Source organism: Mirounga leonina, unplaced genomic scaffold (genome assembly GCF_011800145.1).
Source record: "Mirounga leonina isolate KUSES-001 unplaced genomic scaffold, KU_Mleo_1.0 Mir_366, whole genome shotgun sequence".
Taxonomy (NCBI): domain Eukaryota; kingdom Metazoa; phylum Chordata; class Mammalia; order Carnivora; family Phocidae; genus Mirounga; species Mirounga leonina.
Window position 1 is genome coordinate 27,980,892 of NW_023270709.1, and position 66,658 is coordinate 28,047,549.

Consider the following 66,658-nt stretch of genomic DNA (forward strand, 5'->3'; position numbering starts at 1 on the left):
TGGTGAAAATGTTGGTGGTAATTTGATAGGGATTGCATCAAATGTATAGATTGCTTTTGGTAATATAGACTTTTTTTTTTAAAGATTTTATTTATTTATTTGACAGAGAGAGACACAGCGAGAGAGGGAACACAAGCAGGGAAGGTGGGAGAGGGAGAAGCAGGCCTCCCGCCGAGCAGGGAGTCCAGGACCCTGGAATCATGACCTGAACCGAAGGCAGACGCTTAACGACTGAGCCACCCAGGCACCCCTGTAATATAGACATTTTAACAATATTTATTCTTTCAATCCATGAGAATAGAATGTTTTTCCATTTCCTTATGTCATCTTCAATTTCTTTCAACAGTGTTGTATAGTTTTCAGAACACAGATCATTTACCTTCTTGGTTAGGTTCATTCCTAGGTACCTTATTATGTTTGATGTAGTTGTAAATGGGATTGATTTGTTCATTTCTCTTTCTGCTGCTTCATTATTGGTGTATAGAAATGCAACAAATTTCTGTACATTGGTTTATATCCTGTGATTTAACTGAATTTGTGTATCACTTTCCACTTTCAGGTGGAATCTTTTAGGTTTTCAATATAGAGTATCATGTCTTCTGCAAATGCTAAAAGTTTCACTTATCCCTTGCCCGTTTGGATGCCTTTCATGTCTTTTTTGTTTTCTTTTTTTTTTTTTTTTAAGATTTTATTTATTTATTTGGCAGAGAGAGACACAGCGAGAGAAGGAACACAAGCAGTGGGAGTGGGAGAGGGAGAAGCAGGCTTCCCACAGAGCAGGGAGCCTGATGCAGGGCTCGATCCCAGGACTTGGGATCATGACCTGAGCTGAAGGCAGCCGCTTAATGACTGAGCCACCCAGGCGCCCCCCTTTTTTGTTTTCTGATTGCTAAGGCTAGGACCTCCAGTACTATGTTAAATAGTAATAGTGAAAATGGACATCCCTGTCTTGTTTCTAACTCTAGAGGAAAAGCTCTCATTTTCCCCATTGAAGATGATATTAGCTGTGTGTTTTTCATATATAGCCTTTATTATGTTGAGGTATGTTCCCTCTACATCTACTTTTTGGAGGATTTTTATCATGAATGGATGCTCTAGTTTGTCAAATGATTTTTCTGAATGTATTAAGAGGATCATATGGTTCTTTGTCTTTCTTTTATTAATGTGGTGTATGACGTTGGTTTTAGAATATCGAACAACTCAGGGTGCCATGGTGGCTCAGTCAGTTAAGCGTCTGTCTTCAGCTCAGGTCATGATCTTGGGGTCCTGGGATTGAGCCCCATGACGGGCTCTGTGTTCAGCAGGGAGTCTGCTTCTCCCTCTCCCTCTAAGCTTGCTCTCTCTCTCTCAAATAAATAAAATCTTTTTTAAAAAATAGAAAATTGAGCTCTCTGGGCTCAGACCTAGTTCACAGTGACATGGCTAAACACACCAAGAAGGTCGGAATCATGGGTAAATACGGGACCCGTTATGGTGCCTCCCTAGGGAAAATGGTGAAGAAGATTGAAATAAGCCAGCACCCAAGTACACTTGCTCCTTCTGTGGCAAAACCAAGATGAAAAGACAAGCTGTGGGGATCTGGCATTGTGGTTCCTGCATGAAAACCGTCTCTGGTGGTGCCTGGACCTACAACACCATTTCTGCTGTCACAGTAAAGTCAGCCATCAGAAGATTGAAGAAGTTGAAAGACCAGTAGAAGCTCCACCATTTGAAACAATGCTAGCCTATAACAAATGGGTTAATTTATGTAACCAAAAAAAAAGGAATATTGAACAACTCTTGTGGCCCAGGAATAAATCCCACTGATCATGGTGAATGACTCTTTTAATGTACTGTCAGACCTGATTTGCTAGTATCTTGTTGAGAATTTTTGCATCCATGTTCATCCAGGATATTGGCCTGTACTTCTCTTTTTTAGTGGAGTCTGTATTTGGTTTTGGGATCAGAGTAATGCTGGCCTCATAGAATGAATTTCAAAGTTTTCCTTGCATTTCCATTTTTTGGAATAGTTGGAGAAGAATAGGTATTAACTCTTTAAATGTTTGGTAGAATTTACCTGTGAAACCATCTGGCCTTGGAGTTTTGTTTGTTAGGAGTGTTTTGATTACTGACTCAATTTCTTTTTGGTTATCGATCTGCTCAAGTTTTCTATTTCTTCCTGTTTTGGTTTTGGCAGTTTACATGTTTCTAGGAGTTTTTCCATTTCTTCCAGGTGATCCAATTTTTTGGCATATAGTTTCTCATAATATTTTCTTAGAATTGTTTGTATTTCTGTGGTGTTGGTTGTTATTTCTTCTCTCTCATTTCTGATTTTATTTATTTGGGTCCTTTCTCTTTTCTTTTTGATCAGTCTGACTAGGGGGTTATCAATTTTATTAATTTTTTCAGAGAACCACCTCCTGGGTTCATTGACTTGTTCTACTATCTTTTTGGTTTCTATATCATTTATTTCTGCTCTAATCTTTATTATTTTCCTTCTAGTGGCTTTGTTGGTTGTTCTTTTTCTAGCTCCTTTAGGTGTAAGGTTGGGTTGTTTGAGAATTTTCTTGCTTCTTGAGGTAGGCCTGTATTGCTATATGCTTCCCTTGTAGGGCTGCTTTGGGCTACATCCCTAAGATGCTTCGGGATGCTTAGGCTGCATCCCTAAGGTTTTGGACCGTCATATTTCATTTGCATTTGTTTCCATGTATTTTTTATTTCTTCTTTGTTTTCCTGGTGAGTAGCATGTTGTTTAACCTCCATGTATTTGTGGTCTTTCCACATTTTTTTCTCCTGGTTCACTTCAAATTTCAAAGCGATGTGGTCAGAAAATATGTATGGTATGACCTCAATCTCTTTGTACTTATTGAGGCCTGATTTGTGACCTAGTATGTGATCTATTCTGGAAAATGTCCCATGTGCACTTGAAAAGATTGTGTATTCTGCTGCTGTAGGATGGAATGTTCTGGATATATCTGTTAAGTCCATCTGGTCCAGTGTGTCATTGAAAGCCATTGTTTCCTTGTTAATGTTCTGCTTAGATGATTTGTCCATTCATGTAAGTGGGGTGTTAAAGTCCCCTACTATTATTGTATTACTGTCCATGAGGTCCTTTATGTTTGTTGCTGATTGTTTTATGTATTTGGGTGCTGCCATGTTGGGCACATAAAAATTTACAATTGTAAGATCTTCTTGTTGAATTGCCCCCTTTATTATGATATAGTGCCCTTCTACATCTCTTGTTACAGTCTTTGATTTAAAATCTAATTTTTCCAATATAAGTATTGCTCCTCTTTCTTTTGACATCCATTTGCATGATAAATGTTTCTCCATCATCTCACTTTCTTTTCCTTTTTAAGATTTTATTTATTTATTTGTTAGAGAGAGAGCTCACAAGCAGGGGTAGCAGCAGGGAGAAGAAGCCGCAGGCAGAGGGAGACGCAGGCTTCCTGATGAGCAAGAAGCCTGCTGTTGCACTCGATCCCAGGACCCTGGGATCATGACCTGAACCGAAGGCAGATGCTTAACCGACTGAGGCACCCAGGCGCCCCTCCATCATCTCACTTTCAATAAGAGTGTTCTTTAGGTCTAACAGGAGTCTCTTGTGGGCAGCATACACATGGGTCTTGTTTTTTATCCATTCTGACACCCTATGTCTTTTCATTGGAGCATTTAGACAATTTACATTCAGAGTAATTATTGATAGATATTATTTAGTGCCATTTGATTACTTGTTTTGTCCTTCTTTCAGGAGATGGTCTCTGTCCATCTCTTGTCTTTGTCACTTTTGATCTTTCCTTTCCACTCAAAGAGTCCCCCTTCATATTTCTTGCAGGGCTGGTTTAGTGGTCACAAACTCATTTAGTTTTTGTTTGTCCAGGAAACTCTTTATCTCTTCTATTCTGAATGATAACCTGGTAGAATAGAGCAGTCTTGGCTGGAGATTTGTTCTATTCAGCACGTTGAATATATCATGCCACCTTCTTCTGGCCTGCCAAGTTTCTGTGGACAGATATGCTGCTAAATTCATGGGTCTTCCCTTGTCAGTTGGGGACATTTTTTGTCTTGCTGCTTTTAAGATTTCTTTATTTATTGCTATATTTTTCCAATTTACTTACAATATATCCTTGTGTTGACCTGCTTTTGTTGACATTGATAGAAGTTCTCTATGCCTCCTGGATTTGGATGTCTGTTTGCTTCCCCAGATTAGGGATGTTTTCAGCTATTACTTCCTCAAATAAATCTTTTGCCAATCTCCCCTAGTCAAGGCACTGTCCCAGGAATAAGAAGTAAAACACGTCCTTATCACCACAGGTAGGGACCTGAAAGTTCAGAAAGCTGTAGAAATAAACCTTGCTACTTTTTTACAATTCTACTACCTCAGCCCAAATTCCAATTGGAATTCTTTCCCAACTAAAGCTCCCAAACACCTGTTTTCTTTATCCTGTCAATTCCTCACACATTTTTTGCCTTTGTCTAAAAGGTATAAATACTGCCTGGCTTGGTCATTTCTTTGGATCTCAATTTTATTATTGGGCCTCTGCATACAGGTAATAAAATTTGGGGTTTTTCTCCTGTTACTCTGTCTCATATCCATTTAATTACAAAACAGCTGGACGAACCCTGCAGGGAAGAAGGAAATGTGACCCTCCCCAAAACAAGTGTCCTGTCCCTAAGGCCATCTCAGGGACCCCATTCCCTGACCCCTCTGAGCAGCAGTCATGCATCCTCATTTCTGCATTTACACAGAGCCTACCTTCCCAGTAAACCACATTTCCATACCCAGTGGTTCCCGGAGTCTGCAAGACTAGGTCTGAAATGTGCTATAATATCATAATAATGAAAGAAGCTTTCACCTATATTACAAAACAAGCATTCAAAAGAAGTCACCTGCAAAGGAAAGGGTTCAAAGATCTAAAACCTATTCCTTCCTCTTCAGTGAGCCTGGACAGAACAGAACTCTGGCAAACAGTAACCACAAAATGCACAGACTATGGGATACATGAGGGTCTTACAGGGGTGGCTGTACTCTGATTACTGATAAGTAGTAATTTCAGCACGATGCATGGGTCTGTTTAGAACTTACACTTGACACACTGCAGATATGCTACCAAATGACAGTCCTAAAGCCAGAACAGGGTTACAAAGGTAGGGACACATAATCTGAGAAGCGCCCCCCCCCCCAAGTCTTCTCTGTGCTGACTTGCACCACACTGGTTCTGCCTCACATTTGAGAAGCAAAATGCTTTCCATTGCAGCGAGGGGGTCTCCAAAGCTGTGTCTGATGGGTCTGGGGCCTCCTGGATACTGCAAGGGCTCTCACTATTTTGTATCCTTTGCTAATTGGTAGTAAATCTTCTTCTGGTTAAAAATTGTGTTTCATGTGAGTCTGACTGACATTTTGAGTCTCTGCAATCACCCATTATCTGAGCTGAGGGTGTGCACCCTGTGTTCCTCAGAAAGCAAAAGAGCTGGAAGAATCCATGAATTGCTCTAGAGCATCATGATCGTCCTGTCCTCCAGAGGCTAAACACAGATGGAATATAATAATTTAGCCAAGCCTTGGATACAATCCCACAGCCATGCCACAGTTATTGGTGAAAATTCAAAAGGAAACAGTCCAAATAATATTGGTGACGATTTACACAACCCTGGAGTCTGTTACAGCCAAAACACGGAGAGTGTGTGGAGGCAGATTCCTAACACTAGAAAAATATTACAGAACAATTCTGAACTTGTGTTTGGTCTCCTAAGTGATTTCTTTTTTATTTTGGCATGAATTCCAGAGACCTTTATTATCTGTAATTTATTCCCATGTAACATAAACATCCAAATGCCATTCAAACATTCACTTAAAGGAAATAAATCTGTTTCACCCCAGGGCTCTGTGTGTCCTTAAGAGCAGAGAAGTGGATGCTCACCCAGAATAATAGGCTGTGTAATTTCATGAGACCTTGAGGGGTTTTGCACCAAAGAGAATTCATTTGAGGGATTTTAAAGTGACCATTTGCATATAACTGTCAGATACGGTTGAACCATAACAGAGAATGGAGGGGTGCCTAGGAGATTCAGTAGACTAAGCATCCAACTCTTGGTTTCAACTCAGCTCATGATCTCCACGTCACAAGATGGAGACCCATTGAGCTCTGTGCTCAGGCCAGAGTCTGCCTGTCCCTCCCCAAATCCCTCGGCCCATCCCCTGCCAGGTCTCTCTCTCCCTCTCTCTCAAATAAATGAATAAATAATAAAATCTTTAAAACAAAAAAAGAAAAATAATGGAGAGTGGGAAATTTGTCACATTTGGGGATAAACAGTATACATGACGCATCACTATGGTGTCAAGATATATCCCAGGTGTTCAAGTGGGAATACTGTGACGCTGTTAGTGATGCAGAGAGAACATGACCATGTGCATAATCTTCCCTGGCTGTCATTTCCAGCCTCCACATGCTGTCTCTATACTAAGATCACTTGTCATGAGCATGACCAGCTCAGGGGGTTCAAGGCCCTGGAGGATGCTGGTTAGCTGTCAGGATAGGGAACAGTAAGTACATTTGTTATGTATATGTGTCCAGTCCAAGACACAAACACATTTACCTGCACTGGGCTACATGTTGGGAAAACCTACCAAAACTCAGAAATATTTCTATGAAGATGGCATTGTCAAAGCTCCAGCCTCCATGGGAAAATACACTGTTTGTGACAATACACATATACAAAAACCCAGACCCGTACCCCAAAACACATTTATGTGCAAACTGAGTTTGAGTTAAGATCAAAGGGCTACAATGTCAGATTCAATTGTTCTGGGCTGTTTATATTCATTACCTAATTCAGAATTGTATGACAATAATTCAAACTGAGACGGCTATTTGTAAAGTTTAGACACATGGAGGTGTTTAATAATTAATATATATTTTATTTCTTCTTCAAATTTCCTGCTAGTGAATCTGGTAAGCTCCAGATAACATGGGATTTCCTGGGAATAAGAGGTATTTTCCTTTTTTTTTTATAATATGTTCCTGCATTCAAATTATATGGGGATTTGGCAGGTTTGAGATACAAAAGCATTGATCAGTTGATGCCTGGATCAAAGAAATTATTAAATGGTATGAAGAGAAGATTTAAATATACTTCATCAGGATTGATGTTAGCAGGATTTTCTTTGAACTAAAGATTTCTTTTCCTCACAGTTGCCCACTTATTTCTTTGAAAAAGCTGTGATATAGTCAACCTATGGACCTCTTAATAGAGCCATGATCACAATGCAAGAATAAATGACATGCCTCCAACAAATTGCTAGAAAATGCTAAAATGTTAATGCTTATTACAGTGTTTTAGTGGCTTGTATTCTTAGTTTCCCTATGACTTTACGGTATGTTCCTGAATGTCTTCTTCTAAGTAGAAATGAAACTATGTTCCTATATTGGGGGGAAATAAGAAAAACCGGTGGAGCTTTTTTAAAATAACAATATGATGCAGGTGCTCTGGGGACACTAAGGCAGCATCTCTGGAGGCCGCATGAGTCTATGGACTTAGATTTTGAGCACTCACTTGCATAAAAGAATCAGGTAAGGAAATTCCCTTGAGAGTTGTCAGAGGAAACTTTGGATGACATGGTGGTGGGGGGGACACAATCATCTGAAGTGCTCTGGCATTCAACATCTTCCATCAAAGGGTCTCCCCCCACCCAGTCATCTAGAGTCATGGACCCTCCAAAACTTCTTCATTGCTCCCGTCACATCCTTGTTCCTCAGTGTATATATGACAGGGTTGACCATGGGGGTGACGATGGTGTAGAACAGAGAAATGAACTTGCCCTGATCCTGGGAGTAGTTGTTGCTGGGCTGGAGGTAAGCGTAGATGGCCGTGCCATAGAATAGGGAGACCACTGTGATGTGGGACCCACATGTCCCAAACGCTTTCCTCTGCCCTGCAGATGACTTTATTCTTAAGACTGCCCTGACAATCCGACCATAGGAGAAGATGATTAATGCCACAGGTATGAGGAGAATGATCACACTGACGAAGAACATCTCAGACTCATACACAGTGGTGTCAACACAGGCAAGCTTGAGCAGTGGGGGGATCTCACAAAAGAAATGGTCTATTTTATTTTTCCCACAAAGTGGTACAATGAAGATGAGCATTGTCTGCAATGAGGAGTTGACAAAACCAAGAGACCACGATGCAGAAGCCATGAGGGCACAGAGACGGGGGTGCATGATCACTGTGTACTGCAGGGGCCTACAGATGGCTGCATAGCGGTCCAATGCCATGACCCCTAAGAGAATGCATTCTGTGCCTCCCAACCCTAGAGAAATGAAGAGCTGAGCCACACAGCCACCAAAGGAGATAGACTTGTCAGCTCCCCTGAGATGAACCAGGAGCTGCGGGACAGTGCTGGTCGTGTAACAGAGGTCCAGAAAGCTTAGGTTGGAGAGGAAAAAGTACATGGGAGTCTGAAGATGTGGGTCCAGGTGGGACAAGGCAATGATGGTGGTGTTTCCCAGCAGAGTGAACAGATAGAAGACCAGAAGAACCACAAAGAGGACTAGCTCCAGTTGAGGCCGGTCAGAGAAACCCAGCAGGATAAACCCAGTGAAAGAACTGCCATTTTTCTGTTCCATCCTCTGTTAGCACATGTTTCCTGCAGGATCAAGCATTTAGCAATTTTTAAAAGAAATCTTCAAATAATAAACCATTGTTGGGGAATGGATGTATCATGTTAAAGACAGGGCCGTGGGATTTTATCAGTAACTATTTAAATAAATGATGTACTGAGGGGAGAAAGGATGGTGGAGGAGTAGGGGACCCTATTCCAACCAGTACCCCGGATTATATTATCCATAAGGACTAAGAAGTCAGGTGAGAAAAGATAAAACTCTGGCGAGATGAACTTGTACAAATGATTTGCTGCTTTATAGGATTATATATGTATGTGTGTATACATATACCTAAAAGAATGCTGAATGACTACCAATCTAACAGGTATAATAACAAATATGATTTTAGGTTGAAAAATAAAATAACAGACAAAGCAGATGCCCACTAATAGAGAAAAAAGAATGTGATTGTCTCTGAATGTTACAATTGCTTCTGGTGCCTTGCTGGAGAGCACATGGGAGGGAACTAGAATACTCATGTCATAGTTTTGCTTTTTATCCTTTTTATCCTACTTTTATATTTCTTTCTCATTCCATTCAGGAAAATTATTATCATTTAGTAATACTGCATATGAGAAAGATCAGGCTGTGCATTGCATTCTCCCATCGATTCTCCAGAGTATGTTCTACTGATTGGGTCACTATTTTCCCTTCCTCCTCCCCTCCTCAGCATCCAACCATCTCCAATCTATGGGCACCACCACAGAACACATCTTCCAGGAGAAAGAATATGTCTAGACTAAGGTTAATAAGAAATTACATTTCATTTCCTTCTTACCACATTTTAAAAATTGTGTAATTAGACTAACCATCATCTATGTGTAGGTAAGCATCAAACTACTGAATGGAGTAAGAAACATTGATTCCTCTAAGACAAACTATCTATATAATACTGGCTGGAAGTATGAAACACATCCATTCTAGGTACAGGTGCACAGAATGGTGTCCCTACTAAATATCATGATATGATATATAGAAAAATCAAGTTACAAATCCATACGTAAATTATTACTTTGCATATAAAGACTAAGTAATTGAAAAAACCACATGTTACATAGAGAGAGAGAAAAATGTTATTAGGTAAAATAACAGTAATTAGATTCTACAAAAGAAGACGGCATTCTAAGTAATAATTACCATCAAAAAAAGAATATAATGGGAAATGACATCTCACAAAAATACATTTTTACAATAATAATTAAGAGAACAGGCATCAAATGAAAGAAGTTAAATGCTTAATACCGGCACACATAAGATGATAGAAGAATTACTGTAAGTGTTCAATGCTGACATATAAATCTAAAAATTTAATGGAAGAATACATATTTCCATAAACTAGATGCTTAGTATGCAAACTACACATTGTAAAGACCAAAGATCTCAAGACAATGTCTATATTGAAGATATTTCAAATATGTAACATTCACTGATATATTTGATATACAAACCCTGCCCTATCCAGTTCCTGAATGAATCCTGAAATAGTGCGGGCAAAGTTTCTACAGCCTCAGGGCTACAACTGAATCACTATTGCTTTAATGATGCATCTGGCTCATAGGTCTGAGGTGTCCTCAGATATATTAGAACAGTCCCTTCTATATGAATTGCATCAGATTTAGCCCTGCCTTGACAATGGCAGCCTTTTGTCTACCCCATGAGTCTGTCACTGGCTGTGAGCTGCCCCCACCCTGTGTCTGAGACCACCTGGCAAAGTGGCTCCCTTTCACTTGAGGGCAAATCTCTGAAGAAGGGAATGGCTGTGAACCTTGCAGCCCATATTCCTAACACATAGGGAGTGGATTGGATCAGCAGCCAGGTAGAGAGCATCTGAGCAGGTCACCAACAGCATGCATACAAGAGTCCATTCAGGATCCTGGGCAAGGATAGAAGGATGGAACCCAGTGTACCTTACACATCACCTCAGTGCAATCCCACACGCACACACACAGAACTTGTCATTTGCCTAATTCATCAATTAAACACTCAGGATTCTTCCTACCTTTTGTCTTCAGATTGGTATTTGTACTCACTTGAATGATCATCATTTCTTCTTAAAATAATGTCAAAATAGAGAAGCACTGACACGATATTCACAAAATGGAACTTCTGTTGTAAATGTCAACCTAGCATTTTTAAAACTCTATACATATTTTAGATATTCTGGTAATGCATAAGGGAGAAACTGAACATTTAGAAACTATAAATACTGACAATGAGTTTTATGCATAGAGAACAAATACCGTCTAATTTCACAGACAATAAGGACCAAGAGAAAGCATGGAAACATATAGTCTAATACTTTTACACATATGCATACTCTCTTATTCTCCTACTGAAGGACATATTTTATTACCATTAAATATGCATTTTTAAATTATTTTCCCCATATGCATCCTGAATGTACTACAGTAGAATGAAATGTGTGGGAACAACTTGGTGGAGTCTATAATGAACAACTAAATTTAGTTCTTATATTTGGTGAATTTCCATGGTCTGTTCCTTTAGACAATGGACCATATATGCAAACCAATACAGCTCTTCTGTTTCAAGAACAATTGCAACTGAAAATAAACCAACTTCCAATTCCTAAAGCACCACAGAAACCAAGTGTCATTTTACTCACCTTTGTTCACCCTCTCTGTGGGTTCTAAGCTATTTCCCTACCTCCTTTCCAAGTCACTGCCTACAGACAGTCCTGGGGATTGGCCCTTGGACATGTAGAATCAGTTGCACGCAGTAAATGCAAAGGTTGAGTATACCAGCACTGGGTTATCCATAGATTTTTCCTGAGCAAAAGGATGCTTTCTGACGATGACTTCACGAGTCTTCAGGTGGACAGAGATCAACTTTGCCTCTAGGAGGTAGGAGGTGAAGTCCCTTGCAAACTCTCACTATGGTTTCCCGAATACGATGACCTGCCTGTACGACAGGGAGACCCTTATGAGCACAGGAGAGGGTGCTGTGACACTCAGCTGTGGCTGGGCTGGCACTGAGAACCAAACGTGATTCCCTGGCTGACGTCTCTGGGGAGCAGATGCCCACACTGTTAATGAGCCCCTGTCACTGAGCGGTCCAGAGATGGCAGTCCTCAGGGAGAAGGACGATCAAGGACAAAGCCAGAGGAGACCTCATCCGTCTCTTTTGTTATTTCATATATTTTACAGAGAACAAATAACTCCCTAGATCTCCCCAACCACCTTGTTCACATCTATGAATGACCTACATGTTTTACAAAACACTTAAGAGTTTTTTTGTCACAATTGCCCAAATATTTACATCTAAATATATAAGTAAGAGTCTATTCAGTTACTTAATTTTAATGTAAATATGTAAATAAATTCTTAATTTCATTCATAACCATCATATATATGGGATCACAGAGCTAATATTTAGGCAATTCTTATCTTTACCATGAATATAAAGGAGGGCAACCAAATTCTACCAAACTTCTAATGTGGCAAAGGAAAAAAAAAAACTCAAATCCTCTAAAACACTCTTCAGTTTATATCCACAGGTTTTAATGATGTACTCAAGAGCGCCTGGGTGGCTCAGCTGGTTAAGCAACTGCCTTTGGCTCAGGTCATGATCCTGGAGTCCTGGGATCGAGTCCCACATCAGGCTCCCAGCTCAGCGGGGAGCCTGCTTCTCCCTCTGACCTTCTCCCCTCTCATGCTGTTTCTCTCTCTCGCTCTCTAATACATAAATAAATAAAATCTTTAAAAAAAAGATGTACTCAAACAATTTTTATAAAAATTATCTGTGTTTTGGGGATCTGGGTTGCTCAGTCAGTTAAGCATCTCCCTTTGGCTCAGGTCATGATCTCAGGGTCCTGGAATTGAGCTCACATCAGGCCCCCTGCTCGGCAGGGAGTCTGCTTCTCCCTCTACCTCTGCCCCTCCCCTTTCTCATGTTTGTTCTCTCTAAAATAAATCAGTAAAATCTTTAAAAAACATTATCTGTGTTTTTAATAAAACATACATGGTTTATTTAAATTCAACCAGTCTTTGCATTTAAGTTCCAAATGATTTTGACTTTACTAGGTTAATTAAAATAATCACTACAGAAAAACAGAAGGAAGTTGATGGGTGGTTTGTGGCTATTTCTCGTAGGTCCATAAGTTTCAATTTCATTTATCATGTTCAACCAGAAGAGATAAACTACTTCCTGATAAAAATGTTCTTAGATTTGAATTTTCTCAGCTATTCCCAAAGCAGTTAGATTCCCTCCTGGGAGTTGGAGGGAGAATTGGCAGACTCTATAGCCAGGGTGTCCTTTGAAGAGGGAGGGAATCACAGTCCTGCTATTACCTGCTATTACATTTTGCATCCCCCTGGCAGCCTTACACGCTCAAATGGCTTTGATAATAGTGTGGCCTTATCTAGTAATGCTGACCCACACTTACATCCTAGATTCAATATTATCTAGGATAACGCTCAGGCACCTACTCCAAGATACGCATATAAGAACGGCCAACAGCAGCATTGTTTGTATTAATGGAAACTAGAAACAATCCAAATGCTTATAACGGTAAACTAGGTAAATTGTGACCCGTTATTATAAAAGAGTACTCTACAACAATATGAATAAACCTTAGCTAAACAGGGACACCTCGATGTCTCACTCCCTTAAGGATCTGACTCTTGATCTCAGGGTCATGAGTTCAAGCTCTGTGCCGGGCTCCACGCTGGGTGTGGAGCCTGCTAAAGAACATCAGCTAAACAAATAGAAACAGTGTTTTTCACACAAAGTGCTGAGCAAACGATGCAAGTTACAAAGTAATCCTTCCCTCTACATAAAGCTCAAAAACAAGTAAAACAAATTATTTTTTATGAATTCAAATATGGGTGGTAAGACTATATAGTTAGAGTAAAAAATTATAGTAAAAACTAAAAATGATATCAAAAGGCTGATTATAACAAAGTCAAGATCAAAATAGAGAGAAAGGTATGAAGTTGAGTAGAGTCTGAGGTTCTGTCCAGGTTCTAGTGAAGGGTGTCAATATCATGACCATTCACTTTTCCATGATTCTTTAAATTAAACAATTTATATGTCAGTCAATTTATACATCATATTTTTATATGACAGTGTTGTACCCAGTATTATACCTATGACAATAAGAAAGTAGGAAACAAAGACACTATATAAAAATAATATAAATGATGAAGAGTATTTTTTAAAAGGATGCAAGTGGCTGATAAAATCACATTTGAAAAAGCTAACTTTAGACAAAAAAGATACACTATCAAGGACTTGTAAGGAATCACACACGGGGACTACAATGAATACCTATCAAAATAAGATTTTACAGAAAAGCAACATAATTGAAACAGGAAGGAGCCAGGAATGTTTCTCCAGCAGAAGCCTGGACACCATCCTCTCTGCAAAGCTGCAATTGTGAGGACAGTCTTTCATCTCAAAGATCCAAACTGCCACCAGCTCAGTACATTCTCCAACAGGCTATTTCTGGTCTCTGAATTGTTCCCAGCTCTCTGATCTTCTTCCTCATTTCTTGTCCTCCATCTGAGGGAAGCAGTGGGAATAGCACAACCTTCCTACTAAGTGAGATTCCACCGCCCCTGCACTGCTGCCCTGTGTTGGGATCTGTGGTTACTACTGGATAAACAGATGAAGAGCCTAAGTGGGGAACGTGAAAAGGGAAAGCCTCCAAGAAAAGGGAAAGAGACAGACGACAAATCTAAAAGGACAAATGACAGAAGCTGAAAGAGACAGGACATATATACAGAGATTCCAGTTACACAGAAAACAGAGAATACTCCCTAAAAGTGAAAACAGGAGGAAAATGACAGAGAAAACAATAAAATGATGGGCAATAGAATTCTCAAGGTACAAAAAGCTCAGAATGGATTGAAATCATAACAAGTGAGGTAAAATACAGTGCCAGACTGCAGAGCAAGCATCTTTTTTAATTATTCCATACTCAGAGGTAGTTCACTTATAGAAGGAACTTTCACACACATGCCCATCTTACACAAAGGGTAGGACATCGTGCATAGGGTCACCTGTATTTCCATCCAGAGTCAGTGGTAACAAACGTGCTCGCTCCCTGTTCAACATACCACACAGTCCCTCACCCTCTTCTGCACAAGGCATGACTCTGAGGCTTTCATGGAAACATTCTCCCAGTCTGGAGCTGAGTATCCCACTGCCCCTGTGGGGTTCTTGAAGGATGCTCCCAAACTATTTCATCTTGGTGGGAATTTCCTGGAACCTAAAGCAACTGGGTATAGTGATTGTGATGAGGATATAACTGAGAGCACTAGAAGCCCAAACGTGTAGAAAGAGGCCATAAATCACTGGGTACATTTTCCCTTATCCGCTCCCTCCCACTCCCAAACACACAGTCATGTACATGCGCACAAGATACATGCATTAGGAAGCTTCCAAAATTGGGAAGCTTCTTTGAATACTTGACCACTTAACAAATCCCTGTTCGGGCTGCTGAATATACAAGGAAACTTAAAACAGTTTGAGCCAACTTCTATTTTCATACATTAAAATTCTTTTACCTTTGGCCATTTGGGGACCAACCCTATAATTCTTGTGTAATTAAATTCTCTACATTATTAACACCTTAACATCATAAATTACAAACATAAAGTTTGTAATTACAGTGAGGAGATCTTTGAATGCTCAGCATGCTGACTAAAACATTAAGAACAGTTGATCACTGACCTTTGGTAACCGTTAGTCTCTACCTGGTAAGAGTAGGGGCTTATTAAAAGCAATTTAAAAATATCCCAAAGTTCCATGGAAAGAACATAATTTTGGAGTCTGTATGTCTAGGTCCACATTTTGGCCCCATTATTTAAAACTGTGACATTTCAAGAAAAGAATTTAACCTCCCTGTTCCAGAGTGTGCTCACCTGTACATAATGGTCTCTGAAGACAATGACAATGTTGATAATGTTGACTCTTGGTGCTATGGGAAATAAATAATATAGAGAATGTGAAAATTCCTAATAAATTAGAAAGCACAACGTAAATGCAAAGAACTAATAGTTCTGACTGAAGTCACACTTTTTCTGCAGTGCATTTTCCCAGTCACCCTGCATTGAGCTATGTTATCGGCCACTCTCTGCTTGAAATGGTCTTCATGAAACTATTCAGCCTAGATATACTCACTTGGCAGCAACCATTACAATTCTGGTTCTTTTAAAACTCTATGTCCTTTACCTTTAGTTCTCTTTTTAGCCATTTCCCCCTTTAAAAATGATGATACTTCAACTGAACCACCAAAGAATAATTGTCAAAGGGTATCAAGCTCTGAGTCCTCTCTCCAAGTAGAATCTTACACCATCCATTGCGAATCCTGACATATCTACATGGATATTTACAGTTAATATGTCTCCCCCACCAAAAGTGGCTGTATTCATTTCCTGGGACTGACATAAAAAGTACCACACACTGCGGACTCAAACAAGACACTTACTCTCTTCATGGTTCTGGAGGCGAGTCCAAAATCAGGTGTCATCCAGGACACCCTCTCTTGGAAGGTTCTAAAGGAGAATGTGTTCTATGCCTTTCTCTTAGCTTATGGTGTTGTCAGCAATCCTTAGTGCTTGTTTTGTTTTTTTCTTTCTTTCTTTGTTTTTAGAGAGGGAGAGAAGGGAGGGGAGGAACAGTGGTAGAGGGAAAGAATCTTAAGGAAGAACCATGCCCAGCACAGAGCCTGTGCGGGGCTCAATCTCACAACCCTGAGATCATGACCTGAGCTGAAATCAAGCCTCGAATGTCTAACTAGGCTGAGCCATGGTGCCCCAATCCTTGGCATTCTTTGACTTATAGATTCATCGTTGTTCCAATCTTTGTCTCTGTGGTCACCTGGTGTTCTCCTTGTATCTGTGTCTGTTTTCCCTTCTTATAAGGACATTGAACATTTTGGATTAAAGCCCACCTTCATCATGTATGACCTCATTTAAATTCGATTACATGTGCAAAGACTCCATATTCAAATAAAGTCACATTTGCATACACCAGGTGTTGGGACATGAACATATCTTTGGGGGAGGGCATGATTCAACCCAAAACAGGAGCTTTTCCTTTTGGCTTCTCCACTTCTAAAAAAGGGATCAACTGACCTCTCAGTCACCAGGACTGGCATCCTGGTTACCCTGATAATTCCTCTATAGTCACGCATTATATGCTGTCCTGTCTCAGGCTGCCCTCAAGCTCCATATCCTGATCCAGGTTTAAACTCAGAATTCATGATGGAAGATACAGTTTCCCATGTAATAGCTGTGTGATATCAGGAAAAGCCCCTACCTTCTCTGTACTGATTCTTTGTCCAGAAATTGAGGGGATTTACAGAAAAACCTCCTAAAATTCTTTCCAACTTGGAAATTATAACTTCTTTTTTTAATGTTTTTATTTGAGTACAGTTGACACATAATGGTACATTAGTTTCAGGTGTACAACATAGTGATTCAGTTTATCTATACATTATGCTATGCTCACAAGTGTAGCTACCATCTGTCACCATACAACCACCATACAATGTTATTACAATGTCACCGATCATATTCCCTGTGCTATGCCTTTTATTATCTTTACTTATTCATTCCATAACTGGAAGCCTGTACCTCCCACTCCCCTTCACCCATTTTGCTCACCCCCCCAAACCCCTTCACCCTGGAAACCATCAGTTTGTTCTCTGTATTTATAGGTGTGATTCTGCTTTTAGTTTTATTTATTTGTTTTGTTTTTGAGATTCCACATATAAGTGAGATCATATGGTATTTGTCTTTTGCTGTCCGATTTATTTCACTTAGCATAATACCCTCTACATCCATCTATGTTGTTGCGATGGCACAATTTCATCATTTTTATGGCTGAGTAATGATATTTATATATCACGTCTTCCTTATCCATTGTTTATTAATGGACAATTAGATTGCTTCTGGATCTTAGCTATTACTAATAATGCTGCAATAAACATGGAGTACATATATCTTTTCAAATTAGTATTTTTGTTTTCTTTGGGTAAATACACAGTGGTATAATTATTGGATCATATGGTGTTTCTATTTTTAACTTTTTGAGGAACTTCTATACTGCTTTCCACAGTGGCTGCACCACTTTGCATTCCCACCAACAGTGCACAAGTGTTCAAAAAAGTGGTAACTTCTCCTAAGTGTATTTATTTATGCCTCACATACCAGGTTGAATTAATTATGTAACCAATGCCTTTAAAAAACAAACGAGATTGCCAAAAATCAAACAGAACAAAGTCTCATTAAAATAAAAGGAACAGACTGGGCACCTGGGTGTCTCAGTCAGTTAAGCATCTGCCTTCAGCTCAGGTCATGGTCCTGGGGTCCTGGGATAGAGCCCTGCACACATGGGTCTCCCTGCTCAGCAGGACACCTGGCTCTCCCTCTACCCCCTGCTCATGCTCTCTCACTCTCTCTCTGTCTCCCTCTCTCGAATAAATAAAATCTTTAAAAAATAAATAAATAAATAAATAATAAAAGGAACAGACAAATTTGAGCCAAATCTGTCTCCATGTGGTATGTTGGACTAGAATTGCTGAACCTACATAAAGACAGCAAGGATTAAAAAAAAACAAACAAACAGGGGCACTGGGTGGCTCAGTCATTAAGTCTCTGTCTTTGGCTCAGGTCATGATCCCAGGGTCCTGGGATCGAGCCCGGCATCGGGCTCCCTGCTCCACAGGAAGCCTGCTTCTTCCTCTCCCACTCCCCCCTGCTTGTGTTCCCTCTCTCGCTGTGTCTCTCTCTGTCAAATAAATAAAATCTTAAAAATAAAAAATAAAATAAACAAACAAACAAATCTGGGGGCACTTGGTTGGCTCAGCTGGTAGAGCATGCAACTCCTGATCTCAGAGTTATAACTTCAAGCCCCACATTGGACAGAGAGATTACTTAAAACAAACAAATAAAAACTGAATAATTACTGGGCAAATTCAACCCAAGGAGAAGTTCTGGATCTTACTGGAAGGAGGAAAGAGAGGTGGGAGGTCATTGCCTTTATCGTCCCAGATCCTCTGTCAGTGCTCTGCACATAATGGATATCCAATACAGTTTTCTTTGAGTGGTTGATTAATTTATCAGATAATAAAAAATCAAAAATTGATAGCCATATCCCAGAAGAGGAGAGAAGGTAATTTGAATACAAATGAAGAAATGGAGGGTTTCATCAAGGACAAAATAAGTGTTTATATATATGAAATAAAATTGTTTTGTTAATTGGAATAGATTTTTTTATATAAAAAATGAAGTAACAATAAGGAGGCATATATCTAGGAAACATATATCTAAAAGCTTAGTTGAGGGGAAGGAAAGATGGCGGAGGAGTAGGGGACCCTATTTCAACTGGTCCCCGGAATTGAGCTGGATATCTACCAGACCACTCTGAGCACCCACGGAACCAGCCTGAGATGTAAGAAGATCTGGATCTCTACAAACAGAATATTACAGGCGGTTGGTTTTGAGGTAGGAAGCGGAGAGCCGTGATCCTGTGGGCAGATATCGGAGGATAAATGGCGGCAGGAGGGTGCCTGGCCGTGAGGATCCTACACCGCCGGTGAGTGACAGCCTCGTGCACTGTGGACTGGCACAGACTTGCAGACCAGTAGCGTCGGGAAAGGACTTTAGGGCAGCCCCCGGGGTGGAAAACCAGACCGGTAGGGTCACCTGAATGAACTGGGAGTGGCTGGTGGTTTTAGAAGCACAAAGGGCAGAGACGTGCCCCGACCTGGAGGCAGGACTGGGAGCTCTGCGGAGGGGTGCACAACCCAGGACGCTGCAGTTTATAGCAGCACGGACAGAAACGGAGACAATGTGGCCTGGAGAGCTCACTGAAGAACAGACTGCGATCTCTCTGCTCTGAGGCAGAGGGTTGGAAATGTTCTCTTCTGCTCTGACTGGTGGAAGAGAAGTGGAAAGCCACCAGGGAAAGCCATCAGAGAACAAAAGCCCCAAAGACTGATTCCCGCTGAGACCATCCCCCGCCACAGGGGTGCAGGGTACTCCGCCAGAACAGGGTTGCCTGAATAACATCGCGGCAGGCCCCTCCTGCAGAAGACAGGCTGGGAAAACAAGAGGCCAGCAACCCTAAGGTCCCAAGAAAACAGGTGCATCTTGCTTGGGTTCTGGCCAATAATTTGGACTCTATACATTCCCTCAAACACCCATCAACAGAATGACTAGGAAGAGGAGCCCCCAAAACAGAAAAGACTCAGAGATTATGACTTATGCCACAGATTTACAAATGGATGCAGATATAACCAAGATGTTGGAGATGGAATTCAGGCTAGCAATTGTGAAGACAATGGCTAGAATGGAGAAATCAATTAATGGCAACATAGAGTCTCTAAGGGCAGAAATGAAAGGAGAATTGGCAGAACTTAAAAATACTATCACTGAGGGCGCCTGGGTGGCTCAGTCGGTTAAGCGACTGCCTTCGGCTCAGGTCATGATCCCGGAGTCCCGGGATCGAGTCCCGCATCGGGCTCCCTGCTCAGTGGGGAGTCTGCTTCTCCCTCTGACCCTCCTCCCTCTCGTGCTCTCTGTCTCTCATTCTCTCGTGCGCAAAAAAAAAAAAAAAAAAAAATACTATCACTGAGATCCAATCCAATCCAGATAATCTAACAGCTAGCGTAACTGAGACAGAAGAGAGAATAAGCGACCTGGAAGACAATATAATAGATAAAAAGGGAAAAGAGGAGGCCAGGGAAAAACAACTCAGAATCCATGAAAATAGAATCAGAGAAATAAGTGACACCATGAGGCGTTCCAATGTCAGAATAATTGGAACCCCAGAGGGAGTGGAGAGAGAGAGAGAGGACTAGAAGATGTATTTGAGCAAATCGTAGCTGAGAACGTCCCTAATCTGGGGAATGAAACAAACATTCGAGCCCTAGAGGCAGAGAGGACCCCTCCCAAGATCAAGGAAAACAGGCCAACACCCCGGCATGTAATAGTAAAACTTGCAAATCCTAGAACCAAGGAAACCATCTTAAGGGCAGTTAGGGGGAAGAGATTCCTTATGTACAGAGGGAGGAACATCAGAATAACGTGAGACCTATCCAGAGACCTGGCAAGCCAGAAAGGACTGGCAAGACATATTCAGGGTACTAAATGAGAAGAACATGCAACCAACAATACTTTATCCAGCAAGGCTGTCATTTAGAATGGATGGAGAGATGCAGAGCTTCCACGACTGGCAGAAACTGAAAGAATATGTGACCACTAAGCCAGCCCTGCAAGAAATATTAAGGGGGGTTCTATAAAAGTAGAAAGACCCCAAGAGTGATCTACAACAGAAATTTACGGGGACAATCTATAAAAACAGCGTCTTCCCAGGCAACATGATCACAATTAATTCATATCTTTCAATAATCACTCTCAACGTGAATGGCCTAAACGTTCCCATAAAATGGCACAGGGTTGCAGATTGGATAAAAAGACAGAACCCATCCATATGCTGTCTACAAGAGACTCATTTTGAACCTAAAGATACATCCAGACTGAAAGTGAAGGGATGGAGATCTATCTTGCATGCCAGCGGACCTCAAAAGAAACCTGGGGTAGCAATTCTTACATCAGACAAATTAGATTTTAAACTAAAGTCTGTAATTAGAGACACAGAAGGACACTATATCATTCTTAAAGGGTCTATTCAACAAGAAGATCTAACAATTGTAAATATCTATGCCCCCAACATGGGAGCAGCCATCTATATAAGCCAACTGTTAACCAAAATAAAGAGTCATATTGATAACAATACATTAATTGTAGGAGACCTCAATACTCCACCCTCAGCAATGGACAGATCATCTAAGCAGAAAATCAACAAGGAAACAAGAGCTTTGAATGATACATTGGACCAGATGGACCTCATAGATATTTACAGAACATTTCACCCTAAAACAACAGAATACTCATTCTTGAGCGCACATGGACTTTCTCCAGAATAGACCACATACTGGGTCACAAATCAGGTCTCAACTGACACCAAAAGATTGAGATTATTCCCTGCATATTCTCAGACCACAATGCTCTAAAACTGGAACTCAATCACAAGAAAAAATTTGGCAGAAATTCAAACATTTGGAAGCTAAAGACCACTCTGCTCAAGAATGTTTGGGTCAACCAGGAAATCAAAGAAGAACTTAAACAATTCATGGAAATCAATGAGAACAAAAATACATTGGTCCAAAACCTATGGGATACTGCAAAGGCGGTCCTAAGGGGGAAATACATAGCCATCCAAGCCTCACTCAAAAAAATAGAAAAATCCCGAATTCACCAACTAACTCTACACCTTAAAGAACTAGAGAAAAAGCAACAAACGACACCTAAGCCACGCATTAGAAGAGAAATAATTAAAATTAGAGCAGAAATCAATGAATTAGAAACCAGAAACACAGTAGAGCAGATCAACAAAACTAGAAGTTGGTTCTTTGAAAGAATTAATAAGATCGATAAACCACTGGCCAGACTTATCCAAAGGAAAGAGAAAGGAACCAAATTAATAAAATTATGAATGAAAGGGGAGAGATCACAACCAACACCAAGGAAATAGAAACAATTATTAGAAATTATTAGCAACAACTATATGCCAATAAACTGAGCAATCTGGATGAAATGGAGGCCTTCCTGGAAACCTATAAGCTGCCAAGACTGAAACAGGAAGAAACTGACAACCTGAATAGGCCAATAACCAGTAACGAGATTGAAGCAGTGATCAAAAACCTCCCCAAAAACAAGAGTCCAGGGCCTGATGGATTCCCTGGGGAATTCTACCAAACATTCAAAGAAGAAATAATACCTATTCTACTGAAGCTGTTTCAAAAAATAGAAACAGAAGGAAAACTTCCAAACTCATTCTATGAGGCCAGCATTACCTTAATCCCCAAACCAGGCAAAGACCCCATCAAAAAGGAGAATTTCAGACCGATATCCCTGATGAATACGGATTCCAAAATCCTCAACAAAATCCTAGCTAATAGGATCCAACAATACATTAAAAGGATCATCCACCACGACCAAGTGGGATTTATCCCCGGGATGCAAGGGTGGTTCAACATTCGCCAATCAATCAATGTGATAGAACACATTAATAAGAGGAGGGAGAAGAACCATATGGTCCTCTCAATTGATGCAGAAAGAGCATTCGACAAAATACAACATCCTTTCCTGATTAAAACTCTTCAGAGTATAGGGATAGAGGGAACATTCCTCAAGTTCATAAAATCCATCTATGAAAAACCCACAGTGAATATCATCCTCAATGGGGAAAAGCTGAGAGCCTTTCCCTTAAGATCAGGAACACGTCAAGGATGCCCACTCTCGCCACTATTGTTCAACATAGTACTAGAAGTCCTAGCAACAGCAATCAGACAACAAAAAGAAATAAAAGGGATTCAAATTGGCAAAGAAGTCAAACTCTCTCTTTTCACAGACGACATGATACTTTATGTGGAAAACCCAAAAGACTCCACCCCCAAATTACTAGAATTCATCCAGCAATTCAGTAATGTGGCAGGATACAAAATCAATGCACAGAAATCAGTTGTTTTCTTATACACTAACAACGCAACTGTAGAAAGAGAAATTAGAGAAACGATTCCATTTACAATAGCACCAAAAACCATAAGATACCTCGGAATAAACCTAACCAAAGAGATAAAGGATCTATACTCTAGGAACTACAAAACGCTCATGAAAGAAATTGAAGAAGACATAAAAAGATGGAAAAATATTCCATGCTCATGGATCGGAAGAATAAACATTGTTAAAATGTCTATGCTACCCAGAGCAATCTATACCTTCAATGCCATCCCAATCAAAATTCCAATGACATTTTTCAAAGTGCTGGAACAAACAATCCTAAAATTTGTATGGAATCAGAAAAGACCCCGAATCGCCAAGGAAATGTTGAAAAAGAAAAACAAAGCTGGAGGCATCATGTTGCCCGATTTCAAGCTATATTACAAAGCTGTGATCACCAAGACTGCATGGTACTGGCACAAAAACAGACATATAGACCAATGGAACAGAATAGAGAACCCAGATATGGACCCTCAACTCTATGGTCAAATAATCTTTGACAAAGCAGGAAAAAACATGCAATGGAAAAAAGACAGTCTCTTCAATAAATGGTGCTGGGAAAATTGGACAGCCACATGCAGAAGAATGAAACTCGACCATTCTCTAACACCATTCACAAAGATAAACTCAAAGTGGATGAAAGACCTCAATGTGAGACAGAAATCCATCAAAATCCTAGAGGAGAACATCGGCAGTAACCTCTTCGACATCGCCCACAGCAACTTCTTTCAAGATACATCTCCAAAAGCTAGTGAAACAAAAGCAAAAATGAACTTTTGGGACTTCATCAAGATAAAAAGCTTCTGCACAGCAAAGGAAACAGTCAGCAAAACAAAGAGGCAACCCACAGAATGGGAGAAGATATTTGCAAATGACACTACAGATAAAGGGCTGGTATCCAAGATCTATAAAGAACTTCTCAAACTCAACACCCAAAAAACAAATAATCAAGTCAAAAAGTGGGCAGAAGATATAAAAAGACAGTTCTCTGAAGAAGACATATAAATGGCTAATAGACACATGAAAAAATGTTCATCATCATTAGCCATCAGGGAAATCCAAATCAAAACCACATTGAGATATGACCTTACACCAGTTAGAATGGCAAAAATGGACAGGGAAAGAAACAACAAATGTTGGAGAGGTTGTGAAGAAAGGGGAACCCTCTTACACTGTTGGTGGGAATGCAAGTTGGTACAGCCACTTTGGAAAACAGTGTGGAGGTGCCTCAAAAATTTAAAAATACAGCTACCCTATGACCCAGTAATTGCACTCCTGGGTATTTACCCCAAAGACACAGATGTAGTGAAAAGAAGGGCCATATGCACCCCAATGTTCACAGCAGCAATGTCCGCAATAGCCAAACTGTGGAAAGAGCCGAGATGCCCTTCAACAGATGAATGGATAAAGAAGATGTGGTCCATATATACAATGGAATATTACTCAGCCATCAGAAAGGATGAATACCCAACTTTTACATCAACATGGGTGGGACTGGAGGAGATTATGCTAAATGAAATAAGTCAAGCAGATAAAGTCAATTATCATATGTTTTCACTTATTTGTGGAACATAAGGAATAGCATGGAGGACATTAGAAGAAAGAAGGGAAAAATGAGGGGGGGGCGGACTTGGAGGGAGAGATGAACCATGAGAGATTATGGACTCTGAGAAACAAACAGGGTTTTAGATGGGAGGGGGGAGGGGGGATTGGTTAGCTAGGTGATGGGTATTAAGGAGGGCATGTACTGCATGGAGCACTGGGTGTTATACGAAAACAATGGATCGTGGATCACCACATCAAAAACCAGTGATGTATTGTATGGTGACTAACATAACATAATAAAATTAAAATAGTAATAATAAATAAATAAATAAATAAAAAATAAAAGCTTAGTTGATGTCTAATTAAATGCCTTGTGGGGGCGCCTGGGTGGCTCAGTCAGTTAAGCATCTGCCTTCAGCTCAGGTCATGATTTCATGATTCCAGAATCCTGGGATCAAGCCTCACATTGGGCTCCCGGCTCACCCGGGAGCCTGTTTCTCCCTTCTCTCTGCCCCTCCCTCCTGCTCGTGCATGCTCTCTCTCTCTCTCTCTCAAATTAATAAATACAATCTTAAAAAATAAAACTGCTCTAAAGTTGCTCTAAAGTGGAATTATTAAGTCAATAGATTTGAAATATTCCAAAGTGTTTGTTGCAGGAGAAATGTGATTATCTGACCCAGAATACCAACACGTGGTACACTAGCTAAGAAATCTGAAGAAACAAGACACCGGACTAGCATTTTCAACCAAATACCATCGGCACCATTACTTCATGCTCCACTTCCATCATTAGGTCTAATGAGCTGAGAACTCTGGAAATGATTGTCCTTTTCATTTGCAGGAACTTAGACAACAAAGGTGCCCACCAGCCTTCCACATGTGCAAGCACATCTGGGCCAGAGCTGGCCACCCTCATGCATGGAGGCAAGCATCAGACAGTCCAATAGGAGAGCCTTTTAGCTCCTATTAGGGATCATCTTTGCAATGGCAGAACATGTGCTTTGAAAGTAGAGCTTAAAATCTTGGACATTGTATATCACACAACATAAGAACACCGTGAAAGAGTAGGAGGCAGACAGGCTAGAGGCCTCGGGACCTCAGGAACAACACTGTGGTATGTTCCCTGAGTTGTCCTCTTCCCTCTCATATGACAGGACTGACTGGGTGCTGGAGAAGCACCAGAAACACCAATGGGCACAGACCAAAGAAAAGCATCAAGAAAGACTTCATCTCTCTAGCCAAAGGACTTAGAAAAGCAAAAAACTTTTGGACACTAACCACTGTATTCCAGAAAAGCCTGTGGCCCCTTTCCCACCCCGCCAACTCCAAGCTGGTGTGATTTCATGGCAGCCTGGTGAAGATGCGCAAATGTCGTCAGCACCCAGGAGTAACGTGGCCACAGCGCCCCACTGCCGTCAGTGAAGGTTCTGTGGGGAGGAGTAAGGAGGCACCATGCCCCTCCCAGCAGAGCCCTAGTGGGTTTACACTCCTGGGTCCCACAGGGCTGAAGCAAACAGAAACAGTTCCTAACTGGCTGCCCCCGCTCCTCCAGGGCAGCAAACTGAAACACCCAGATATTCTGTGAAAGAAGCCAACTTTCACATCTTCATAGCTGCACTGGAGTGGGGGGAGGGGTTCTAAATGAACGCCCACCTAGGGGCCAGCTGCAAGCCTTTCCAAAGGCCTGGAGGCCGACAGGCACCGTCTCTGCGGTGCACCTGTGGGCCTCTGTGAAAGGAGCTTGCGCACACGTCTGACACTCGGCTAGTGTGGCTGCTGCCTGGGGGACACATTCCTCAGGGCCGTGCTCTGGTGGCCAGCGGGGCTTGTGTTCCTAGGTTTGACAGGACAGTAGCAAAACAAAGACAATTCTCCACCAGCAATGCCGGCGGAGCAGCCAGACATGCCATCTTCCCTTGAAAGAGGTGTTTATAAACTTTAAAAGCTGCCATCCGATGGGCCACCTTCCAATCAGCCTACATCAAGGAGTTGCCTGAGAGCCTCCCTTTTGGGACACGAACAGGTCTTGGCAAATCCTCCAATACTGGGAGCCACTTAGAACAAAATGGAGCAGAAATGTCCCGCAGATGTTGACCAGCTACACCACTGCCTGAGAGCAAGGCTGAGAGAGAGACGGAGACAGAGGTGGAGGTGGAAGCACACAAAGGACCTCCTTTAAGCCACTACATTTTCAGGGTCTTTTGTTATGGCAGCTTATCCTTTAATTTACCTAATGAGCTTTCCACCGACTTCTCTGGATTTTCCTCCCAACTGCATTTAGACTCCAACCCTCCACTGCCCAATCATTAAATGTTGAAGTGCCTCAAACCTTGGTCTTAGGTGTTCTTTCTCTAAAATCTCTCCCCATGAGATCTCCATCCTTATGACTGCAAATGTCTATGACATGCAATAACGCCAAAATCCCTGTTTATAATCAAGATCATTTCTATAGGCCCCCAGATTCTGTGTCTCAGCCACGGCTTTCCCAGAAAACAGAACTTGAAACAAAGGCTCGTGTGCAAGTACTTAGTGCAGAATGTGATACAGCATCAGGAGTAAAAGAAGGGGAGCAGAACAGGGAAGAAAAGTGGGTTTGTCATCAAGTGTGCCACCAGTGTGAGTAACTGGGTGCTTGGTCACATGTATTCCCCTGAAATAGGTCTTAGGAGATATCCCAAGAAGAAAGAAAGGAGAAATATTTACCCATCAGCTCCATTCCCCATTGGTCAAATTTCACTGCATGCAGCCCTAACTAAGCAGTCTCCCTATCCTCTACCAGGGTGTTGGAGTATTAGAAGGGCTGTAGAGGCCCAAGCTGAGGCATTGTCAAGTTGCACTCAAATAAAAATAGAGCTCACAGAGCTAACTACTGCAGCAGTGGTTGAAATTAGAAAAATGTGAGGCCCCAAAGATCTCAGGTGGTACTCAAGAGGTTCCTGAAACAGTCCACCCCTGACAACATTAAGATCCCTTTGTGTCCAAGCAAAGAGGGTCCCCTGCAAGGTGGCTGCCAGCACAATCTCTATAAAATCTTTTTTTTTTTTTTTAAGTAGGCTCCACACTGGGCCTACTGATCAAGAGTCAGATGCTTAACCAACTGAGCCACCCAGGCACCCCATGATCTTTATAAACTCTTAGTGCAAGAGATTTAGCAGAGCACTAGACTGGTTCAGTAGGTGACCTCACGGTTGTGGGTTCCAGCCCCACTTTGGGTGTAGAGATTACTTAAAAATAAAATCTTTAAAAAGAGAGAGAGATTTAGTAAAAATGCTACAATCTCACTGCTGTAAGCTGTTCAGAAGCTTTTGACCAAAAGTAGATTTGATTTATCTTCAGCTGTCACTTTAGCCTGTGTTGTTTGCCTGGAATGGTGGTCCAGATATTATCCTTAAGGGAACTATACCATTACTTGTCTTCCTCTTATATAGTCATGGCTGCTGTAATTCCACATTCACACCCAGGCTCCAGATATACTCATTCCTTACCTTATGTGTAGCATCCACATGATCTACACAGTCATCTACATGATAATCAAGGTCAGTCATCTTCCACCAGTATCATAACCCCTTTCTTCACTTACTGGTCTAGTGGCATGAGGGTCCCAGAGTGGCCATAAGGTAGTCATAGCTTCAAGTTCAGTGAAACCCCTCTTGTGTTTCCTGATGGAAACATTCTCTTCCTTAGAATCATATATGGCTGACCTAGAGGGATGAGAAACACAAACTCTAAAGCCATATCATTTGGAGAAATGGTAAATAAATAAAATATATAATATGTATATATAGATATATATTTCATATATAGATATATATTTTATATATATAGATATGTTATAGATAGATGATGATGATTGATAGATAGATAGATAGATAGATAGATAGATAGATAGATAGATAGATCCTACTTTCATCTTTGGTTGATTGCAAAACTGCCCACAATTTTGCCCTCGTTCCTGAATCTATGTCTTTTTGCCATGTGACTTTGAAGCTCTTCCACCAAGAGGCAGAGTCTTTCCCCATTCTTTGAAACTGGGTTGGTCTTGTGACTTGCATTGGCCAACAGAATGCAGTAGAAGTGACATTGTGCCAGTTTTAAGCCTACACTTCAAGACACCTTTCATGGTTTTACTCTCTCAGAAATCTGCCCCTACCATATGAACCACCCAGGCCATCCTTCTGGAGGATGAGAGATCACATTGAGCAGACAGGTGTCATCCCAGCTATGGCCATTCTAGAACACTAAGCCCTAAATGAACCCAGATGCTACCTGCAGGCATTTGCATGAGTCTAGCCAAGGCCAGAAGAACTACCCAGCTGAGCCTAGCCCAAACTGCTGACTCATATAATTGTGAGATAAATAATGGTTGGTGTTTTAAGCTTCTAAGTTTTAGAGTGGTTTGTTATATAGAAAAAGCTAACATATGCACACCCTTTGGCATCTAGACACATAGGTTGTAGCACTGGGGACACACTACCATGGGATGGTTATTTTTCCATGCATATATACCATCCTGGAATATGACATCCCCAAACTTCTGGGTGTTATCCCCAAGCTGACATATTAGCTGAGGCTTTACAAGGCTATTTCACTGTTATATCGGGCTGAGTGCTTTGTGGGATGGAGTACATGATAAAACCAGTGAATCTTGACCATATGCCCATTGTCTCATCTTCTTTGCCAAAAAAATGGGCCCTCCTTTCTCAGGCAACATTGATAAATCAAGCATTCAGAAGCCCAAGGATGGTGTTGTTGACAGAGTGCTGCAATCAGGGAAGACAAATCCTATATTTAGAGAATGAGTCAAATCATTTGTTTTTGGTGTCATGTTTGATATTTGTTGTTTTGGAGCCTCTTGGAAGGTGAAGGGGGAGATGTGTGTTACAAACCTTCCTGGGAGCCTGGAAAAATTTCTAGATCTTTTAATTCCTTGAATCTCCCTGGAGGATTATCTGCCAGGTACATTATCCCTAGGGTTGCAATTGGGAAACCCACAAAGGGGATAAAGTAATTGTTACCAGAGTTGAGGAAGCTTGGCAAGATTGGGTTCTCAAGCACTGCAAAGAAGCTATAAACTCTAGTGCTGGAGAGTCCTGAGGTCACTCCAACTCTCACCACAGTGGATACATCTGCCCCAAGAATCATCCCATCCCTCAACCTCGTACATCCTGGAGGAGGGGCAACATTCCCTTTTTAAAAATTTTCCCATTACCCTTGAGACTTAGAAGCTAAAGTCTCTTCCCAGAAGATTCCTGATATGAGGATGTGGTAAGTGTGCTGGAAAGTGAGCAGATCTGAGAAGAATGGAGGAAGCAGCTCTTTAAAAAAAAAAAAAGATTATTTATTTATTTGACAGAGTGACAGAAAGAGAGAACACAAGCAGGGGGAACAGCAGAGGCAGAGGGAGAAGCAGGCTCCCCGCTGAGCAGGGAGCCTGATGTGGGGCTCAATCCCAGGACCCTGAGATCATGACCCAAGCCAAAGGCAGACACATAACCGACTGAGCCACCCAGGTGCCCCGGAAGCAAGTCTTTAGATAAGTAAGACAAACTCAGGTTCTACTCACGGCCACCAGGCATTGTCTAACATATCATAGTGCCTAATACCATTTGTGGACTGAATGAATGAATTGATTAATAAGTGGAAGCCCTCCCTGTGAAGGTGTTAAATCCTAGATTTGGTAGTGGCTTAGTGAAAAGTGGACGAGATTTCAAATCAATTAACTCAGGTCCTGGCTCTGCTAACACTCAGTGTCTCTATAATGAGGATATGTGACTTACATTATAGAGGTGTTAGGAGGATTAGCAAACTATGAGAACATTTAGTGTGGCATCAGGTACTTGATAGTGGTAAGCCTTGTCTTTATAGTTTTTCTTCGTGAAAATTTTATTATTTTTACACAATTTCAGAATTTACTCAGCTGGTTTCATGTAATTTCCATTGTTTTATCATGTTTCTAGAATGAAATCATTTGGTTGATAGAAAAGTGGAGGGGAGAGGTCTTTAGTGTTACACTGCCCCACCCTCATGCACTGATGAAATCAATAAAACCTATGGTTACACATCCAGAGTATTTTCACATGCCCATAACTCCTTCTTTATGCCTCCTATAGATTATTGAAAAGCTCTTTCTGTTCCCTCCAGAGTACTTGTTTTCTGGAATATTTCTTTTGTACATTCTCTGTAAATGAATTTTTCAATATTCTGATCAGTTCTTTAACAGAATCCTATAAAGAGCTTAGGATAACAGTTAACAATAGGCTTGGGTCAAAATGAGAGAATACTAGAAAGATATGTATTAGCAGTTGAAAGAGTTGGGTAAATGAGGACCGAAATGCCAATGGGCATGAACCTGGCCCATGCTAGGAAAAAGGAGAAGAAATCTGTGTCTTCAGAACTGAGTTTAGGAAGAATTGCTAGGTCCGGAAGGTCAAAGGTGCAAAGGTGAGAGGGGAAAATAAGTAGGGGATATCCTTTTAGATGGACAAATCAATTAACAAAGAAGTCAGAGCTGAAGTAGAGTGCTATGTGACTCTCCCCTTTTCCTGAAAATCTACTTTAATCTTCCCTCTCTTCAGGCAGGTTTCCTGTTATTCAGTCCACATAGCATTAAGTGGCAAGAGCCCAAATTCTAAATTTTTGTATCTCCTCTGTCCAAGACCTAAGCCACTTCACCTGGCCATTTCCCCCACTATCTCCAAAGCTCCTGGAGTGTCAGGGTAGAGACTTTGATGGAAGAAGAGGGAAGACTACAGGGGCTGTTTTCTCTTGGGAGTTTCTCTTTAAGTAGAAGTGAAGGATCTACACACTAGTAGCAACTGTCAAGGCAGAGAGGCATTCTACAACATATGTGTAAAGTGGAGAAAGGCGTGCGCTTTGCATCCAGAGAATCCAGGGCTCATTCAAATTTGCGTGTAGAATGCCTTTCACACTTCTGTTATTTGATCACTGGAAAAATAATCCAACAGAGTTCCTTCATTTCCTTCAGTTTCTGTCACCAGACTCTCCACTGCTTTGGCTAAGATACAATTTTTAAATATTTTCCTATGTTGCTCATAGTCTTCATGTAAACTATTTTTGAGAGGCTTAATTTTTTATACTTGTCAAGCATGTTACTGTATTTTTCTTTTGAATCTTAAAAAGCTAAGATGGTTTACCTTCTTCTTATAAATCCTAAATGGTAAATGTCTGACTGGTTTCCAAGCAGGATGGTTCATAGGATGTTGGATAAACATCTTGGAAAATTTTTCTCCTTTAAATCTCAAAGTTTGGCTTAGAGTCGCTTAGTGTGTCAGACTCATGGACATGTTCCAACACACAACTGGCAGCCAGGCAGCCACACGAAGCGCAGAATGTACAAGAGCCACTATAGACATCACAGGTAGGAAGAGGGGAGAGGTACAGAGGTCCCTTGGACGTCCTGGTGAGGTGCTGTTCCAGTAAGGGAGGATAAATAAAAAGTCGACTGATGAAATGGAAGGACATACCCACGGTCAGTAAAGCTCAGGACAGAGTACCAGAGAGGAGGCAGGATGGCCTAAAGAAAATATTTAGTAAATGAGACAAGACTAGGTGAATACACAAAAAAGAAAAAAGGAAAAATTTTTTTTCTGTCAAAAATGTTTCATCCTCGGGCACCTGGGTGGCTCAGATGGTTAAGCGTCTGCCTTTGGCTCAGGTCGTGATCCCGGGGTCCTGGGATCGAGTCCCGCATCGGGCTCCCTGCTCCTTGGGAGCCTGCTTCTCCCTCTGCCTCTCTCTCTCTGTCTCTCATGAATAAATAAATAAAATCTTTAAAAAAAAATATTTCATCCTCTTTGTTTTCATGCAGATATATCCATGCAATGGAAAAAGGAAACCAAACCAGTGTCTCCGAATTTCTCCTCTTGGGCTTCTCAAGTTGGCCAGAGCAACAGGCTCTCCTCTTTGTACTTTTCCTGTGTCTCTACTTAACAGGGCTGTTTGGAAACTTGCTCATCTTGCTGGCTATTGTCTCAGAGCGCCGCCTCCACACACCCATGTATTTTTTCGTTGCCAATCTGTCTGTGGTAGACCTCTGCCTTCCTTCATCTACCGTCCCCAAGATGCTGCTGAACATCCAAGCACAGACTCAGACCATCTCCTATCCTGGCTGCCTGGCTCAGATGTATTTCTGTATGATGTTTGCCAACATGGACAATTTCCTTCTCACAGTAATGGCATATGACCGCTATGTGGCCATCTGTCACCCTTTGCACTACTCCACCATTATGACTCAGCTCCTTTGTGCCTCTCTGGTGTCTGTGTCTTGGGTCTTTGCCACTTTGAATCCCCTCTTGCACACCCTTATGCTCACCCGTCTGCACTTCTGCTCTAACAACATCATCCACCATTTCTTCTGTGATATCAACTCTCTCCTCCCCCTCTCCTGTTCTGATACCAGTATCAATCAGTTCATAGTTCTGGCTGCAGTGGGGCTGATCTTCATGGTACCTTCAGGGTGTATCATGGCATCCTATAGCCTCATCATCTCTGCTGTGATGAAAATCCCTTCTGCCCAAGGAAAACTCAAGGCTTTCTCCACCTGTGGATCTCACCTTGCCTTGGTCATTCTTTTCTATGGCGCAATCACAGGAGTCTATATGAGCCCCTCATCCAACCATTCATCTGAAAAAGACTCAGCCACATCATTGGTCTTCATGGTCGTAGCCCCTATGTTGAATCCCTTCATATACAGTCTAAGGAACAGTGAGCTGAAGGGGGCATTAAAGAAGGCTGTGGGCCAGACCAAAACCTTCTCCCAGTGATTTGTACTGACTGAAAGGCGTTCAACAGGAGACAAATCCTCATCAGGTCATCATTTTCATTCTAGTCATAGTTACAAAGCTGTTACCAAATACCTAACTAAACTTGGCAATGACCTAAATTTGCTACCTTATCACAGGCCTTATCTATTTGAGCTCCTGAAGATATTACTGTTGTGGGCAAACATGGATAGATAATATTCCTGAAAATACAGAAGGAACATGAAATCAACACTTGAATACATCGTTAAGAACTCCCAGATGGCTCAGGACAACACAGAAACATACCATGGGGAGTGAATAGAGCACCCCCGCAGTCCTGTCCTTCTGGAGTAGACAGAAGTGATGTAACCATGTCACCGTGCATGAAAAACAGAAGAGAAGAAAACTGGTATGTAATAAAAGGTTCAAATCATAACTGCAATGAGAGGTTAAAGAGAAAAGATATTGGTGAGGGTATGTGAGGTCAAGTAAAGCTTTGAGAAAAAAGCCTCACTTAATCTGGATCCTGGATATAGGTGATTTTTACACAGAAACAATGAGACTATTCCAAACCCACGAGGAAGCCTGGTAGGTAAGAAGGAGCATGGTGTGTGTGAGTAAATGTACCGAATAAATTAATCTGAATGGGTGAAAGGTCCAAATGAGGGATTGGTGAGAATGAGGGGATGGGTTATTTCTCACCCTAATGTTTTTTATATTTAGTCATGTTTTATGATTATATTGTGTGTATTTCCTATAACCTGTCTTTATTCCCTTATGTAAAAAGTAGCATTTATATCTTCCTTGTATATATGTATATAAATCTTATCATGGTCTACAAAGAATTGCCTACAAAGACTACTAATCCCATTTTTAAAATTAAAAATCTAGGACGCCTGGGTGGCTCAGTCAGTTAAACATCCGACTATCGGTTTTGGCTCAGGTAATGATCTCAGGATCCTGGGATCGAGCTCTCATGAGATTGAGCGCCACGTCGGGCTCCATACTCAGTGCAGAGTGTGCTTGAGATTCTCTCTCTCCGTCCACATCTGCCCCTCCCTCTGCTTGTGCTCTCTCTCTAAAATAAACAAATTGGGGTGCCAGGGTGGCTCAGTTGGTTAAGTGTCTGCCTTCCACTCAGGTCATGATCCTAGGGTCCTGGGATCGAGCCTCCCATCGGGCTCCCTGCTCAAGAGAGAGCCTGCTTCTCCCTCTGCCTGTTGCTCCTGCTTGTGCTCTCTTTCTCTGTCAAATAATTAATATCTTTTTAAAAAATCAAATTTAATTAATTAATTAAATTAAAAATCTGTGCTGTTATTTAGAGTTGCCTATATGAGAAGCGACCATACCAGCAATTGATAATATTTGCCTTTGTGATCTTTGATTTGGAACTCATAGTTGATTTAACAGACGGTTTTCTGGGTCCATTGTGTTGCCCAGAGCCATGCAAAGTGCCTTTCTCCATATGCCATATGTCCCATAGTTTAAGTCATACTATCCAAAATATCTCTTCAAAGTTGGTAAAAAGGAAAAAAAAGCAAATAAATAAAATGCTCAATCATTTTCATATATGTAATAATTAACAGGCAGAAATAAAAAGATTTTTTTTAAATCATCCTGCTATAAATGTTTGTCTTCTTTCTTTATGATGAGAAGACCATCTACAAGTTACGCTTGTGTTTTTTACTTTTTTCTTATGAGACAGAGATCAGAAAACTTTGCTGGAGCTTGTAAGGACCAGTGTAAGCAACACTGGGTGGGACAGAGAAGCAATGACAATAATGGACCAATCAAATCCCAATTTTCTATGTCTTGAAAGATCTTTGTATGCATCAGCTTTCTTAGTTGCAAAGAAACAGAAATCAATGCTGCTTAATTAAGCAGAAATAGAATTTAATAAAAGAGTGTTGGGTAATTCATAAAACTGCTAGAAGGGCTGGAGAACCAGTGTCATGAGCACGCTATGAAGGCACACATACGAGCTGTGTCTTTCCACAATGTCAGCTTTATTTAATCATAAAGCAAAGTTAAATCACAATTATAAAGCAGGTTCTGGATTCCAAACTCAGTGACAATTCACCATGTGAATAAACTTGGCTTCTTTACACAGCACACAAGGCAGGAAGGAAGACAAGCCACACAACAAACAAGGTAACAGAAGGGTGCAGGAAGTTAACGAACCAAGTGCGAAGTCAGTTCACGGGCCCACAGTTGAGATAAGGCCTCGGTTTGGTCCCGGTCAGCTCTCGGCACTTACTGCTTATGTTCAAGCAGTGAACATAATTTAATAAATTCCAACTTATTTTTCATGGATTATGCTTTTGGTTGTTGTCTAAAATATAACCACTAAATTCAAGGTCATGTAGAATTTCTCCATGTTTTCTTTTAGAAGTTTTATAGTTTTGGATTTTACATTTAGGTCTTTGATCCATTTTGAGTTAATTTTGTGAAAGACAAGGTGATTTTCTTGCATATAAACATCTAATCGTTCCAACACCATTTGCTGAAAAAAGCTATCCTTTCTCCATTGAATTGCCTTTGCATCTCTGTCATAAATTAGCTGAGTATATTTGTTTGAGTCTATTTCTGGGCTCTATTCTATTCCTCTGACCTATGTCTATTTCCACTGACCTATGCCATCTTGACTACAGTTTTATAGCAAATATTAAAATTATAGTGTGAATCTAGCTTTGTCCTTCTTTTTCAATATTGTGTTGGTTATTCTACATCTTTTCCTTCCCATATAAATGTTAGAATTAGTTTGTCAATATCTACAAAACAGCTTGCTGTGATTTCTGAGAGTTATGTTGAGTCAACAGATCAAGTTGGGAAGAATTGACACCTTAACAATTCTGAGTCTTCCAATACATGAACATAGAATATCTCTCCATATGTTAGATTTCTTTGAATTATTTCATCAGTGTTTTGTAATTTTCTGCATACAGAGCCTATACCTATTTTGTCAAGTTTATACCTAAGTATTTTCTTTTTGACTTTCAGATATTGACCTTGTAACCTGCAACATTGCTGTAATTGCTTGCTCCAGGAGATTTTTGTTTTTTGGTCTCTGGGATTTTCTACATAAAAAGTTTATATGTGAATAGAGACAGCTTTATTTCTTCCTTTCCTTTCTGTATACCTTTTATTTATTTTTGTCTTACTGTCCTGGTTAGGACTTCCAGCATGATGTGAAATAGTAGTGAGAGGACAGCTTTATCCATTTTCTAATCTTGAGGAAAATATTCAGCTTCTCATTTGTAAGTATGGAGTTAGCTGTGGTTTGCTGGGTGGGCGGGTGGGTTGTTATCTAGATGTTCTTTATCAAGTAGAGAAAGTTTCCATCTACTACTAGTTTATTGAGAGTTTGCATCACAAACAGCTTTTGGATTTTGTCAAATGCTTTCTCTGAATCAAATGATTATGATTTTGCTTTTTTAGCCTGTTGATTATATTTGTGGATTATATTGACTGATTTCCAAATGCTGAACCACTCTTGCATGTCCACTTGGTTGTTGTATATAATTCTTTTTATATACCATTGGATTTGTTAATATTTTGTTGAGGATTTTTGCATCTATGTTCATGAGACAGCTTGGTCTGTAGTGTTCTTCTTGTAATGTCTTTAAATGGTTTCGGTAGTAGATACAGTAGAAAGTTAGGAAGTGTTCCCTCTGCTTCTATTTTCAATAGATTGTGAGGAATTGGTCTTTAACTGCTTGACAGAATTCACTAATGAAACTATTTAGTGGGCTTGGTGCTTTTTCCAGACAGTTATTAATTAGGTAGAGCAAGGAGGATCACTGGGGATGGTAGAGCAGAATGAGCTAGGGAGAGAGTAATAGATTACATGGGGTATAGGTCAAATGGGGTCTCATAGGCCATTTTAAGAACTTTAGGTTTTGCCTTGCCTGAAATGGGGAGCTACTCAAAGGTTTTAAGCTGAGGGCTAGTTTAGGGATTGAAAAATAATTTTCCCTCTATCATTCTGAGTTCTCAGTTGAAATCCCTGTAATAAAAGACATTAACAAGAGAAAAACAAACAGAAGTTTATTAACATGTATACCTCATGAGTACACAGGAAATACCTAGAGAAAAATGAGCAATGAAAAGAGTAACTTAGGATTTCATTTAACAGGGAAAGGGGACAAGAGATGTAGGCCTTTTAGGGGAGAGTAAATGATTTTTAGTAAAGATGAATGGGCCCTTAAGAGAACAGATGGGAGGTATGACTGATGTGGGAAACAAAGTCTAAAGAAAGAATTAAATTTCCTTACTGCCTACAGCCCAGTGACAAGTCCTTGAAACAGGCAAAGTGATCTTCCTCTGGGATTTCAGCTGCCTTGATGTTGACACTTCGCTAAAGTGGCAATCTTAGCTTAACATTATCCCGACGCCCCAGGATCCTGTTAAGTCTACTTTAACATATAAAAATTCCTTTGGAAACACTCCTTTGTCAGGGTGTGGTGTCAAAGGAAAAAATTCCTTTGGATGAGCAATCATCCTCCAAGGATATGACCCACTGATACACATCTGAAGGGTCTCATGACTGAGTTCTTACTAAACAGTAATAAATGACCTTTTCCTAACAATAGCTAGCCCCCCTCAGGATCCTGGAAACCTTGCTTCCAAAATACCTTGGGAGGCTTGTGCTGTCCCCAAACCCCTCCCAACGTGATAGCATATAATCAGTCACCCATCGCTACCCCAGTGCAGCTCTTTCTGCCCACGGGTCCCGTCCCCATGCTTTAATAAAACCGCAGTTTTCCACTGAAGACATCTCAAGATTTCTTTTTTGGCTGTGGGCTCCAAACCCCATTTCTACATCATGATTTTTTGTGACAAGTTTGTCAGGGTGTGGTGTCAACTTCTTTCCTATGATATGAGCCAATCTTCCCTAGCTGATGAAACTTCTGGGGAGGGTATTTACAACAATTGAGTTTATTCTGGAGGATCTGTCTTTAGGCAGATAAGGGAAAGTCAGAGAAAGCGTCTTTCCACATTTGCTTTTTTTCAAGTGCCTACAGCTCAAAATAATCAATATATCAAAGGCGCATATTTTGAGGAGGTGTGTTCTGCTACCCTTCAGCAGCATGACAGAACTTAGGCCGCAACAGCTCTGTTAAGAATAGACTGTGGGGGGCGCCTGGGTGGCTCAGTTGGTTAAGCGACTGCCTTCGGCTCAGGTCATGATCCTGGAGTCCCGGGATAGAGTCCCTCATCGGGCTCCCTGCTCGGCAGGGAGTCTGCTTCTCTCTCTGAACCTCCCTCCTCTCATGCTCTCTATCTCATTCTCTCTCATACATACATACATACATACATACATACATAAAAAGAACAGACTGTGGGGAACACAGAAAGAAGCAGAGGGAACGGGCACCTGGGTGGCTCAGTTGGTTAAGCGACTGCATTCGGCTCAGGTCATGATCCTGGAGTCCTGGGGTCGAGTCCCGCATCGGGCTCCCTGCTCAGCAGGGGGTCTGCTTCTCCCTCTGACCCTCTTCCCTCTCGTGCTGTCTCTCATTCTCTCTCTCTCAAATAAATAAAATCTTTAAAAAATAAAAAATAAAAAAAAATTAAAAAAAGAAGCAGAGGGAACATGTAAGAGGTTTACTGCCCTAACCAGAAGAGTGTATCAGTCCATCTTTAGGAGAATGGATGCCATATTCACAACCGGATTATTATACAGTAATGAAAATTAACTTTAACTCAACAACGTGGATAAACCGTAGTGACCTATTGTTAAGTGAAAACAGCAAATATCAGAAGATTACCTATGGCATGGTGCCTTTTAGATGAAAAACAAGAAAACTAAACCATATATTGCTTTACCATGCATACTTATCTAATAGAACTATTCCTTCAAAAAGAGACTAAACACGGATTATAGGGGTTACTTCTGTTGAATAGAAAACCACAGGCCCAGGTGGAGTTACTTGCCTCCAGAATAGCAAACCAGGACAAAATTACAGTTGCAATCTCCTCAGGAGTGAAATTTTAAGCAAATCAACCAAGAATTTCTGGTCAGCACCAATAAGGTCACACGGGCCCTCTTCATTCCCTTCTCCCCGCCCCCCAAGAAGATGAGGTAATCTGCAAGAGAAGACCCCCCTCCTCACCTTCCCCCCACCCCCGCCAAGGGAAGGCCACCTTGCCTTGAAACAATGCTTTTCCTTTGGCTAATAACTTCCTTGCTCCACTCTCTTCCCTATAAAAATCTTAGATTTCTGTACCACTCCACGCTCCTCTCTACTTACTACGGCTTAATCAGTATGATCAGATCTTCTTGCTTACTCGGTTGAATTTCGGTTAACACCGCACGTGAGAGGAGGTACTGAAGGAGCAGCAGTGAACGTAAGTCACCGTCAACATTCTAGTCCTCACACACTGGCCCACGGATTCGAGAAAGGCCACGTTTCGGGCCACGCACAGGCCGTCGTTGAGTCCGGCTATAACCAGCCACGTTTGTAACCTGCGCTCCCGGAAGCCCAGGGAGGCTTTGCAAGGGTGAGGTCTGCGCGCGGTGCGTGGCTCCCGTCCCACTCCCCAGACTGAAGTCCCGGCGAGGCCGCGCTTCCCGCTACACAGGGGGGCAAGGACCCCACCCCAAAGCCCCGAGAGCTTCGCGAGCCGCGGAAGCCGCCCGGGAAACAGGAGTCGGAGCGCGGGAGAGACGCCAAGACTTCTGGGAGTCGCAGCGCAGCGCCAGGCCGCCTTCTGCGCAGGCTCAGGGCCCACGAGGACGGAAGCTTTGAGAGAGGGTGCAGCGCCGTGCCCCCACCGGAAGTGTCCGATCGGAACCACCCTGTAGGAGGTGAGTCCGGGTTTGGGACCCATGCGTCCGACCTTTTGTCCCCTCCGAGCACCTAGTCCCTACGACTTTACTTCGGGATTGCGGCAGCCCCGCGGCGCCCTGGAGCCGGGGCCGCGGAGGAATCCCGAGGAAAAGTGGCACTGAGACTCGGCGTTCGGAGGACCCTGTGCCCGCCTACTTCCCGAGGGGCGGCGGTTCCCATGGTTACCCGCGCCGCGCGTTACGTCACCGCCGCGGGCGGGGCGCCGGGGCGCGGGCCGGGGTCACTGAGGGGAATGGCGGGCACGGCGGCGACCTCGCGGGCGGCTTCTTGCCTGGAGGAGCTGCCCGGGAGCCCGCCCCGACGCCCGCTTTTCGCGGGAGGGGTGCCCGCCTTCTCGTGGGGGAAGCGGGGCGGCCGGACACTGGACGGGTGTTGCTCCCCGTGTGCCCGGGGACGCGGGGGCAGCGGCGGAGACGGTCCGCCGGGCGGGCGGTGGGCAGGACTGCGGCGTGCTTCGGTGCGGGAAGCCTCCCGGCCGCTCCCCTGCACACCCCGGCGCCTGCCCTCACCGAGCGCCCGCGCTCCCGGCTCGGTCCTCCTTCCTGTCGGTGCCGGCGGCGTCGGGAGGCTCTCGGGCTGCCCTCCCGTTCAGCGAGTGTGGAAACTCGGAAAACGGGAGTGCAAGGCCCTTGACCTCCCGGAGTAACGGTCATTGAGGAGGAAGAACAGCCAAAGCCAAACATAATTCGAGGTCACGGGTGTTGTGCCCGAGCTCCGTAGAGTTGTGCTATGCCCTGCGGGCTCGTCGCACCCTCGGTCGGCGTCCATCCCGCTTCCTCGGCTTTCCTCGGTGCCGTTTGGATCTTTCCCACCTTGTATTGCCCGGTGTTTGCTGCCCCGCGCGGACTCTCTCTCTCTCCCTCTCCCGCCTCCGAGCCGTTAGGATATCCGATCCCGCTACCGTGCAGCTTGGCTAGTCCTTCAGTCTTCAGCAGTTATCAGCATTTCAGCGTGTGTTAGGTGAAACCTATTTAGTTATTTAGATGTTTTTAATGCACGTGGGTCTTACGTCCTTTTTTCCCAACTGTTTTTACAAACTCAAGCACCATTGAATTCCTTAGGGCTGTACATCAAAATACGGATTTTCCAGGTAAACCCATACTGACCCAGACAGTATCCCAGGAATCACTTTCTAACAAAGTTCCCACATGATTAATCAGCTGGGAACTCAGACTTTCTTGGAAACCATTACTGTACAACCTCTAGCCTTAGCTTGGCTTGTGTTCAGATTCTTAATAAAGTACATGTCCGTGCAACAGTGGGCACTCAGCTGGTGAAATGTGTAGTAGAAGGCCCCGCAAGATTGATAGTTGCATCCTGCTCTTGCACTCTAGGCTTCACATCTAAATTCCTGTTACTCAGTTTTTCGGTGCAGAAACCAGACATTCCCATGTGCTAAGACTCAAGGAACTGGTATTTAATAACGAGACTCACAGTCCACAGGTAAGCAAGTCATGGTGCTGGTTTATTTTATTTAACTTTATTGGTGAGATGATAGGACTTAATGTCCAAGATATGAACTGAGCCACAAAACTAGGGAGGTAGAGAAGGAACTGTTGAGATTGAGACCTTTGCGGAAGGAACTAGTTAACACTGATTGAAACTGTTAGCCTCTGGCTCTCAAGAAAAGTTACCCTGGGGCACCCAGCTGGCTCAGTTGGTGGAACACGTGATTCTTGATCTCAGGGTTGTGAGTTCCAGCCCCACACTGGGTGTAGAGATTACTTAAAATCTTTTAGGGGCGCCTGGGTGGCTCAGATGGTTAAGCATCTGCCTTCAGCTCAGGTCATGATCCCAGGGTCCTGGGATTGAGCCTGCTTCTCCCTCTCTCTCTACTGTTCCCCCTGCTTGTGCTCTCTCTGTCAAATAAATAAATAAAATCTTTTTTTAAAATCTTGTAAGAAAAGGAAAAAAAGTTACCCTTATTACTTAAGAGATTTATAAGTAATCCTAGGTCCAGATTTTGAATTAATAATTATCATTCCAAGCTTGCATTTTCCTCAAACTTGTATAAGTATGGCCTCTCTATGTTTCTCTTTTCATATTGCAGTCCATCCTAGAAATGAACAACATGTTAATCTCCACAAACGGTATTTGTCAGGTCATTCTGCTCAGAAGCTTTCCTTGGCTCCCCAGTGCCTAAAAGATAAACTCTGAATTCAGGATCTTGGCACTTGAGGCTTTCTATGGTAGGGCCTTTGCCTCTATGATTTCCTTATACAAACCTACTGAACTTTTTCCTTTCCCACTTCTGTGATCCTACCATTAACCGGTTCAGGCTGTTTTCTTGCTTGTAATTTCCTATTTTTCTCTCTCCCACATCCTATCAAATCCTTTCCATTCTTCAGAAGTTAATTTTTTCATTAAGTTTTCCCGGACCATTGCAACCTGCTAGACTTTGCACCTCCAACTTTGTGAAGCACTTTATTGTTTTTCTTATGCTGGTCCTTGTTGTCTTTATGACTTACATATAATTTAATTGCATGTGGTATGTTAACATGTAGCATTGCCTTAAATTTATAAATCTTATATTTATTGTTTCTACTTTAAGATATTTTGTTTTTATGGGTGCCTGGGTGGCTCAGTTGATTAAGAGTCCATCTCTTGATTTCTGCTCAGGTCATGATCTCAGGGTCGTGGGACTGAGCCCAGCCTTGGACTCTGAGATGGGCTAGGAGTCTGCTGGAGATTCTCTCTCTCTCCCTCTCCCTCTGTCCCTCCCCCCAACTCACACACGTGCGCCCTCTCTCTCTCTCTCTAAAGTAAATGAATCTTAAAAAGAGGTATTTTGTTTTTAAATTTTAATTTTAAGCTGCTTTGAGGTAGAAATTATGTGATAGTTGTATTCCACAAAGTATTTCAGTGCTTTTACATATAGTAAATGCCTAGTACACTTCTGTGTAATGGAAAATGATTATTTCTGTGATGTGATCTTTCATCTTCATAGACAGTAATAGTTATTTTTTATCCCTTAGAAGAGCCCTTGAAACTAAATAAGACCGTTCACAAAGCAGAAGTGGGTTTCCTGGTAATACATTTCATCCAAAAATGACAACAGAATCAAAGAAAGCTACAGCTCAGAACCTTCAGGAGAATGAAGGACTTCTGATAGTGAAGATAGAAGAGGAAGATTTTGTCTGGAGGCAGGACACTTGCCTCCAGAGAAGCGATCCCCTCAGGCAGGAGCTCTGCCGGCAGCTTTTCAGGCAGTTCTGCTACCAGGATTCCCCTGGACCTCGAGAGGCGCTGAGCCGGCTCCGGGAGCTCTGCCGTCAGTGGCTACAGCCCGAGACCCACACCAAGGAGCAGATCCTGGAGCTGCTGGTGCTGGAGCAGTTCCTGACCATCCTGCCCGAGGAGCTGCAGGCCTGGGTACAGGAACATGACCCAGAGAGTGGAGAGGAGGTGGTTACCATACTGGAAGATTTGGAGAGAGGCACTGATGATGCAGTAGTCCAGGTACTCAAGGGATGGGAGATCTAAGACCTCCACATGGATGGAGTCCCACAGGGGGAGGAAAGGGCCTGAGATTGAACGCCCGGGGAGACCTGCAGGGGCTGTTAGGTCAGTGTGCCTTTCTGTCTCCTTTCTACCACATTTGGTGCTGTGCCACATTCTACATTTAAGTCAGACTTAATCCTTCTGCAGTTTTGTATTCCTACAGGAGGTTCTCTTTGTTTTTGGAAGATGTTCAAATACCCAGCAGGGATTCTCTCACAAGCCCAAATGTACTTTATTTTCAGGTTCCAGTCCATGCACATGGACAAGAGATATTCAGGAGAAAGATGGTACCTCCTGGACCAGCACTTAGTGTCCAGTTGCAGCCAGTGGACCCCAAGACCCTTCATGGTTCTTCAGCACCCCTTCTGCTGGACGGTGGTAAGGGGCAGTACTGCATGCAATTCATGTCACTGAAGGAATGGGACTGTGAATGTCCCTTCTCAGAGTAGCCTCTGTTACCATAGGTGGTCCTTTCCTTTATCACCCCATGAAAAGTAGAGAACTTTTTCCCTATGTGTCATTGACCAATTAAAACAAAAACAGAGAGAGAATATGGTTCCTTAACCAGAATATTTACATTTTCCCATTTGTTCTTCATCCAGAATATTTCCAAAACACAGGATATTTTTATGAGTAAATTAAAGGAAAGAAAAATAAATGCGTGAGAAAACATCAGGGAATAAGTAAAAAAACAAAAGAAAAAGAGGAAGAAACACATCAAGAGAAACAACACATTTTAGTAGAGAAGCAGATACATAATGATATACTTGGAAGTGGAATATAATTCACAGATACATAGAACAAGATCCACATTATTGTCTCTCTTACTGTATTTTTGGTCTTACAAAGCTTTCATTTTTTATAGGAAGTCAGCATACTTCTGGTGACTACCTCCATGGAATACTCATCACTGTTCTAAAACTCCTCTGTTTAAAAAGTTCGTGGACTCAATATTACTCTAGGTGTGAATGATCTCAAAAATAAATTCAAGAATAATTACAGTCAGGGTGCCTGGGTGGCTCAGTCGGTTAGGCGACTGCCTTCGGCTCAGGTCATGATCCTGGAGTCCCGGGATCGAGTCCCGCATCAGGCTTGCTCGGCGGGGGTTCTGCTTCTCCCTCTGACCCTCCCCCCTCTCATGCTCACTCTATCTCATTCTCTCTCTCAAATAAATAAATAAAATCTTTAAAAAAAAAAAAAAGAATAATTACAGTCAGTTTTGGGGGCACCTGGGTGGCTCAGTTGGTTAAGCATTTGCCTTCAGCTCAGGTCATAATCTCAGGGCCCTGGGGTCAAGCCCCAGGTCAGGCTCCCTTGCTCAGCGGGGAGTCTGTTTCTCCCTCTCCCTCTGCTCCTCTCTGTCTCTCTAATAAATAAATAAATAATCTATAAAAAAAAATAATGATCTTTTAAAAATATGTAAGTAAATAAATAGATAGGTAGATAAATAAATTAGTCAGTTTTTAAAAAAATACCCAAATTCTGCTTTCCAGTTTGTTCTGGAGACATTGCCATCCACTCCATCCAAAATCATGCATTTCCCCCAGCCTAAGATCAGCATGGCCTAACCACCTTTCCTGCCTTAGCATATTCTAGACAAAGGAAACCCTGCAACAAAGAGGGGGTGCTTGGGGTGCCTGGGTGGCTGTCATTGGGCGTCTGCCTTCAGCTCAGGGCATGGTCCCAGGGTCCTGGGATTGGGCCCCGCATCAGGCTCCCTGCTCCACGGGAAGCCTGCTTCTCCCTCTCCCACTCCCCCTGCTTGTGTTCCCTCTCTCGCTGTGTCTCTCTCTGTCAAATAAATAAATAAAACCTTTAAAAAAAAAATAACAAAAAGACAAAGGGGGGGTGCTTGATTGAAGCACAATATAGAGTCGTAAGTATAGTATAAATTTGTGAGCCAGAAGGCAGGAATTGTGAGGACTTAATCATAAATGGATTCTGGAAACCAGGCGGAGGAGTTCAGATGTGTTGTGGAAGAAAAGAGAGGGTAGATTTCTGAGTAGGGTATAGGAAGGGACAGGATGTTAAGGACAGTCTGGTGAGGGTATTCAGGATGACTAGGAAGAACAGCTCAGAGTCAAAACAGTGGGAGGCGGGGCGCCTGGGTGGCTCAGTTGGTTGGGCGACTGCCTTCGGCTCAGGTCATGATCCTGGAGTCCCGGGATCGAGTCCCGCATCGGGCTTCCTGCTCGGCAGGGAGTCTGCTTCTTCCTCTGACCCTCTTCCCTCCCTTCCCTCCCGTGCTCTCTGTCTCTCATTCTCTCTCAAATGAATAAATAAAAATCTTAAAAAAAAAAAAAAAAAAACAGTGGGAGGCTGTGACAGTCCCCTAGATAGGAAGAGTGACAAGGATAGTGGTAGCAGAAATGTAAAGAAGGGGATGTGTTCAGGGTACATTTAGCAGAAAGTGCTTATAGAACTTGATTAGCCATGGACGATGAAAAAATGGGTGGGTGGGTAGATGGTTGAAGGTTTTCCCTTCCCAGGCATTCTACGTGCTTTTACCAATTTTTCTCTTTTGTGTCCTTGTCCATCACACCTTTCCCTTGAAAGGCCACATTTTTAGAGTAGCCAATTGAAGTACCAATATATAACTGTCTTGTGTATATCTCAAATTTTTTTTTCTTCCAACTCAGCAAACAGATATTTACCAGTTTGTATTTTCATTCTTTTAGGTAATGAGAGTGAAAACAATGGATCCATGCCAAAGTTGGACATTTATGAAGAAATGGAATCACAGAGGATTCTATCAAGAAGAATTTCAGGATTCATGTCAGAAGGATCTGCTGAACCTCAAGACATCTGTAAGTCTGCAGGCAGGTTAAAGAGGCAATGGGAAAAAGAATCAGGAGGGTCTCAGAGACCATCATCTGCTCAGGATGGAGTTTTTAGTAAAATCCTTACCCACAAAAATACACTGACAGATGACATTAGCCATGATGGTTGTGAGAGAAGCTTAAACCTGAATTCAAGTGAATTGACACACCAGAAATCTTGTAAACACAGTACCTATGACCAAAGTTTCAAATGGAATCCAGATTTTATTAAGCATCAAAGAATTTATGCCAGAGAAAAAATTCACCAATATGGAACATCTCTCAAGAGCCCAAATCTTATTAAACATGCAGCAATTTTTAGTGGGGAGAAAACCCACCAGTGTAATGAGTGTGGGAAAGCTTTCAGACACAGCTCAAAGCTTATCAGGCATCAGAGAATCCACACTGGAGAGAGGCCCTATGAATGTAATGAATGTGGGAAAGGCTTTGGGGGGAGCTCAGATCTTATTAGACACCAGAGAATTCACACTGGGGAAAGACCCTTTGAATGCAGAGAATGTGGGAGAGCATTCAGCCTGAACTCACATCTTATCCTGCATCAGAGAATTCACACCAGAGAGAAACCCTATGAATGTAGTGAATGTGGGAAAACCTTCAGAGTGAGCTCACACCTCATTCGACACCTGAGAATCCACACTGGAGAGAAACCCTATGAATGCAGTGAGTGTGGGAGAGCCTTTAGTCAGAGTTCACACCTTCGTCAACACCAAAGAATTCACAAGAGGGAAAACCTGTTAATGTAAAGAACTTAAATTTTTATGGAAATGCGAAAGAAATAGCAACATGAAAAATACTGAATAAAAAATACGGAGTGAGATGAATGACTGAAAGACCAATGTCTCTTTTCTCTCATTCTCTGGCTTACTGTTCTGCTTATGGTCTTCACCTATGAGGGAGAGGGGATGCTTTCTGTGAGACATGAGTTTCCTCTCTTCTATTGACTGCTGAAGTCAAGCCAGAAGAGCAGAATTTGGAGGATAGTCTATGGCAGTGGAGATAGAGGGAAAAAGGACTGTCTTGGGAAGTAACCATGATTACAGTGTGGCAGGGAGAAGATTCAGTAAAGAAGCTGATCATCAACACTAGTTAATGATTCTCCTCAAGAGAAAGTAGGCTAAGCCCTGAAGTGGAATAGTTTGAGCAAAACCCACCAGCGCTTTCAGAACATTACTTTAAAATGAAGGCACAACAAAACTAAATTAGAAATTCATGTCAAACAAGAGGACTTGCACACAGTGGCATTCCGATATGTAGACCAAAGTCTATGTCCAGAGGTCATGCCAGGATGTAAACCAGGAGAGCATCCAAGGCAAGAGGCCAGAATCCAGAGAGATTGAAACAAGACAGGAGAGGAGAAGTAAATTCGGCAGGAGTTGGGGTTAGAGATAAGGGAAGGTAGTCACATTGAGTTCAACCTCGAATATGGAGGAGACAGACGGTAACATAACTTCGATCTTACTGCCACATATGCCTGGGTTTTGGCACCTCCGTGGGGTGAGTGGACAAAGACTGCAGTTCTGGGGAGCTCTCTGGACAGAAACAGGGTTCTCTGGCTACTGACAATTGTGGAAGAGGGCTGAGGGAATTAGCACTAGAGGTAAAGGTCCTGAAACTGTTTCATTACTGCTGGCTGCTCTTCTTTCCAGAAAAGACAGTGTTCAGAGGGTTGGTATCCAAGAGAAGAATGGAGAGAGGAATCCAACAAGTAGGAACTCCACCAGTGATTTCAGGATATAAAGGCAAATCCTGCTCTACTGTTTTCCTGTTTGATAAGGCACGTTTTCCCTAATGTGAAAATAAAAGCAGCTTTATAAGGCTTAAAATCCCATTGTATATATAATGTCTTTATCTGAAAACTAGCAAACAACCCCCAGTGTAGAATTACGACAATCTAACGTACAAAATCTTCCACCAATAGGCTTTATTTAAAAATGTCTTAGCATTTGTTTTTCAATCCTTGAACTAAAAATGTCCTGATAGCATCGAAGTAACCCAATGTGAGGGTGGGGGTGGGACGGTATTGAATGCATAATTTCCTGTTGCACACGTACTGTGCTAATGCATCCTATGTCGTGACTGTTACAAGCGCTGTTTATGTGTTCCATTCTGTGGTTGAGAAAACGGAGCTGTGAGTGTCCTGCTCGGAATGCCTGAACAGCAAATGCTGGAACCAGGATTCAAACACGTGCTGTTCCCGGCCTTGTGCCTAATCCTTAACCTTGATTGTGTCCCTGACAGAATCACCATGTGACGTAACAGCAAAACACACGGCACTCGTGCACCACCACTTTAAAGTGGGGGACGGCGACAGATGTTGGCAGGGATGCGGAGAAAGGGGAACCCTCCTACACTGTTGGTGGGAATGCAAGCTGGTGCAGCCACTCTGGAAAACAGTATGGAGGTTCCTCAAAAAGTTGAAAATAGAGCTACCCTACGACCCAGCAATTGCACTACTGGGTATTTATCCCAAAGATACAAATGTAGTGATCTGAAGGGGCACGTGCATCCCGATATTTATAGCAGCAATGTCCACAATAGCCCAACTGTGGAAAGAGCCAAGATGTCCATCGACAGATGAATGGATAAAGAAGATGTGGTATATATATACACAATGGAATATTATGCAGCCATCAAAAGGAATGAGATCTTGCCATTTGCAACGATGTGGATGGAACTGGAGGGTGTTATGCTGAGCGAAATAAGTCAATTAGAGAAAGACATGTTATCATATGACCTCACTGATATGAGGAATTCTTAATCTCAGGAAACAAACTGAGGGGTCTAGAGGGGAGGGGGGTGGGAGGATGGGTTAGCCTGGTGGTGGGTACTGAGGAGGGCACATTCTGCATGGAGCACTGGGTGTTGTGCACAAACAATGAATCATGGAACACTTCATCTAAAACTAATGATGTAATGTATGGGGATTAACATAAGAATAAAAAAAAATAAAGAAAAAAAAGAAGATAGCAGGAGGGGAAGAATGAAGGGGGGAAATCGCAGGGGGAGACGAACCATGAGAGACGATGGACTCTGAAAAACAAACTGAGGGTTCTAGAGGGGAGGGGGTGGGAGGATGGGGTGACTGGGTGATAGACACTGGGGAGGGTATGTGCTCTGGTAAGCGCTGTGAATTGTGCAAGACTGTTGAATCTCAGATCTGTACCTCTGAAACAATACATTATATGTTAAAAAAAAGAAAAGATAGTAGGAAGGGAGAAATGAAGGGGGGGAATCGATGGGGGAGATGAACCACGAGAGACTATGAAATCTGAGAAACAAACTGAGGGTTCTAGAGGGGAAGGGGGTGGGAGGATGGGTTAGCCTGGTGGTGGGTATTGAAGAGGGCACGTTCTGCATGGAAAAAGTATATATATATAAAATTTAAAAAGTGGGGGACGGGTTCGCACGTCGTTAGCCTCTCAGAAGGCGAAAGACCACACGCAACTCAAAACCGCAGCGCCGCCCCTCGGAGGCCACCACCGAGAGGAGCGTCTCCCAGAGAGGCCGGAAGCGGCGCTGTGCCCCGGGTGGCCGCCCCTCGAGGCCGCGCGGAGGTTACCACCGACAGCGTCTTGCCGAGAGGCCGGAAGCGGCCGGCTTCCGCCCGTGGTGGCTGCGCAGCTTCCGGCCGCGTTGTGCGGCGGCGGCGAGGGGCGCTGCGGGGCCTGAGGCGGGGTCGCGGCCGAGGCTGATGCCCGCAGCGCCCGTCTCTCGCCTCCCTGGGCTGCTCCTGAGGTTCAGGAACGAATTCCGACAAGAAGGCGGCGGCTACGGCCGCGGCCCGCCCTGACCCCCGGGGCGCGCCCGGTTCGCGCGTGTTCTCTCCCCTCGGCGCCGGCTGTGCGAGTCCCGGGCTCCCGGAGCGACGGCGGCGGCGCGGGCCCCGCGGCGGGGATGGGGCGTGTGGTCCCCACGGACCCTCAGACCGGCCTCCTCTTGGGGGGGAACGTCTGCGCTCGGGGTGCCCGTTTTCTGGCCAGGATCCGACGTCTCCTCTGGATTTGCTTGTGCCGCGAAAGAGCGGCGTGTTTGGCTTGGTATTTTCCTTCCCTTCCGCTCGTAGTCAGGCTTCGATCTTTCCGTGTTGCAGCTTTTGACCGGCCTAGTTTGTGCTTTGCACCCCACGTGACGGAATTCACCGGGACTGTCGTTTCCCCTTGGAATTAATCTTTCAGCGAGGTGGTTTGTTGTTGTTGTTTTGAGGTTTTATTTATTTGGGGGGACGGGGGGGCCTGGCGGGGCAGGGCATGAGAATCTCCAGCGGACTCCGCACGGCGCCGCGCCCGCACCACCCGAGACCAGGACCTGAGCCGAGGCCAGGAGTGCGACGCGACTGACTGAGCCACCCAGGTGCCCCCGCAGAGTTTCAAGAGGACCAGTCAGCCTTAACCTCAGCAGAAGTGTCCGGCACCCTTCTGCATTTCTGAAGGTAATGGTTTGTGTCGCCTTAGGAGTAGCCAAAAACATTCACCCCGAGACCGTCTCCTTGAGGCAGAAACTGAAGTGAGTTTATTCAAGCAGTGAGAGCCCGTAATGCAGGCAGCCTTGGCTGTCGATCTCAAAGGGAGAGGAGGACCACACGGAGCCGAGAACGTGCGCGGCGCAGGAAGAACTCCCAACAACCAGGCGGTAGATGCTAGTCCTGACTTCAGGCAGTTTGGTTACCGGAGACGCCTGGACCCTGGGAGGCCCGGAACCAACTCTAGGAACTTTGCGGTCAGTGGCTGATGCCGCCCCAAGGAGCAGATCCTGATCATCGTGCCCAGGAGCTCCAGGTCTGAATTGGAGGATCAGCCAAAGACCAGGAGGCAGCGATGGGGGGGGGGTTGGAGGGAGCGCTTGATGAAACAGGACAGCAGGTGTGGTTAAATGAGTTAATGTCTAGCGAGGGAGAGAAGCGTCCGGACAACCGTGGAGCAAGGTTACAAAGCTTCAGGCTCCACTCAGCCAGGCCAGAAGTATTAGTGTCAGCCTTTCTCATTCTCATGCTTTCTAGTTAGTTTCTTACTTCTTGAAGGTGGAATAGACCGTGTGTCCATTTTTCTCTATTCTGTGCCCTGAGAATTGTCCCCTAAGGCGTCCTTCTAAGATAATAACTCCGGTTCACTCATTGAGTCTTTCAGAAACCCGACCATATCTTGTTTCCAGGCCGTAGCCAGGACATGTGGCCTGGGAGTACATTCAGAGCACACACGCAGCATAGAAGCCACCAACGGGGGCTCCTGGGTGGCTCAGTCGGTTGAGCGACTGCCTTCGGCTCAGGTCATGATCCTGGAGTCCCGGGATCGAGTCCCGCATCGGGCTCCCTGCTGTCCCTCCCCCCCTCATGTGCTCTCTCATTCTCTCTCTCTCAAATAAATAAATAAAATCTTTAAAAAAAAAAAAAAGCCACCAACGACTCCAGCCCGTGAAGTATCTAGAATTCCAGGCCATTAATGAGCAAGGTGAGAGAGGGTGGTTGAAAGTTCTGCTAGCTATCCAGGTTGAAAAGCTTTAGGAACACCGGAAACGTAGAAACGCCATGCTGAATCAGACTGAATATCTATCCTCTCAAGTATCACATTCCCACTTAGGTAGCACTAACAAAGGACATGATACAGAATAACATAATGCTGTCTTCCCTATTATCAGCCTCAGGAGGAAGTTGTATACCAGCATTCCTAACTTCATTTAAAACCCTCTTCAGACTGTTCTCATAAAATAAAATTTATCTTTATTTAAACCTATTTATATTTTCGTCATATGTAATATCATGGCCTAATTTCTACTGTACATTTAGTACTTGCTCTGTAAAGTAGAACTTAATCTTTTGCCTTAAAATGACCTTTTCTGAATTTCCCTGATTATTTAAAGCCATTTTGTACCTCTTTACTGTGCCCTTGTAATGGAATCTATGTCATCTACCTAATCTTTCAGACTCATCTAACCCTGTTTAGTTTTTCCTTTAGTCCCTGCTGTCTTTAGTTAAAAAGTCACAAATCATTCTAAAATATAGATCTTTCCTCTTCAGTATTATCTCCTCATTGCCCCCATTCCCTCTAACTTCAGTATATTTTCATCTGTTCTGACTACAGTTAAAAACAAATTATTTTGGGGCACCTGGGTGACTTGGTTGAGCGTCCAAATCTTGATTTCAGCTCAGGTCATGATTTCAGGGTCCTGGGATCAAGCCCCAAGTTGGCCTCTGCGCTCAGCGGGGAGTCTGCTTCTCCCCCTCTTCCTCTGCCCCTCACCCACCCCACCCCATACCCCACGCTCACTCTCAAAATAAAAAATATCTTTAAAAAAGATTATTTTGGGGCACCTGGGTGGCTCAGTTGGTTAAGCGACTGCCTTCGGCTCAGGTCGTGATCCTGGAGTCCCAGGATCGAGTCCCGCATCGGGCTACCCGCTGAGCGGGGCGTCTGCTTCTTCCTCTGACCCTCCCCCGTCTCATGTGCTCTCTCTCTCTCAAATAAATAAAATCTTTAAAAAATAATAATAACAAAATAATAATAACAAAAAAGATTATTTTTCTGTTACTTTCTACTGCCATCCGCAATATTTCTTATTTTCACCTTCTTCCACTTTCGATACCCATTATTACTCATTGTTCAGTCCAAATCCCTTTATGATAGTTGCTGTATTCATCTCTTTCCTTGCCCACCTCACCCCCCAACTCTGTACCTACAGAATGGGAGAAAATATCTGCAAACTATCAGATAAGAGGTTAATATCCAAAATATATAAAGAACTCGGGATGCCTGGGTGGCTCAAGTCAGTTTAGTGTCTGACTCTTGATCTCAGCTCAGGTCTTGATCTCAGGGTTGTGAGTTTAGGCCCAGTGCTGGGTGTGGAGCCTACTTAAAAAAAAATTTTTTTTAATAAATATTTTATTTATTTAGTTGAGAGAACAAGCGGTGGGGTGAGCAGGGGCAGGGGGAGAGGGAGAAGCAGACTCCCCACTAAGCAGGGAGCCTGACGCGGGGCTCGATCCCAGGACCCCGGGATCGTGACCTGAGCCGAAGACAAATACTTAACCAGCTGAGCCACCCAGGCGCCCCAACATTTTTTTTAAAAAGACAAGATATAGGGGTGACCTGAGTGGCTCAGTCGGTTAAGCATCTGCCTTTGGCTGAGGTCATGATCCTCGGGTCCTGGGATCGAGCCCCGCATTGAGCTCCCTGCTTAGCGGGGAGCCTGCTTCTCCCTCTGCTGCTCCCCCTGCTTGTGCTCTCTCTCTGTCAAATAAGTAAAATCTTTTTTAAAAAAATTAAATTTAAAAATAAAAAGACAGAATATATAAAGAATTCATACAACTTAATAACAACAAAAACAATCCAATTAAAACACAGGCAGGGCGCCTGGCTGGCTCAGTCGGTAGAGCATGCAACTCCTGATCTCAGGGTCATGAGTTCCAGCTTCACACTGGGTATGGAGCTTACTTAAATAAAAAAAAATAAAACACAGGCAGAGGAGGTGAATAGACATTTTTCTAGAGAAGACATACAGATGGCCAAGAGATACAAATCATCAGGGAAATGCAAATCAATACCACAATGAAATATTACACCAGTCAGAAAGACTGGTATCAAAAAGACAAGAAATAACAAGTATTGGAGGATGTGGAGAAAAGGGACCCTTATGAATGTTGGTGGGAAAGTAAATTGGTGCAGCCACTATGGAAAACAGTATGAGGTTTCTCAAAAAATTAAAAAATAGAACTATCATATGGCCCAGCAATCCCACTTCTATATATATATATATCTGAAGGAAATAAATGAAAACAGGGTATCAAAAAGATATCTGCACTCCCATGTTTATTGTATTATTCACAATAGCCAAGATGTGGAAACTACTTGTGTCCATTGATAGATGAATGAAGTATAGTACAATGGAATATTATTCTGCCATGAGAAAGAAGGAAATCCTGCCATTTGTGACAACATGGATGGAACCTGAGAGTACTGTATTAAGTGAGATAAGTCAAAGAAAGACACATTGTATGATGCCACTTATATGTGGAATCTAAAAAAGCTGAACTTGTAAAAACGAGTAGAATGGTGGTTACCAACTCAAAGTAGAGGAATTGGGAAGACAGTCAAGGGTACAAACTTGCAGTTAGAAAATTAATAAGTTCTGGGGATCTAATCAACATTGCAATTGTAGTTAACAGTACTCTATTATATACTTGAAAGTTGCTGAGAGATTAGACCTTAAATGTGTCATCACAAAAAATAATTACGTGCCATGATGGAGGTGTTAGCTAATGCTAATCATATTGAAATATATAAGTGTATCAAATCAATGTTGTGTATCTTAAACTTATACAATGTTAGATGTCAATTATATCTGAATAAAAAAAAAAATTTAGAGAACTATATTTTTCCCCTCCCCAAGAACTATTTTTTAAATGTCAGCATCTTGAAATGGACTCATCCTGACATGATATCTATTTTTCCAAATCTTACTATCCATATCATTAGCTTTTTGATTAATAATAATCATGATAAAATAGAATTTTTAATTCATGGTATATAACAAAATTGGATTTAAAAATGATTCCTCCTTTATTCTTTTCATATCAATGCAGTTTCTCAGTCTTAAACATAACTTCTTATAGACCCAAGTTTTGTTTTGTTTCCTGAAATTAAAAAAGTCTTAAAATATCATAACTCCTTTTTCGCCATCTGAAAGCACTGATACTCCACATTTTTTTTTTAAAGATTTTATTTATTTATTTGACAGAGAGAGACACAGCGAGAGAGGGAACAGAAGCAGGGCGAGTGGGAGAGGGAGAAGCAGGCTTCCCACTGAGCAGGGAGCCTGATGCGGGGCTAGATCCCAGGACCCCAGGATCATGACCTGAGCCGAAGGCAGACGCTTAACAACTGAGCCACCCAGGCACCCCTCCGCATTTTTAAAAGAAAAAATATTTGGTTGCAGAGACAGTAAAGTTTATGTCTTCTGAATCTGCAAGTTTTTTTTTTTTTTTTAATATTTTACTTGAGGGAGAGAGACAGAGAATGAGCAGAGGGAGGAGGAGCAGAGGGAGAAACAGGCTCCTTGCCGAGCAGGGAGCCCTACGCGGGACTCAATCCAGGACCCCGAGATCATGACCTGAGCCGAAGGCAGAGGCTTCACCTACTGAGCCACCCAGGCGCCCTGAATCTGCAAGTTTAATAAAAGCCTAATAACAAACATTCTATAATCTATACTTTGGGAGAAGATTTTCGTTCATATTCTGGAAAAAATTGTAATGTGTTTCTCAAGTGATATTTGTGAGGTTTTAGTATGTATTTTATTCTTGTTTATTTCTCTTCTCATAGTCATACTCCTTATTTTGGTCTTTTTTAATTTGGCAGAGCCAGTACTCACGTGTAGTACAACTTTCTTATATCAGCACAAGAATACATATATCCAAAATGCCTTGTTACCTTCTTTTATCTTCATGATATCCTTGGTAAATAGTAGTTGTTATCCACATTTTACTGAAAAAATTCTGGGCATAAAGGAGTTAAATAACTTGTCAGCAGTTATAAGATTATGAGGTAAAGATTCAGGATTCTCCAGACCAACAGTTATTCATCCAGAGACCATAGTTAAATCTTTAAACTTGGTGTGTAGCACATGGCAAAGAATGTTTATGAGGGTTTGGCTAGAAAAGGTTTTTTTTTTTTTTTAATTCCTATCCCCTTTTTTTTTTTATTCAAGTATCATTAACATACAGTGTAATATTAGTTTCAGGTATATAACACGATTCCACAATTCTATACTCAGCACTCATGAGTAAGTAAGATACCATAGAAATGGCTATTTTAAGGGATCATCTCTATATAAGGGTCTGACATTGGAAAAAATTTGCCATGTCTGGAGGACATGCTTCTTTCTCAGGCTTCTTCCCATAGCATCCTTTTCCAAAATATATTATCTGTTGAAAGAGGCCTAAATTCTTAATGAATTTGCCTAAATAGGTAGCCCATTAGTAGAACTTCTCATCCACAGGAGCAGTCTGAGGCCTTGCTGGAGCTAACTCACCTGGAAACCTCTTCAATATTTATTGTATTCATAGGGTTTCTCTCCTGTGCAAATTCTCTATTACTGAATAAGGCCAGGGCTTGCACTGGAAGCTTTCTCACATTCTTTATATTTAGAGGCCTTCACTCCAACATGGATTTTCAGGTGAACAAGAAGATGAGAGCATTGGATAAAGGTTTTTGCACACTTACTACAGTGATACAGTTTCTCCCCAGAGTGAGTGAGTTCTCTGATGTCAAGAAGGGGGGAAATGCTGAATAAAGGCTTTCTCACACTCCCCACGATTATAGGTTTTTATCCGGTATGGTTTCTCCTGTGTTTAAAGATTTAAATTCCAGGGGAAATTTTTCCTACATTTATCACCTGTCTGTTGGAAGACTTTTTCACAACTGCCTTCCTTGTAAGTCTTCCCACTGAGTCTGCCAGATGTGCGGTGTTGGCTTCCAAGATGTGTTACCTACGCCGTAACACAGGGCCCCAGGGCTCAGAGTGCTCAGAGGGGTCCTGCTTCTCAGAAGGTCTGGAGCTTGGTTTAATATCATTGTCACAGTCTTGAGATTCTAAATTTTATCTTTGAACTTGTGTTGTATATGTGAAGGACAGAACAATAATGCATGCACCTGAGCAGAGGGTATGTCTTGCCCTCCCATTCACGCATAGCATTTGTAATCCCCTAGGAAGACAAAATCCCAGTGGACCCAATATTCATGGGAGTTCAGTGAGACTCTAACTATGAAGGGGAGCAGAACAGGCTGCCCCAAAGTACACCACTTTGTCTTGTGGATTATGTTGAGCTGAAGGCAATCAAGACCCAGAAAACTCAGGAAAACATCTACCTCTCCATTAACTACTTAAAATAATTTAGATAGAGGGCCTGTACCAGAAAAAGAGCTATTACCAGACATAACTTTTTTATCTGATAGACTTAACTGCATGCCATGGCAAACGTCTGATAACCAAACATCTCCTCTCATTATCCTATGAATTATCCTCCTCCCCTTTGAAGTCCCAGACCCCTCTCCCATTCCTTGGCTCAGGATGGCATATAAACCTCAATTGCCTGAATTGCCCATGAGTCTCATATCTTTGGGACTCCTGTCTGTACATAATTAAATTTGTTTTTCTCCTGTTAATCTGTCTTAGGTCACTTTAGTTATTAGACCAGCCAAAGAACCTAGAAGGGAGGAAGAGAAAATTTCCCGCCCCTAATGTACAGGGTAGGCATGTTATACCTGCACCCGAGTAAGCTGGGGTGCTGACAGCCAGGTGAGACCATACTTTCTTGCTGGAACCAGAACTTGCTCCTAACTCAGAAAGGTGGCAAATGGCAGGGTCTAAGAAACAGGAACAAGGAATCCACCACGTTCTTACTTGTGTTACTTCCCTGTGCTGGGCAGCCACTTACTGGAAATGATGGCAGAAGCGAAAGGGAAGAGAGCAACACACTGCCACCTTCTTTTTTCTTTCTCCTTAGTCCTCAGCAGTTAAAGGTAGAGTTGATAGAATGTGTACCCGTCAAGAAGTGGTGAGTCACCCTGTACAGCATTTCCACTGTTCTGAAATACATATGCACATAGGAACTACAAAATACGAGTTGTGTATAATTTGGTGATTCCTAATGCTTTTATATTTGCATTTAGAAGTGGTATTGTACAATCTAAAGGTGAACAGCAAAATTCATAATTAAAATTTTAATTTTTGTTTACTTTAAATGACATTAAATATGAGAGAGCCCATGGTAGGGGAAAAATAGGTTTTATATTTTAATACCTTTAACAATATGCTTTTTCTGCTTTTTGAACAAAGCATTTTCATTTTGCACTAGTCCTGCAGATTATGTAGCTAGTACTGCCTATGTGTATTTCTCTAAATATTTGGTTCTTTAGAGGAAACTTCTTATTGGTATTACTTTTGTCACCTAAAGTAGACAGACTGCACAGATATAACTTATTATCTGAGACAGACACCTAAGGGAAAGAGCAAAGGATGATTTAAGCATGTCCCGGAATATATACTATGGGTCAACCTAAATCAAGCACAGTTTAACAGGGTCAGTTCAAGAGAGATAACACTAACACAGTAAAGATCCAGGACACAGATGAGAACAGTAGATCTTTGGCAATGATTACACTGAAAATTATGAGAGCATTAGAGAGTTATAATGTATATAAAACACTTTCAAAAGATATCTCCATTTAACCTCACAACTCACTCCTGTAAAGTAGATATTTTTGTCCCCCATTCAGAGGTGAAGAAACAGAAGCTCACAGAGGTTAAGTAACTTGCCTGTGGTGATTTAAAATATAACAATGAATTCTTTGACAACTCCATCCAAAAGATGGAGCCTAATTTCCCTCCCCTTGAGTCTTGGCTGGACCTAGTGACAAATTTCCAAAAATGAGAATATGGTGGGAGTGGTGGTAGAAACTAGGCCCCAGAAAGCACTGCAGCATCCTTGGTCTTTTGGATAACTCGTTTTGGGGAGAAACCAGCTGCCACACTGTGAGGACACTCAGGCATCCTGCCAAGAGCCATGTGAGGGAAGCAATTTGAAAGCCAATCCTCAGCTTTCTTCAGATGACTACAGCCCAGCCAACATCTTGACCACTACCTCTTGAGAAACCCGGAACCAGAACATTCTAGTAAACCACTTTCAATTCCTGACCCACAGAAACTATAGATATGTTTAAGATGGCACATTTGGGGGTAATTTGTTATATAGCAATAAATATGAAAAGGAAATGACCACACTAGGAAGCTTTAGAGACAGAATAAAGACAGTTCTCTGCTGGTGCACTGTCCCTAAGATGTCTGGTAAATCACAGACTCCAGTACCAGATATTCTGATTCCAAACTTATTTCCTCTTTACTAGATTATTCTACTCATTACAAGGATGAGAAAAGAATGCTAAGAATCAAAAGGAGAATCAAAGAAAATGTGGAATTGGAAGCTGAATGAACAGAAATAGTAGTGAATTAGCTATGAAGTGTTAGAGTAAATCCATCACCATAGGTCAATGCAACATTATGTGAGGGATGGAGGAGGGACAGAGAGTGGACTGGAGAAAGTGGGAACAATGGCCATTGATAATAATATGATTGAACGAAATCGAGAAAAGAATAAGCAGGCAAATAGAAACCATCAGGGGGCACTTGGCTCAGTCGTTAAGTGTCTGCCTTTGGCTCAGGTCATGATCCCAGGGTCCTGGGATCGAGCCCCGCATCGGGCTCCCTGCTCTGCGGGAAGCCTGCTTCTCCCTCTCCCACTCCCCCTGCTTGTGTTCCCTCTCTCGCTGTGTCTCTCTCTGTCAAATAAATAAATAAAATCTTTAAAAAGAAAAAAATAGAAACCATCAGGAAAGTCCGATTCAATACTGAAGCTGATCCTGAAACAAGCCACCGACAGATTTTACTAAGGAGGGTGGAGACAGATCTACAGTGATTTGAGAATTTACTAAATACAGAAGATCCTCAACATTTCAAGTCAGCACAAGGGACTCCAAGGATCCATGTCTCTGTTTCTCATTTGATGAGTCAGAAACACCTTAAGGCTGGGGTGCTAGAAGTTATTAAGCCAGTGAGAGAGTCCAGTTTCCACATTTCAACAAGTTTTCACTGTTCTCTGCAGATACAATAACTCTCATTAAGGCTGATGAGTTTATTATGTAAATGTTTGTTACATTTTAGTCAGTTTGATGGTGGACATATACAGACCACTCAATTTTCTAAATTCTTCCTCCCCATATGATTCTCCTTCCCTTTCTGTTCTAAGGCCCACTGTCCATTTAAAGCTCAGTGACTCCCAGGAAACCTTCACTGACCTCCCCAGACCAGGGCAAAAGTATCCAGTTTTAAATTCCCGACTACACCTTTGACAAATACAAAATGGATGTCAGGAGAAGTACTCTGGAAAGATGATCTGACCAAAGGTGAATTCAAAGTAAATTGTGCTTCTTACCTCCTTCCAGCAGGGGACTGAATCTCTAAGACTGACAGCAAAGCTGTGTTTCCATAAGCCAGAGTTGGAAACTCCAAGACCTGTGGCCCACTATTCTCTTTAAAAACATTACCTGTCAAAGGCAACAAGCTGGGACCTGGAGAAAACTAGATACAGTTGAGCTTGTGAGGGAACCACACTGGGAATTGGAAATAGAACTTATAAATCACAAGTAGTATAACCAAGGGACACAGAGCAGGAGACCTAGGAACCAGAAGCTCATCTAGTCTTCAAGCAATGGAAAACAGCAAGAAGTAAGAGACAGACTTGGAACCACAGGGAAGATTTTATCTCAGTAATGATCTACTCATTCCAATTGTGCATCTATGTCCCCTCCCCACCATCCTCACTGTCCTACCCAGATTGCAACTCTTTTCTCACCCAGTATCATTAAATCTTTGATTTTGCTTTCTTCCTTTTCAATTCTGATTGAAATCTCATCAAACTCTTTCCCTAAAGCCTCCTAGCATGCTCACTTCCTCCACATTATGGATGTTTCTCACGCACACAAGCCTAGAGCTCTTTGGACAGGATGGTCAAGAACTGTTCCAGCACCTTTATAATCTGCTCCTTAATGTGTATCTTTTTTTTTTTTTAAAGATTTTATTTATTTATTTGAGAGAGAGCACATGAGAGGGGGGAGGGTCAGAGGGATAAGCAGACTCCCTGCTGAGCAGGGAACCCGATGCAGGACTCCATCCAGGGACTCCAGGATCATGACCTGAGCCGAAGGCAGTCACTTAACCAACTGAGCCACCCAGGCGCCCCCTTAATGTGTATCTTGGACCTCAGCCTCTAACAGCAACATTCCTAGAGTTAGCTCAGAGATTTTTGGGGCCCAGACATTCGTTTCCTGCTAACATTACTACCTAAAGCATTGGCAGAATTTCTGGTCAATAGACCTATTCCACTGCTGCCAAGATTCTTACACCCTAGTCTGGCCCCCTTCTTTTACTAATAGAGGTTATTTGGCTTTTGGAGACTGTCTTAGGGATCAGTTTGCTAAAGTCTTCAACTCCTTAGTCATCCTGATCTTGAATAGAGATAGGGTTCAGGAAGATTCCACTGAATGTTCTGGGAGAATTCCTAAGGCAGGGAAAATTTAACATTTCCCTGATAAAACTGTCACATACCCTTGTTTTGTCTAAGACGTCATTACAACACCGCAAAATAAAATCTTAGGCTTAGGTAATGCTTTTGTAAAGCTATACAGATTTTCCCTCCAAAATGGCCTTAAATTTTTCAGGCTTTAATACCAACCAACCAAGTAAAAACATATTTACTAAGCATTTAATACAACTCAACAGATAATACAAAGAAAGACAGGACAGATCCCTGCCATCCAGATGCTGATAAGATTCCAGAAATAATACTTCTGCCTTTGGTGAGGGCAGCCTGGGTACCCCATAAGAAAGAGCCGAATTGAAAAGGAAGAAAGCAAAATCAAAGAAGAGCAATCAAATCCAGCTAAAGGACATCTGTCTTGGAGCAAGTGGCTCAGTACAGCACAGAGGATTTAGAGGAGCTGAAAGAAAGCTAGAGACTTTCCTTCTCTAACCTGAGCTCCTTGCCCACCGCGGCAGATGCTCGTTCTCACGTATCTCAAACTCTGCAAGACCCTCAACACCAACCTCACTCTTCTACCATCAGTCTTCAGTTCAGTCATAACCACCTTTCCAATATGTCTCCGTTCTTACAAGGGTGATCTGCTTTGTCACAGGTCATCTATGTGTGCCGCCTCAACACTGAAGTCTTACTCATTTGCTCCCTTTAGGCAGGTTCTCTGCTAGTCCTGTAAGTTAGCAAAGCGCATCGGTGGTTCTCCGCTTCCCACTCCTCCACCAACTGGAAGAACTGGCGGAGTGGAAGCTTCTTGTATTTTCCAGCGCCCTGTTCTCTACCTGGGATTTCAATTTTTTTTTTTAATTTTATTTATTTATTCATGAGAGACGGGGGGGTGCAGAGGGAGAAGCAGGCCTCCCACAGAGCAGGGAGCCCGATGCGGGGCTCGATCCCAGGACCCTGGGACCATGACCTGAGCCGAAGGCAGACGCCCAACCATCTGAGCCACCCAGGCGCCCGGGATTTCAATTTTCTTAAGGAAACTTTTGAAGTGCCTGTAACACTCGTTCTCCGCACCCCTCACGCAGGAGCTCATCTGAACCCTGGAACGAAGGGCGTGCCCCTCTGCACAAGACACAGTAGCCAGCGATGCAAACTGGAGAGGACAGCCCCAAGGAGCTCTCTGCCCAGAACACGGTAAGAAATCCCACCGCTAAGTGGCTTTTACTGCAGCCCGTACGAAAGTACCAAGTTTCCAAGCGCTGTGCGGCAACGCGGTATTCCCCGGTTCTTAGAACAAGTCTACGGAGCGCCGTCCTTCCCGATCCGTGAGGACGTGACCTCAGAAGAGCTCACCCAGTAACCGGAGAACTGCGGACTCCAGCGGCAAGTCCCGCCGCCTCGGAGCCGAAGCTGCTGAGCACCGGCCGCTCGGCCGGAGCCTCCCGGCGCGCGGCCTGCCGCACACGCGTGGAAGGGTCGCGGCGCCCCCGGCTCCGCGGGGTCGGGACGCACAGAAGCCCAGGAATGACGTCACTCTCGCGGCGCCCCGCGTGCCGCGCGGCAGGAATCCGGGGCGGAGCGGCCCCGAGCGGGCTCCCGGGCTGACAGCGGGGCGCACGGCGCAGCGCGCGGCACGGAGGCCTCAGCGTCCCCTGCGGGCGGGCGGCCGGAGGGCACAGGCCGCGGCGCGGGGCCGGGGCGCGAGTCGCCGCGCGCGACCCCTCCTCCCCGGCGGCCCCGCCCCTCGCGTCCCGACGGGCCGCCGCGCCCCCGGCGCGCGGGGATCGCTGGTCCCGCCGGAAGCGGCCGGGCCGGGCCGGGCCTGGGGTGGGGGGGCTGCGTCCGGGCGGCTCGGGGCCCCGGCCCGGCTCGGCCCGCCTCCCCGGAGTCCGGGTCCCTGCGGCCTGGGGACGCACAGCCAGAGCGCCCGAGCCGGGACCGCCGTGCTGTCTCGTCCTTGGAAGACGTGGACGCTGCGAGTCCCCGTGGGACCCCCAAACCGGCTCACTAAGCCCTCCCCTAATCCTTGGGGCCGGGAGACACACCTTCGGGGGCGTGGAGGATGCCGAGGGGCGGCAGGTGAGAGGCGCGCACGACACGCGCGAGGGGCCGCGCTGCGCGGCCCTGAGCTCGGTGCCGGGAGACCGAGGCAGGGCTCCGAAGCCAGCGCCCAGGCGGCGGGGTCGCGGCGAGCAGTGGCGCGGTTCCGAGGTGCCGCCGGGGGCGAGCTCTGAATCTAGCGCCGTCCCGTCCGCACCCACTCTCAGAGCAACCCTACGGGCAAGGTTTAGTTCGCCGGCTCCTTTCCTGGTCTTGCTACCTGTGCCGCGGTTGTGCGAGTAATTAGCGCTAGGGAAGCTGGGTGAAGGGCCCAGGGACTCGTCTGCACCATTTGGGGAGATTTCTTCAAATTCAAGAGTATTTCAAAACAATACGTTAGGAAGAAAGGTAAGATTTTTACAGAGGGGGAAGTAGAGGTTTGGAGGGGTTAAGCCACTACGCATAGGGGAACACGACACGATTCAAGCCTAGGTCTTCGGAATCCACAGCCCACGTCCTTCCCCGCGGCCCGCCATGCCGATGAGGTGGTCCACGTTTCAACAGACAGGCCCTGCTAAGTCTGCTATTCCGTGGAAAACTGGAACCATCTACACCCACGCAGCCTACTGCCTCCCTAGGTTAAGGTGACTTTACGTTCATTTGTCTACACTAGATATGACGCTATTCCACTATCTTTATCAACATGACACTATTCCAGGAAATTCTTGCCCTAGAAGATAAAGTTGCAAATAATCATATGTTTCAAGAAATTACCCCTCAAAAAATCCACCGGAATGACTATCAGACTCCCAACTTTTTGATCCAGACTTTTTGAAACCTTCAGCTGAAAACCTTCACCTTGTTATGTTCATCAGTTCTAATAAACTGTTGTCATGATCCTTCTCCAAACCTCATTCTGCTTTGAAAGATCTGTCTTAAACCCCTGAAACCTCATAAATATCCTGACTTTGCCTTCCTCCTTGGGAGAAGTACTACTAAGTAACTCTGTCAAGGTAGTGCTAGCATTCTTAAGAATAAATTCAGCTTGCCCTTATCAATGGATTGTTTTGGTGTTACTTTTGGAAAGCAGGGGTCCAACAATAGTCTCAATATAATGAAAAATGCTCTTTCTTGACAAACATTCCCTCTACTTAGAAAAAGGTTTGAATTACTTAAACATGTTTTTTTAAATTTGGGTCAAGCCTTCTTGCTCTTCTGAAACAGAAACATTAGACTTAGTAAGTTCAAGCATTTAATCAGCGTGTGTGGGTCTATCTTTTTAACTGTGGTTTCTATAACCTTAGGAGTGTTCCCTGAAAGATAACCCTCGTTATCGTCCTCTCTGACCATTGGAGCTGGAATGGCTGCAGTGTTACTTCCACTGGCTCCTGAAGAGCCAGAGGGCCTCTTCAGAGTAGACAACAAAAAAGGTCCTGCCAAGGTTCAGGGATCTGGCCCACAGGAGAGCAGCCCAAACAGCCAGGAGCTATTCCGCCAGCGCTTCCGACAGTTCTGCTACAAGGAGACTCCTGGACCCCGTGAGGCCTTGAGCCAGCTCTGGGTGTTCTGCTGTGAGTGGTTAAGACCTGAGATACACAGCAAGGAGCAGATGTTGGACTTGCTGGTGCTGGAGCAGTTCCTGACCATCCTGCCCGAGGAGCTGCAGGCCTGGGTGCGGGAGCAGCACCCAGAGAGTGGGGAGGAGGCCGTGGCTGCACTGGAAGATCTGGAGAAGGAATTGGATGAACCAGACCAGCAGGTAGAAAGGGACCTCTGCTCAGTGCAGGGATGGTTGGGAGTGGGCATCCAGGCTGATCCTTTATGGGCTCTCGGGATCATGTAGACTGTGGGCCCTTCAGATGCCCACATGAGCCTGCTTGTTCTCAGGTTTCAACCCAGACCTGTGCACAGGAAGTGCTTTCTGAGACATCAGAGCCTGTGGATCCAGCTAAGGAAGCAACATCTCTCCAGCCTCAACCCATGGAGATCCAGCTTACGGGTGAATCTCAGGACCCTCAGCACCAACAGGATTGTGGTTAGTGTTGACACTTGGGTCATATGGCTCCCCTGGAGACCTTAGAATCATTCATCATTGAACACATATATATTGAATACTTACTCTGTGCCAGGCACCATGCAAGGCACTGGGTATAGTGAATAAAGCAGACGTGACCCTTGCTTTCACGGAGCTTACAAAATAAATGTACCATAACAGATTGTAGATGGGGGAAGAAAAAGGTAGTCAGAGAAGGCCCTTTTGAGGAAGTAACATGGGAGCTAAATCCCAAAAGTAGAGTAGAAATTAGCCAGGTGAGTTGTAGAAGGGAAAGCAATGTAGGCCTAAGAGCATGTACAAAAACAGGTGGGAAAGAGGTGGGTTTGAAAGAAGGCCAGTGTGACTGGAGCATGAAGAGAGAGGCAGAAGAGCAGAGAGAAGGAGGTCAGGGGCCAGAACACAAGCGCTTTGTGGGTGCAGGTAAGGAGTCAGTACGTCTTTAACTTTCAGGCTATATGAGACCTACCTCTGGGTTCTATGGGAATCAGAGGAATTTAAATTCCATTATTTTCATGGGCTTTTTAAATTTTGCCTATAACTAGGATAAATAAATTAATAAAATAAAATTCTCCTATAACTCAGGAACTAGACTCTATCAACCCTAGGCACCCTAGATTATAGTTGGTCATTCATAGAAACCAGTTTCTCTTTAAAAGTTGAAATCAGTTTTTTTCTTTCATAGCAAGTTTATTAAATTCCTGATGTACTTTATCAGTTATTAAAGGCACCATTCTCTGGGCCA

The 66,658-nt window shown here is 43.2% G+C and overlaps 4 protein-coding genes and 1 pseudogene across 12 annotated transcripts in view; 4 read left to right on the forward strand and 1 right to left on the reverse strand.

Moving 5' to 3' along the window:
* The first annotated feature begins 1,418 nt into the window (after positions 1–1,418).
* On the forward strand, positions 1,419–1,696 carry LOC117997527 (annotated as a pseudogene).
* A 5,732-nt stretch (positions 1,697–7,428) lies between these two features.
* Positions 7,429–8,712, reverse strand: LOC117997513 (putative olfactory receptor 2B8). Its single transcript, XM_034985881.1, has one exon. The coding sequence runs from the start codon at positions 8,607–8,609 to the stop codon at positions 7,674–7,676; it is 936 nt and encodes a 311-aa protein (XP_034841772.1). The 5' UTR covers positions 8,610–8,712; the 3' UTR covers positions 7,429–7,673.
* A 19,878-nt stretch (positions 8,713–28,590) lies between these two features.
* LOC117997525 (olfactory receptor 1F12) lies at positions 28,591–33,567 on the forward strand. Its single transcript, XM_034985894.1, has 2 exons — positions 28,591–28,613; positions 32,613–33,567. The coding sequence occupies exon 2, from the start codon at positions 32,626–32,628 to the stop codon at positions 33,565–33,567; it is 942 nt and encodes a 313-aa protein (XP_034841785.1). The 5' UTR covers positions 28,591–28,613; positions 32,613–32,625.
* Positions 33,568–41,230: 7,663 nt separating this feature from the next.
* ZNF165 (zinc finger protein 165) lies at positions 41,231–48,574 on the forward strand. 5 transcript variants are annotated; one of them, XM_034985849.1, is made up of 5 exons: positions 41,231–41,843; positions 43,376–43,859; positions 44,144–44,279; positions 44,767–44,863; positions 46,580–46,660. In XM_034985849.1, the coding sequence occupies exons 2-5, from the start codon at positions 43,449–43,451 to the stop codon at positions 46,581–46,583; spliced, it is 648 nt and encodes a 215-aa protein (XP_034841740.1). In that variant the 5' UTR covers positions 41,231–41,843; positions 43,376–43,448; the 3' UTR covers positions 46,584–46,660. The 5 variants fall into 5 exon arrangements, with proteins under 5 accessions (XP_034841740.1, XP_034841738.1, XP_034841739.1 ...); XM_034985847.1 differs by lacking the exon at positions 44,767–44,863 and adding an exon at positions 48,388–48,574 and having other exon boundaries at positions 41,233–41,843; positions 46,580–46,708; XM_034985848.1 differs by lacking the exon at positions 44,767–44,863 and adding an exon at positions 47,284–47,362 and having other exon boundaries at positions 41,233–41,843; positions 46,580–46,708.
* A 15,063-nt stretch (positions 48,575–63,637) lies between these two features.
* The window catches only part of LOC117997503 (zinc finger and SCAN domain-containing protein 16-like), an 8,470-nt gene continuing 5,449 nt past the window's right edge, over positions 63,638–66,658 (forward strand). The window contains exons 1-4 of one of the 5 annotated variants that reach the window (XM_034985842.1): positions 63,638–63,899; positions 64,370–64,504; positions 65,165–65,619; positions 65,748–65,895. In XM_034985842.1, coding sequence (XP_034841733.1) covers positions 65,221–65,619; positions 65,748–65,895 — 547 coding nt within the window. In that variant the 5' untranslated portion in view covers positions 63,638–63,899; positions 64,370–64,504; positions 65,165–65,220. Of the gene's footprint in view, positions 63,900–63,922; positions 64,269–64,352; positions 64,505–65,164; positions 65,620–65,747; positions 65,896–66,658 lie in introns of those variants that run through there. The other 4 variants (XM_034985841.1, XM_034985839.1, XM_034985844.1 and 1 more) reach the window with 4 other exon arrangements.

Excerpts from the sequence above, each read along its gene's own strand:
- ZNF165 (XM_034985845.1), top strand. The coding sequence starts at position 43,449 with ATGACAACAGAATCAAAGAAAGCTACAGCTCAGAACCTTCAGGAGAAT. Across the intron at positions 43,860-44,143 it reads CTGATGATGCAGTAGTCCAG|GTTCCAGTCCATGCACATGG; the intron begins GTACTCAAGGGA and ends CTTTATTTTCAG. Across the intron at positions 44,280-46,579 it reads ACCCCTTCTGCTGGACGGTG|GTAATGAGAGTGAAAACAAT; the intron begins GTAAGGGGCAGT and ends TCATTCTTTTAG.
- LOC117997513 (XM_034985881.1), bottom strand. The coding sequence starts at position 8,609 with ATGGAACAGAAAAATGGCAGTTCTTTCACTGGGTTTATCCTGCTGGGT.
- LOC117997525 (XM_034985894.1), top strand. The coding sequence starts at position 32,626 with ATGGAAAAAGGAAACCAAACCAGTGTCTCCGAATTTCTCCTCTTGGGC.